The sequence below is a fragment of the Hyla sarda genome, chromosome 3 (assembly GCF_029499605.1).
Source record: "Hyla sarda isolate aHylSar1 chromosome 3, aHylSar1.hap1, whole genome shotgun sequence".
Taxonomy (NCBI): Eukaryota; Metazoa; Chordata; class Amphibia; order Anura; family Hylidae; genus Hyla; species Hyla sarda.
In genome coordinates, this window is record NC_079191.1 from 187,889,912 (window position 1) to 187,948,766 (window position 58,855).

Sequence of the window (58,855 nt, forward strand, 5' to 3'; positions counted from 1 at the left end):
TGGCGGCGACGAGGCGGCGATGTGCGGGAGGAGTGGCCTCCCAGCCAGTGGCCGGGGAGCCAATGCGCTCGCTCCCTGCATGTCTGACAGGCAGGGAGCGAGCGCAGGCTGAATGAAAAAGGACCGATGCCCGGCCGCATCAGTCTTTTTTCAGGCGTGACGTCACGCCAGGCTGCAGCCGGCCACTAGGAGGGAGACCCCTAGTGGCCGGTTTTCAAATGTAAATTAAACCATTTTAATAAAATAAAATAATAATAAAAGTATATTAGAGATATGTTGTAGTACATAAGTACTACAACATATCAAAAAATAAAGTTGGTGACAGTGCCCATTTAAATTTTGCCAAATATGCTGGCATGGAAGGTATACCATTTCAGGGTATGTTAACACAGGTGGATTTGCTGAGGAAAATCTGCAGCAGATTTTGCTACCCACTGACAACGATTCAGCGGAAAATCTGCAATAGTAGCAGATTTGCAGATTTCAAATCTGGCACTGGTGAAGTTTGTTGCAGGTTTCCCATAGCAAATACACTACAAAAAGTTTGCAAACTTACCCTAAAAATGGGGTTAAAAGTCACTATATATAAGTGCAAAGTCACATGGCAGAGAGGTATACAGTCTATTATAGCATTCTGTCTGTTGGTCAAAAGTTTGCAGTGAACGGAACAGGTGACACTAAGAATGAAATTTTATTGTAAAACGAATACAAAACTACAAGTTTCCTTACAATACTTTGTAAATTGCATTGTTTCACATTAGCCGAAGACAAGTTTCTTCACGGTGCTTATATAAACCTCATCAGCCATTGGTTTCTTTTTACTTCCCGGCTGCAAGAACTTCTTTATTGTTGGGATTTCACTGATTCTCTTTTTAAAAGCCTAAACATCCCAAAAAAAAAAATGCAGTGAATATTCTTTCTTATGGTATATACATGAATAAACAGAAGAACACAGTTAGTAGTCAACACACACAGTAGTCAATAAAACCCTCATAGGTAAAAAAAAATGATTAAGAATAATATTACGGAGCTGCATCCATAGCAATTCCCTAACATCTCTATTTTACTAGAATAGCTTTCTTTAGGGTATGTTCAATCTGCCTAATTCCACGAGCGTAATTACGAGCTGTGAACAACAACATTAGTGTGAATGGGTCTTCCTTGGACCAGTTCATACGGCAGACTTTCAGCGGCAGACAGTGAAATTGATCCGCGCAAAGAATGAACATGTTCTTCCGTGGAAGTCCGCGAGCACTGCATAGCAGTCAATGGTGACGGCGCAGCAGTGCCGCACGGTCTTACTACCAAAGTATTTCTACGGCGGCTGCTATATGGAATCTCCGCTTGCAAGGCAGCTAACTGGGCATGGAGGTACAACTACCAATTGCAACGGGGGAATTTATCATTGGTTTTACCCTGGTTTTGTGGTGTACATTTGTCGCACAGTTTGTCTCAGATGCGGTTTAGAGACTTTTGCTTAGGAAGATTTGCGAAGATGTGCGACTTCAGTTTGCAACATCTTTTGTTGCAACTGCGCTAACTTATGCGCAAGTCTACACCAGCTCTGACTTGGCTTACAAAACTAAATGCAAACAGCATTATTAACCCCCTTAAGGACACAGCCGATTTTATATTTGCGTTTTCTTTTTTCCCCTAAGAGCCAAACCTATTTTATATTTCCATCCTCCATATGGGGGCTTGTTTTTTGTGAGATTAATTATACTTTGTAATGACATCACTCATTATACCATAAAATGTATGACAAAACCAAAAATTTTTGACAGGAAATTTAAAAGAAATACAAAATGTTGCACATTTGAGGGTTTTGTTTTCACATTGTTCATTTTACGGTAACAATAACATGTTTCCTCTATTCTGTGGGTCAATACGATTAAAATACCCATGTTTAGATACTTTTCCATTATTGTACTGCTTTGAAAAAAAACTAACTTTTTCACAAAATAAGTATGTTTAAAATTGACTTACTTTGATCACCTACACATTTTTCTGTACACAAGGCTATAGGAGGCTGTATTTTTGCGCTGTGATCTGTAGTTTTTTTTTATTTTGTAACACTTTTGCTTATGTGACGACTATTTGATCTCATTTTCTTTAGTGTTTTTTGGAGTAAGACGTAACCAAAATGCAGCGATTTTGGACTTCTGTTTATGCTGTTCAACGTACGAGATCATTTACATTATATTTTGATAGTTCAGACATTTAGGCACACAGCGATACCAAATATGTTTACTACTTTTTTTTCCCCACATTCAGTTTACACTTTTTATTTCCCCATAGGGACTATCTATAGCAATCATTAGATTGCCAATACTGTTCACTACTATGCATAGGCATAGCACTAATCAGTATTAAATCGGCAAACTACTTCTCTGGTCTGATTGATGTCAGTCCTGAGAAGAAGATCCCGGGAGAACGGCGGAGGCAGGCGAGGGGACCTCCGTGTAATCAGATCAGCCATTACAAGTGCTGCATTGCCGCAGATGCCATGATCTGTATTGATTATGGCATCTGAGGGGTTAATGGCGGACGTTAGTGCAATCGCTGCTGTCCGCCATTACTGGCGGGTCCCTGTCTGCTGATAGCAGCTGGGACCTGCCGTGTATGATGCGAGCATCAGGACCAGTGCAGAGGAAAAGTTGACCAGTTACCCATAAGAACCAATCAGATCGCTTCATTTTTAAAGAGGGCCTATGAGAAATTAAAAAAGTTGCTATGGGCAACTTTTGCTCAGCACAAGTTTTAATAAATCTCTTCCATAGTCTCTGCATATCCAAAAAGCTGCTCTCTAGTCCATCCCAAATATGTCAGGTTATTAAACTACTTTCCTTTAAGAATGCTATAATTCTCCAAAGAGTGAAAAGTAATGGAGAAACAGCTTTATGCTTTGTACAAATACCTGTAAATTAGCAAAGTTCTGCAGGACATCAGGGTGAAACTCTTCCAGTGATAAAATGACATCAAGAAGATACACATCCGCCATGCTGAGCTTGTCTCCAACTAAGAAGTCCTTACCCTCCAGAGCCTAAAATATAAAAAGGTGAGAAAACTTTATTTTTTACCATTTTCCATTCTGGCAATAGAGGACAGAAATTTCTAAATCGTGCTCCAAACAAACATGGACTACGTAAAAGGTAGGATTCTTTTGGTGTGCAATGACAAATCATAGTTAAAGGGGTACTCCGGTGGAAAACTTTTTTTTGTTGTTAATCAACTGGTGCCAGAACGAAACAAACAGATTTGTAAATTACTTCTATTAGTACTTCCAGTACTTATTAGCTGCTGAATACTACAGAGGAAATTCTTTTCTTTTTTGGAACACAGAGCTCTCTGTTGACATCACGAGCACAGTGATCTCTGCTGACATCTGTCTATTTTAGGAACTGTCCAGAGCAGCATATGTTTGCTATGGGGATTTTCTCCTACTCTGGACAGTTCCTAAAATGGACAGAGATGTCAGCAGACCGCACTGTGCTCATGATGTCAGCAGAGAGCACTTTGTTCCAAAAAGAAAATAATTTCCTCTGTAGTATTCAGCAGCTAATAAGTATTGGAAGTATTAAGATTTTTTTTAATAGAAGTAATTTACAAATCTGTTTACCTTTCTGGCAACAGTTGATTTAAAAAAAAAAAAAAAAGTTTCCCACCAGAGTTCCCCTTTAACCCCTTAAGGACGCAGGGTTTTTCAATTTTTGCAATTTCGTTTTTTCCTCCTTACCTTTTAAAAATCATAACTCTTTCAATTTTCCACCTAAAAATCCATATTATGGCTTATTTGTTTGCATCACCAATTCTACTATGCAGTGACATTAGTCATTTTACCCAAAAATCCACGACAAAACGAAATAAAAAAAATCTTTGTGTGACAAAATCGAAGAAAAAACGCCATTTTGTAACTTTTGGGGGCTTCCGTTTCTACGCAGTGCATATTTCGGTAAAAATGACACCTTATTATTCTGTAGGTCCATATGGTTAAAATGATACCCTACTTATGATTTTTTTCCAGAAGTACGACAAAATCAAACCTACATAACTACATGCAGGAAAATTTATATGTTTAAAAATGTCATCTTCTGACCCCTATAACTTTTTTATTTTTCCACGTACAGGGCGGTATGAGGGCTCATTTTTTGTGCCGTGATCTGAAGTTTTTATCGTTACCATTTTTGTTTTGATCTGATTTTTAAATTTATTTATTTATTTATTTTTAAGTAAAAGTTTATTGAAAGTTTTCCAAAAATACCAGCACACAGAGCTGCACGTGTATGGTCACGTACACAAATGAGAAAACAACATGTGCATAAATAACAACTAGAACAATCACATTCAGTGGAGGCTCCGCTTCAAAGAAAGCAAGAAACTACGCTTGCGGGCTCTCAGCTGAGTAGCCATGTCAGAGCACTACATAAAGGTGGTGAGCAGAAAAAAGGGGGGATAGATTGATAACTTTTTATTCATTTTTGAATGGTATTAAAAATAGTGAGCAAAAATACGCTTTTTTGGACTTTGGAATTTTTTTTACGTGTACGCCATTGACCGTGCGGTTTAATTAACGATATATTTTTATAGTTTGGACATTTACGCACACGGCGATACCACATGTTTATTTACACGGTTTTATTTTTTTATGGGAAAAGGGGGGTGATTCAAACTTATTAGGGAACACTTTTTTTTTGCAATGTTATAGCTCCAATAGGGACCTTTTACACAGATCACTGTCGTGTATTAACACGCCTGTGATCAGTGTTATCGGCGCTTGACTGCTCCTGCCTGGTTCTCAGTTATGGAGCAGTAATTTGCCGATCGGACATTGAGGAGGTAGGTAAGGTCCCTCTAGGTGTCCTGTAAGCTGTTCGGGAAACTGCGATTTCACCGCGGCGGTCAACTTTGATCGCCACGTCTGAAGGGTTAATACAGGGCATCACCGCGATCGTTGATGTCCTGTATTAGCCGCAGGTCCCGGCCATTGATGGCCGCCGGGACCGACCCGATATGATGTGGGGTCACCGCGTGACCCCCATGGCATATCGCGGGAGTCGGCGGAGGACTTAAATATACATCCTTCGTCGTTAAGGATTTAAGAGCTGTATGACTTCTATAATGCTTAGTCCAATATTTTTACATTTTCTGTACCCCTACTGCCAAATGCCAGCCGCTGTGGCACAAAACAGCTCAAAAATATTTATTTTACCAGAAAAAAAAAAATGTATAAATAAAACAAAAAACCAACAGTTTAACCTTTTAAGGACGCCGGGCGTATGCATACGCCCTGCATCCCTAGTCCTTAAGGACAATTCAAACATGCAATTTTCTGCTATACCGGGCTGATCGGGTCTCTGGTGACCCAATCACCTGGCTCAGGTAGGGAAACTACGGTGGGGGGGGGGGGGGCAAATGAAAGTGAAAGTAAAGTGATCTTTACTGTGGCAACCACTAGGAAGGCCAAACTGCAACTCACAGCATGCCCAGACAGCCAAAAATATTTCAGAAAGCAAAAATATGTCCATTTTATGATGCCAACATAAAGTGGACATATTGTATTTGTATTATTCCCAATAAATTTTATTTTTATTCACATTTTCCTTACAAGTAGAGAGCTTCAAAGTTAGAAAAATGCAGTCGGACTTCGCTGCGGCTGGTGATTGGCTGAGCGCAGTATGATTCATCCGACCACTGTCAGCCAGGAAGTGGATTGCGGCGGAGACTGGAGCCTGAATACCGGAGGCCCCGGGGGAGCGGAGGAAGGTATGTACATCTTTATTTATTTTTTTTACTACTGGCAGTATGGGTGACAATTTTTATATTCAGAGTTCTCCTTTAAGGTGAAAAAGGGCTGAGTCCTTAAGGGGTTAAATTAAAAAGGGTTATCCAAAATAAGGTGACTTTAGTACTTACCTGCCAGACATAACACTGCTGCTTACTTGCGAAATACCGTATATCCCGGCATATAAGACGACTTTTTATACGCCGGGTATTGAGGTCCGGGATAGGAAAACTTCTGATTATCTGCCCGGGCTGGCTCCAGTGTGTGGCTGCAGGCCAGAGCAAGTAAAAACTAATACTGTATACTAAAAACCAGGGTGCCTCCAGCTGTTGTGAAACTACAACTCCCAGCATGCCCGGACAGCCTTTGCCGTGCTGGGAGTTGTAGTTTCACAACAGCTGGAGGCCCCCTGGTTTTTAGTATACAGTATTAGTTTTTACCTGCTCTGGCCGGCCCCCGCCTGCAGCCACACACGGGAGCCGGCATGGGCAGATAATCATAGGTATTCCTATGCCGGACATCCCTGTGTCCCGAATTTTTTTTCGAGACATAAGGATGTCCGCCGGTCACTTACCATTCCTCGGCGGCGCGTGTCCTCCTGCAACCCTCCTTCGGTCCTCCTGCGGTCCGGTCCCCCGTCTCTATGGTTGTACGCACGGGACATCAGTGACTTCCTGTGCGTACAACCATAGAGGCAGAGGAGCGCAGGACCAGGAGGACCGCAGGAGGACGCACGCCGACCGGGGCCTGGTGAGTGACCGGCCATGCTATCTTAAGTGATCCGGTCACCGCTCCCCGGTCCCGGCACCTACTGCTATGGTCCATAGGCCATAGCAGTAGATGGTGACCCGGGCCGGAAGAGCGGTGATCGGAACACTGTGGGGGCAGACCAGTACAGACATACAGCCTGCAGCCATACACTGTATATGGCTGGAAGCTGTATGTCTGTTGGGGGGGGGGGGGGGAACTGCCGACCTAATGTGGGGGGGGGGGGGAAGCTGCCGACCTAATGTGGGGGGGGGACTATACTGCCTACCTAATGTGGGGGGAACTATACTGCCTACCTAATGTGGGGGGGAACTATACTGCCTACCTAATGTGGGGGGGAACATGATGCCTACCTAATGTGGGGGGAACTACAAGGTACCCTACATCGCGGTAGGAGGGGTAGTCTTATATGGCGAGTATATCCCAAACTCTATATTTTAACTGTAAAAGTTGGGGGTCGTCTTATACGCCGGCATATATGGTAGCCATTTCCTACTGGAGTTCCTTTCCTCCAACTACAGGTCCCAGGAGCCCTTGTTTGTAAGTCTGAGGTCACTTTTCTCACACACACACACGCAACCCCACCCATTGCAGCACAGCTGAGCTGCCTTGCATGAAGTGATGTGCTTGAAAACTACGATTCCCTGTAGCCCTGTGGAGAATGATCTCCCACCCAGTGGTCATCCACCCATTGAAGCACAGACAGGCTCCCTTTCAACACCTGACTAGTGATGTGATGTCTGAACCTGAGACAACACTCATATGAGGTTTGCCATGATGTTCATTTTAGCAGCATACAATATAAGAATTGTGAGACAAGCCATCAAATGCCCAGACACTAAATTATGAACTACACTAACTTTACAGCCACTGTAGCACAGTCAAATAAAATCCTGGAATATCCCTTTAAGGCTGTTTTATTCATAATGGCATTGGCATAAACCAATCACCGTAGGCCAAAGTGGTGCAACTTCCTTTGACAGGTTTATAGTAATCAGCAAGATCCACCAACAAGAAATGTAATGTCTAGGAATGTGCTACACACCTGAATGGCTGTAAATACAGTAACTGCTTCCATGCGTTCCCTTTGGGGCTGCTGTTAATATGTGCTGCTTTCTGACACCAGTGGAGTTGAGAATATCCCCCCCCCCCAACCCATATTAAAAATAGAGCATTCGATCAAAATGGACGACTACACAAAAAAAAAATTTAAAAAATGAATTTACTTACTTTACTATATACAGGAAAGTATCTGTTTAGTGCCCTTTCTTTCATAAGATTTCGTTGTTTTTCCTGCTCACTTTCAGACAAGAAGAAGTAGGACAAGATCATGGAATTGAGATCTGCAACTCCCTCAGTATACATATTAATACTGTAGAAAATAAAATAAATTGTATGTACATTTACATGGTTTTAGGTGTATATTTAAAACATACAATATATTTGCACTTTAAACCACAAAAACATACGGTAATTCAAGATTGTGTTGTTTTAAAGGTTTATTCAGTGGGGGGAGGGGGAGATAATATATATATATATACTTACACACCCTCTACTTGCCACCCTCACTCCCCCACTGCCTCCATTAAATTAAATTTTTTTTGCGTCAACCTTAAAACTTTTGGCCATGAATGTACTCTGTATAAGAAAGGGAACGCTAGCCACTTAATGGTGCTCATGTACTTACTAAGCTCTTTCTTTTAGGTCACTTCCATACAGGTTATACTTTTCTGCTATGTAACATAGAATGGCTCTAGTTTGTACCAGTTTCATCCCATCTATTTCCAGCATTGGTACTTGTCCAAAGAGCAGATCCCCAGCTAAAGAAAAAACAAAAAACAAACAAACACATATATTAGGGTGGAGTTTTAACAAAAATTTTACATAAATAATTTACCCCTCTAAAGGCAAACATTACAGTGGAGTATTTTGATGCAGATGTCTGAGGTGTCCTGCATAGTGCAAGGTTGGGGTCTCCAATGGTAGCAAAAGCCAGGAGTAAGTCCAAAGCACAGAAAAAGGTGCAGATCTTTCCATTATTGATTCTTCGTTGTGTTGGTTCCACTCCTGGCTTTGGCAATAAATACTGACCAAAATATGGGTGAACCAAGTCTCATTTTAAATGTACAACGCATTTAATTTAGTTCTCATTCATCATGTTATGGCCCATAAACACCTACACCCAAGGTCTCACCTTCCTCCCCAAGTTCACACTCATCGTTACATCATTGCAGAGAGCTGGGCTACACCCAATTGCCTGCAGCTACCATTAACTTACCTATTGTGAAACAAATGAGAACTTGTTCACATGAACACATTTCCCATCTGGAACAAAAAACACCCATCCCTTTTGCAACTTTGCCCAATTCTGGCAACTAAAAAGAAACAAAAATGTAAATATTTCCAGTTCTATGTAATAGGTACACATGAAAAGTTTTGATTAGTTTGAGAATATATATATATATATATTATATATATATATTCATTACACAACCTTTTCAGGTAGTGTTCCCTGGTATCAGCTTAGCTCCTGTTAAGGAATATAAAAAGCTGAACGGGAGTTATGCCAAGCCAGATTACTCCCCAAAAGGTAAGTTTCGACCCATCTGCAGAAAGCTGTTTCGGGGTTTTTGCCCCTCGTCAGTACAGAGCAGGGTGATCTGGCTTGGCTGTGGTGAGAGGCCTGAGGCTTTTATATTCCTTAACTGGAGCTAAGCTGATACCAGGGAACACTACCTGAAAAGGTTGTGTAATGAGCTGCTTTACATATTCCCCTACCCAGAATGCCTGCGGAGTGCTAAATGGCCTAACCTGAATAAGAGAGAGAGGGAGAGGGAGAGGGAGAGGGAGAGGGAGAGGGAGAGGGGGAGAGAGAGAGAGAGAGAGATCATATATATATATATATTTATCTATCACACACACACCATTCAGTCATAACCACCTGCCTAATATTATGTATGCCCATTTGCACTACCAACACAAGGTGTGGACTACATAAAACCCTTTAAAAAAGGTACCCAGTGGTAAGAGATTAATAACTTTGCACCAGGTACTCTAAGTCCTGTAAATTGCAAGGTGAGGCCCCACGGATTAGTTCATGCAGTAGTGTGATAACAGCTGACCCAACGATCATGCAAGACCTGTGCCTGGACCCGCCGGTCCCGCCTGGACCCCGTCTTTAATACAGGTACAAGGCAAAAAAAAAAAAATATGAATGTCCGCCATCCAAGGTGTGATGCTGATGTAAAATCCGGCTGGATTTCAGTTGACACATACACCATAAGATCTGACAGGTTTCACACTGCAAGCACTTAAATCATAGACTACAGACACATAGCTGATGCCATGCTTAAAGGGGTGCTCCACCCTTAGACATCTTATCCCCTATCCAAAGGTTCCACTGCTGGGGACCCCCGGGATCTCCGCTGTGGCACCCCGCTATGATTACTGCAGAGCATGCTCGCTCTGTGCATGATGACTGGCGATACAGGGGCCGGAGCCTCGTGACATCACGGCCCGCCCCCTTAATGCAAGTCTATGGGAGGGGACGTGATAGCTGCCACGCCCCCTCCCATAGACTTGTATTGAGGGGGCGGGCCGTGATGTCACAAGGGGGAGGAGCAGTGACGTAACGATGCTCCAGCCCCTGTATTGCCAGTCATTACGCACACGGAGCGAGTTATCTCTGTGCAGTAATGATAGCGGGTGCCGCAGCGGAGATCCTGGGGGTCCCCAGCAGTGGGACCCCGGCGATCTGACATCTTATCCCCTATCCTTTGGCTAGGGGATAAGATGCTAGGGGCGGAGTACACCTTTAAATACTAAAAGAGCATTTTTTCGGGCATATGCAAGAGACAAACCAATATACCTGCTAGAGAATATATTTCTAAACCTATTCTCTAGCAGGTATATTGGTTTGTCTCTTGCATATACCCGGAAAAAATGCTCTTGTAAAAATGCTTTTGATGAAGATATTGCTAAGCAACAATCTATATGCACCTTGTAGTTTTTTTTATGTAAATCCGTTTTGGGTCTTGGGATTTCCCTATTCCTGACTGGAGTTTCCATGAGCACCTTTATTGAGGAGGACTTGTGACCCTCCCTCTTTTAGTATTTAAGCATGGCATAAGCTATGTTTCTGTAGTCTATGATTAAGCGCTTCCAGTGTGAAACGCATCAGATCTTATGGTGTATGTACTTCTGTGTCATCTGAAATAAAGCCGGATTTTACTTCACCATCACACCTTGGATGCCGGACATTTTTGTTGCCCCCACGGATTAGTGGTATGTGGCGGCATAAGATCCACATGAATGTCAAGATCCAAGGTATTCCAGCAGAGTATTGTCTAAAGCATCACACTGCCTCCACCGACTTGCCTTCTTACTAAGTACATCTTGGTAAAAATTACATTAACAGTTAAAGCGTACCTGTCATAGATGACAAAAAAAAAAAAATAATAAGTTACTCAGTATCTAAGTCTGATCACGTACATATAACTTGTGTCTAGGACCTATATTTCTCTTACAAATACTCTGTTGCTCACTTGGTTTGTGATTGTCTTTTGTGGAGGGGGCGTGTCCCTTTCTTGCCCATACTCTGCTCTAGTCTCTAAGTCTCGGGAGCGAGCCTGGGCTGTGTTGCCTCCATCTGTTGAAAAACTACAACTCTTAGCATGCCTGGATAGCCAAAGATTGTGTGAGTATGCTGGGAGTTCTAGTTTGCACAGGAACATTCCAGCCTTATCTCTCAGCAGAAGACTCCTCCTGCCGAGCACTACATGCTCCTGGGTGAAGTCTCCGTCCCCAGGAGAAGTCCGAAAGGACAGTGTCCCGAAGGCAGAGGAGAGACAACGGTATCTGATGTAGAGGGCTGTGGGTGGAGGGCTCTCTTCTCTGCATGTCGGCAGCTCTGTCTTCACATGTGAGATGTCTCGCACTGACTGTTAGCGTACTCCCTGCGCTAGCTCACACACAGCAGTCAGTATCACTGTAATGTCCTTTACTGGATACCAGCGCACTTTACGGACGGTATCCAGTATGTAGTAAAATACAGGGTTGTCTGTCTGCAGAATGTTAGACGACCCCTAGTGGCGGCAATTTTAAAATTTTGGGTAAAATTTGCAGTTTTTTTTAACAATATAATTAAGAAAGTAATTTTATCACTATGTCTACAAAATATAAGAAGTTTTTCATGATGACAGTGCCTCTTTAAGCATTGTACATGTACCTGGCCATTAACATGATTTAAAAGTAAATGTCATTCATCAGGCCAGATCACCTTCAATTGCTCCTTGATTCTGATCTGATGCTCAGGGTAAAAAGAAGACTGCAAGAGCACTCTGACCAGTCAGTGGTTTACGCAGACACATACACCTTTCTGCCTCACAACCCCTGACAAAGCATGTTCTCCAGAGAAATGTTGGGGAGGCTGTATCACGCTTTTAAAACAATGTTCACTTGAAAATGAATGATGTAACTGGCTTAGATTGAGAAGTAGGGGCAGTGGCTATCCCCACAGTGAATAATAACTGGCGGACACTAAGTGGATTATCCACACCACTAGTGAGAGCAGTGATTATGATGTAGGTTGATGGGTAATGTGTTGGACTAATTAATGGTGAACTTGCATTATATAGTGGTGTGAGAGACCACTAGTACACCACTTCTTACCAATCATAAGAAAACAAACAAAGGCATTACAGAATCTCCTTTGATGGGAAAGACCACCAATATAACAGATATAAAATTATAGTAAACAGTGACAATTTTAGTGTAATTGAGTCCACATGGAATATTACCCAATTTTAAAAGAAGAAGGAGGAGGAGGTCTTTAGTTTTGGGTTTTTCCCAACAGGGGGGCTCCCCTGAAGGGCTGGTTAATCCATACACCTTTCTGTCATAGCCAGCAGTAACTTCTTTCTCAATAAGAGCTACAATAGTTCTTCTGTGGGATGCAAAACACTAGAGATGAGCGAATTTACAGTAAATTCGATTTGTCACGAACTTCTCGGCTCGGCAGTTGATGGCTTATCCTGCATAAATTAGTTCAGCTTTCAGGTGCTCCCGTGGGCTGGAAAAGGTGGATGCAGTCTTAGGAGACTCTTTCCTAGGACTGTATCCACCTTTTCCAGCCCACCGCAGCCCCTGCAAGCTGAACTAATTTATGCAGGAAAAGTCATCAACTGCCAAGCCGAGAAGTTCGTGACGAATCGAATTTACTGTAAATTCGCTCATCTCTACAAAACACCTAACCCCAGGGCCAAAGCCCAAGGTGAAAAACACCTCTCAAAATATCCTACCCCTAAACACCGCAGAAACATTTTCTTGGGTTATTTTTATCAATAATAATACAAGTTAAATCTTAGGGGTAGGAAATTTGAGGGGTATTTTTCACCCCGGGCGTTAGGAATTTTGCATATTTAGGGCCCCTTTCCCACCCTTTGGGGTATTTGTTGCATTTTCTTCTGTGGGATCAAATAGGCTAGCCATTGCTCCCCACACACACGAGTAAGCCTTGGACACCTGTGATCCCCCCGTTGTTCACTTTTGGACCTCTTTTTCTTGGTACTAACTATAGCAACCCACAAGACCTGCTGTCTAGATATGCTCTAAGCCTTACCATCCCAATTGGGCCCTTGTCATCCCAATTGGGCACTTGGGGGCGATCAAAACTTGTCCAGAGGAAAAGTTGCCCATAGTAACCAATCACATCGCTTCTCTTCCCCCCCCCCCCCCCTTCAAAAGCTTTAAAAAAAATTGAAGAAGTGATCTGATTGGTTGCTAAAGGCAACTCAGCAACTTTCCCTCTGGACAGGTTTGATAAATCTCCCCCTTAGCCTTTTTATCACCTTCCAACATATCAATTAGAAGAAGTGACTGTTCATGTTTTGCCTTTTACATCCCGTCTCTTGACAGGCGCATTTGTGAAGAGAGGTTGTACTGTTATGGTTAATAAGCATATTTCTATACATCAACCACTTTTAACATTAAAACTATCTGCTTAATGTTGTGGCCCCCCTTGTGCCACCAGATCACTACAAGACCTATTAAGGTTTCCTGTGGAACCTGGCACCAAGAACTTTGCTGCAGATCCTTTAAGTCTTGTAAGTTACAGGCCGTGACCTCTATGAATCGGAATTGTTTTTTCCAGCACATTCCACAGATGCGCGATCGGATTTAAACTGAACTACACCTAGTTACCTGCGTCTGTTATCAGGTTGATGATTAAAGAACACTTCCCCATCTAGAACTGCCCCCTCATACCTTGTTCATAGACCACCACAATGGGGGTCATGTGATAACTTTTTTTCCCCCTTGAGTTTTGCACCCAAATTACCATAGTTTGTGACCATAAAAATCCATAACACTCAACCAACTCTGTTTTACTCAGAAACCCTAAAAGGGGTGTGGTCATCGGGAGGGGGGGGGGGGGGGTATGAATGCATAAAAAAAAAGGGGCAATTTATAATTGCAACAATCATTCTTCTATTTATAGCAGTATTGTAACAGTCCACAAAACTAGTATTAATTAAAAAAGTATCTGTATGCACAACATGCCTGGCAACATAGGGATAGGACATGTTACTGCAACATTTTTAGCATTGTATCATACTAGTAAAAAAGTATAATTTTTTTATACTTTACATTTAACCAGCTTGTCATAATCCTCCTTTTGTTCATAGAATTTTTCTTTATACTGTCAAAACAAAAACAGTTTAATATCACTTTGTTTGTCTAAACCTACAAACAATGTCAGAAAACAAGTGCAATAAGAACAGCTTTGTAACGCGCACACAGTGTCATTCATTGTATGAAGTTTGTCTGAAGTAATTTTGCGGCTTGATATGGAAGGGCGCTTTATTTTATACTTCGACCCTTAACGACCTTAAGTACCCCTCCACCCCTGGGACTGAAGTACTTATTAGGCTAGGTTTCCACAAAGGTTGTTTTTCTGGCGCTTTGGAAAACTGCTGCGGCAGTTTTTGAGCCAAAGCCAGAAGTGGATCCAAAAGGAATGGGGAATATAAAAAGGAAGGACTTATACTCCTCCTTCCTACTGTATCCACACAGTAGGGCACTTTACAAAAAAAATAAAAAAAATAAATAAAAAAAGGGTGGAAACCTAGCCTAAAAGTATTTTTTTTTTGTTTTTTTTTAATTCTCAAAAGTTTTAAAAATATTGAAGAAAAATAAATAAATAAAAGAAAAAAGAAAAAAAACCTTTTTCTCTCAAAACTCCCCCCCCCCCCCATTTAAAAAAAAAAAACCTTACAAAAGATAAATTTAAAAAAGTTACAAACAATTGATATCGCTACATGTGAGTGTTTGATCTATTTGAATGTAATGTTATGCTCGGTAAATGCCACTTTCGTTAAGGTGGTGGGGTTCCCAAATTTTTTCAACAGCCTAGCGCCTATGTTACACTTAATCTGCCACTGAGACTAACCCTTATGCAGGCAGAATTGAACAGCTTTCATGTGCTGCCATATCTGGTTATGATGCTACAGAGATCTTTTCCCTAGAAGTGAGAACACCTCTAAACATGGAATTTCATGAATCGTAACAGAATAAAGTGCATGCTGAATTTGGAACTATGTACTGTACTAGCAAACATCAGTTCCCTTACCAACCTCAACATTAGCTGCCGCTAACATCCATCTGATGCACTCCGCTCTGCCACGTCCTTTAAAGTAATGAAGTACCACTGCCATGATTAATTCTTCTAAAAATGGAAATAAAAAAAAGTTAGAACACTGCTGCCACAGAATACCATTAAAGGAATTGTAACCACAGCTTATAAAAATGCATCTGAAAAGGCTTGGAGACATTTGACCATGGGGACTGACATTTCTGCGTTTCCTGTTCGTCACCCTATTTAACACTCCAATAACCTTATTCTGAAATGGCTGCTTACAGGGAACAATACATCAAATTCACTTGTAAATTGGGGTAAGATTGCATTTAACCCCTTAAGGACCGTTGGTTTTTCCGTTTTTGCATTTTCGTTATTGCTCCTTGCCTTTAAAAAATCATAACTCTTTCAATTTTGCACCTAAAAATCCATATGATTGCTTATTTTTTGCGCCACCAATTCTACTTTGTAATGACATCAGTCATTTTGCCCAAAAATCTACGATGAAACGGAAAAAAAAAATCATTGTGCGACAAAATTGAAAAAAACCGCGCAGTTTTGTAACTTTTGGGGGCTTCCGTTTCTACGCAGTGCATTTTTCGGTAAAAATGACACCTTATGTTTATTCTGTAGATCCATACGATTAAAATGATACCCTACTTATATAGGTTGGATTTTGTCGTACTTCTGGAAAAAATCATAACTACATGCAGGAAAATGAATACGTTTAAAATTGTCATCTTCTGACCCCTATAACTTTATTTTTCTGTGTATGGGGCGGTATGAGGGCTAATTTTTTGCACCGTGATCTGAACTTTAACGGTACCATTTTTGCATTGATAGGACTTATTGATCGCTTTTCATTCATTTTTAAATGATATAAAAAGTGACCAAAAATGCACTATTTTGGACCTTGGAATTTTTTTGCGCGTACGCCATTGACCGAGTGGTTTAATTAACTATATATTTTTTATAATTCGGACATTTCCGCACACGGTGATACCATATATGTTTATTTTTATTTACACAGTTTTTTTTTTTTTTTTTTAATGGGAAAAGGGGGGTGATTCAAAATTTTAATAGGGGAGGGGTTAAATGATATTCATTCACTTTTTTTTGCAGTGTTATAGGTCCCTATGGGACCTATGCACACACTGATCTTTATCATTGATCACTGGTTTCTCATAGGAAACCAGTGATCGATGATTCTGCTGCTTGACTGCTCATGCCTGGATCTCAGGCACTGAGCAGTCATTCGGCAATCGGACAGCGAGGAGGCAGGTAGGGACCCTCCGGCTGTCCTGTAAGCTGTTCGGAATGCCGCAATTTCGCCGCGGCTATCCCGAACAGCCCACTGTGTTAACCGGCAGCTTTCACTTTTAGTCACGCGGCTAAAGGGTTAATAGCGCGCGGCACCGCGCGCTATTAGCGGCGGGTCCCGGCTTCACTATGACGCCGGGTCCGCCGTGATATGATGCGGGGTTACCGTGTGACCCCGCGTTATATCACGGGAGCAGGACCAATGACGTACCTGTACGTCCTTGGTCCTTAAGGGGTTAAATGAGAATCTGTCAGTGTCACCTGCACTAACCTGTCAGTACAGATAGGTAGTGCAGGCGACACTGATGACAACTGTACTTACCTTGTCCCGTTCCGTGCTGTGGTTCTCTATGGCAATCCTCTTCAGTATCTTCAGCTCCGGGCCCGGGCAGACGTCACTAAGCTCCGCCCTTGCTATAAGTCAGGCCCGGAGATGAAGATACTTAAGAGGATAACCGAAGAATGACAGCATGGAAGAGGACAAGATAAGAACAGTTGTCATCAGTGTCACCTGCACTACCTATCTGTACCGACAGGTAAGTGCAGTTGACACTGATGAAAGATTTCCTTTAAGTTAATTGTCTCTACAGAATTGGCAGTTCTAAAAAAAGAAAGCAATATAATAACAGTATCTTCTTGTTAACAACAAATGTTTCATAAGAAATGAAGAATTTGAAAAATATCATAGATCCTGGACTATATCTTCAGAAAACCCATTGCAATCTCCAAAACTGCACCAACTGCTAAGCTACTTCTTATTCTACTTGCAGACTGGAGTAATTCTAGGACATATACTGCTGAAAAACCTGCAAGTCATCATATGTTGTCAGTTATATACAGTTAAGGTTATCAGCATGCAGACTATAGGACACACCTAAAACACACGTCATATAGACGTTATATCTGGACTTGACTAAGGGTGCATTCACACCACGTTTTTTGCAATACAGTTCCCGTATACGTTTTCAATGTGAAAACAGATCACAATTCACAAAACACCCAGTTACCAATTAAAAGCTGAGGGTGAAAGGCGGTCAAGGTGCGACTAAAACTGCAAAGTCTGCAGTTTTTAAATTGACTGCAGCCACAAGCAGTTTCATTAAAGAACTACCGGGGGAGTTTTTTTTTTTTTTTTAACTATGGCCATTGTGTGGAGAGAAAAAAAAACCCTACTTACTACTAGTGCTTCCGCGGTGCCTTCAGTGTCCTGCTCCGATGCGATAGTCTTCCTGAGCGGCAGCGTGACTTTCATCAGCGAATTGATGGCCGAGCCAGGACGCGAACTGATGGCCGAGCCAGGACGCGAACTGATGGCCGAGCCAGGACGCGAACTGATGGCCGAGCCAGGACGCGAACTGATGGCCGAGCCAGGACGCGAACTGATGGCCGAGCCAGGACGCGAACTGATGGCCGAGCCAGGGCGCGAACTGATGGCCGAGCCAGGACGCGAACTGATGGCCGAGCCAGGACGCGAACTGATGGCCGAGCCAGGACGCGAACTGATGGCTGAGCTGCAGTATGACACAATGGGCCCAAATGCTTCCTTAGACAACGTGTCACGTTGCAGCTCAGCAAGACGATCGCATAGGGGAGGTAAGTAGAGTTTTTTTTTCTCCTCTAGCCCACACAATAGCCATAAGATATATTGCTTGTAGATGAAGCCATGTTAAAAACCTGACTTACATGTTAGTGTCATATTGTCCACATCTTGGCTGCATTTTATGTGCAACGTTAGCCTATGAAATAGTATTTGTTTTATGAATCCTTCATTTGATCCTAGATGACTGTGCTCATTTGCTAGGTAGTTTTATTATACGGACCATTTATTACCAACAGTTGCAGCACAAAGTAGGAGACAATGATGGAGACCCCGAGTCCTATGCTGACCAACACTTAGCAGCCAGTCTGCACATCAGCCTCCAGAAGAACGATGGCCATGGGTACACACTACACAGCTATAGGCCAGTTTTAGACAAGCATAACACCGCCGCATTTCTGCATCCATATTGAGGCTATTCCTTCCCAAATACAGGTGCAATGACCTGAACTGAAAGAATCATTGGTGCATAGAATGTTTTAATTTCAGACAGACTTGTGGTTGGGCCAAGGTTTGCAGCCATAATATCTATCTATCTATATAACTCAACGTGTGTGTGTGTTTATGTGTGTATGTGTGTATGTATGTATGTGTGTATGTTCCACAAAAACTTTCAAACGGCTAAAGATATTAACATGAAACTTGGCACACACGTTACTTATATGTCAACAACAAACATAGGATAGGTAATTTAACCCTTACTCACCCCCACTTGCCAGGGGCAGGGTTTATGTTTAAAGTCCCATACAAGTCAATGGGAAATATATATTACTGCATAACTTCCAAACGGCTGGAGATATTTCGATAATACTTGGTCACATGTTACTTATATGTCCACTTAAAATAGAGGATAGTTAATTTAACCCTTAACTACCCCCATTTGTGAGGGTCGGGGTTTTTGTTTAAAGTCCCATGCAAATCAATGGGAAATTTATGTTCCCATATAATTTCTGTACGACTGGAGATTTTTCAATACCTGGTACACATATTACGGGTCGGGATAGGAGGTCGGGATATGACAACAATATATGAGGACTGCATATGAAGTCAAAAGCTTTTTCCTTTGTTTATTTTCCTCCCCAACAAGTATTAGGAAGGAAAAACCGGGCAACGCCGGGTACTCAGCTAGTTGACACATAAAACGTACCTGCCTGAAACAGCCAAAGATTTGGCAAATAAAGGCAAGACTGTTGCTGTTTTAGCTTTATTTTTTCAAATCAGCACATTCTGTAATCCATTGTGTTCTAAAGAACCCATCCATTTATAGTAGTGGGATAATGCACTGATGAATTTGCATAATACATAAACAATAGAATGCATCAATATTACAGTGTTCTCTGTAATATTGATGTATGTTATTGTGCTTAAATGTAAATTCATTCATTGGGTGATGTCAGTAATACAAGGCCTTATATAATGATTCTTAAAGGGGTTATGCACCATAAGGTGATTTGAGTACGTACCTGGCAATCAGTAATGGACATGCTTAGGAAGGATCTGCTCTTGTCTTGGGGCTAAATGGCTATGTTGTGAGATTACCATAACACTGTGGCTAGCTTTTTGTGAACTGGTATTTCATGTTTGATTTCTTTTTTTGACTGCAAATCCCACAATTCCATTTTCCTCCCTCTCACACATCACCCACCTCACCCATTGAAACATATGAGCTGCATCCATCAAAAGACCTGTGGCTTTCAATCAGGGTGCCTACAGCTGTTGCAGATTGATCTCTCTCCCACCAAGCGATCCCTCCACCCATTGAAGCAGACAGGCTCCCTGTCATCAGCTGACTAGTGAGTCAGGTCTCGGCCGCATTGCAAGCTGGGAAAAATCTGAAACACTAAATTTGTATGCTGGTAAAAAATAAATAATGGGGTTAAAATCACATAAGAATTGTGAGAAAACCGTCACACACAGGTACAGACACTATATTATGAACTACACTAACTCTACAGCCCCTGTAGCATAGTCAAATAAAAAAAAATTCCTGGAATACCCCTTTAACACACTTGAACACTGCTTAAAAACTAATATATTGTGGATGTGAAACGTCACAATATCTGTACATTGACAAGTGGAAAAAAATATATAAAATCACATATTGGACTGATTGAAGTGCCATCTCTTTATTATCATTTGGATCTTTAATACGTTGCAATATATATCAGCAGATTTTTCTGCTGGTATACACCCCAAACATAGGTTATTAGTAACATGTGAATGGCAGAAATTCAGTGCGGACTTCCACTTTGAATGTCTGCAAGGAATCTCCGCTGCAGCAGAGTCCTGTTGAATTTAACGGGATTCTGCTGCTCTGTGCACATGGCGGAATTTCCATGCCAGATGTTTCTGGCACGGAAATTCCTTTTTCTGTGTCTGCACAAAAAATTTACGCATTTATTATTTGTGCAGATTCCGCATGGAATACATAGCAGTCTGAGATGGCGCATTCCGTGCCCCCCACTGTATGGAATGTCTGCACAGAAATTTTCCGTGTGGAAATTCCATTGTGTGAACGCGGCCTATGCTTGTATTGGCTGAGCTGGCAGGTTCTGCTCTGACTTCTTGTCTCTTGAGCAACAGAGTACTAGAAGTCTCAGGGACTAAAGCTGTGGAGGACTGAGACGGGCAAGTATAAAAATTATTTTTTTTTTAAACATCTTGAGCAAAATATATATAAAAAAATATAACAGTAGAATACCTCTTTCATTTATATATGTAGATCTGGACATCTGCTGCCACCTTCTCACCAGAAATTGTGGGCACTGAATGAATTATTACAATGGGAAAAAACTGTATCATAGTTTACCTGGGTAAAGGCATAGGCAAGGTTTCATATAAATGATTGAATGGCGACAGACTAGATGAGGAGACAAGCAGAAGCATTCATTCATGACCAGATTATAAAAGGGAATGTCATGCCAAGGGGGTGGCTGGCTCAGCATTAAAAGTCATGTCACAGGACAGTCTTGTGTATACAAAAACATCATAGCTTCTGGTTAGAGATGAGCGAACTTACAGTAAATTCGATTCGATACGAACTTCTCGGCTCGGCAGTTGATGACTTATCCTGCATAAATTAGTTCAGCTTTCAGGTGCTCCTGTGGGCTGGAAAAGGTGGATACAGTCCTAGGAGACTCTTTCCTAGGACTGTATCCATCTTTTCCAGCGCACCGGAGCACCTGAAAGCTGAACTCATTTATGCAGGAAAATTAATCAACTGCCGAGCCGAGAAGTTCGTGACAAATCGAATTTACTGTAAGTTCGCTCATCTCTACTTCTGGTCCTTAGAATAACAGACATGCACATGCGTATGGCCAAAGAAGTTGTGGCCTTGGATCATGTCAGGTCATAATAGTCATGTGACTATATAGTCATGAAACCATTTATAGCTGTTTTTATGCATTACTTGCTTTGTGATATTATAGATTTGGATTTAAGTCCACATGACAGGTTTAAAAACAACCTAGAATAAGAAGCATTCCTAAAAAGTCGTAAGACGTGATACATTTAAAGTTGTTCACAATTTTGGCATAAAATTCTGCCATGACTGGTATGTTGTACCAAAATGATGTCAATACTAGGGGTGTAAAAAACGATTCACTCGATTATCGTGATTTTTCATTTGGGCATACAGTATCGATTCAAAATATTTTTGAATCGATCCTTTTAGGGATGTGGAATTAGTATCTCCTGACACCCAGGACATGCAGTTCCGGGCGCCGGGCAGGTGAATTTTTCCGGCTCGTGCAAGCAGGGCTGAACCTGACAAGCGCGGCGGCTCTCTGGGTGTATGGAGCGGGCTCCCGACTCCTGCCCGCTCCATACTCTGCAGCCCCCAGCTGTTTTCAGTAGCCGGGGGCCACCGCTAATAGCCAGCATGCGGCGATCGCTGCGGTTGGCTATTAACCCTTTAGATCGCTGCTGTCAACACTGATAGCGGTGTCCAAAGGAACCTGTGAATGCTCCCTGGTGGGCTAGTGGGGTGGATCGCGCCCCCACAGTGCGATCGCAGGCGGGTGATCCACTGTGGAGGTAGCCGGAGGGCTTACCTCTGCTTCCTGCTGTCCCGTGGCTCTGTCATTGATAGATCCTGGCTGGACTAGGCTCTATCAATGGATCACAGAGCAATGGAGTTCAATAGAACTCTAATCATCTGTCTGAGGAATCTAATGATTCCTCCTAAAAGTCTAATAAAGTGTATAAAAGAAAAAAAAGTTTTAATAAAAGTGTAAAAGACACACATTAACCCCTTCCATATTAAAAAAGTTCTAATCAACCCCTATTCCTATACGAAAACATGTACACATAATAAAAAAAAACATATTTGTTATCACTGCGAGCGTAAAAATCACAATATATAGTTTTTGAGACAGAATCGGGATATATCGCGGTATATCGTCTCGTAAACAGAATCGGGATATATCGGTATATATATCGTATCGCCAAATGCTTGCCGATTCACACCCCTAGTCAATACCATTGTGATTGTGGCCCCCAATTCAATTTTCACTGAACTGTTGATTCAGACTTTTTTTTATATGATAAATATTTTATATGACTGACAGCTCGCTCCCTGCCTCTAGTAACAGTCCTCATTGGTGGCACATGCGCACAGAACACATCGTTCGGGCTGTTGTCGGCAGGAGAGCTGTGGCTCAATAAAAGCAGCAGGACTTAGTAGAAAGAGGCTTTGTATCCCAGAGATACCGCGGATCCTTGGCCATATGCCTCTTTTTAAGAGAATAAAGACAAGATTGCATAAAAATAAAAATAAAAAAAAGTGTATGTTGGGTCACCAACTCCTGCTAGGCAATGGATGAGGTTGTATTCTGTAAATGTATGTGACAGATGCAATTTAAGAGAGCACATTAATAGGGTACGTTCACACGGGTGGATTTATTTGCAGGTTTCCCGCTGTGTATTTGAAAGGGGCTGTCTGCAGCAGATTTTAGGCTGTGGAAAATCCGCTGCGGACAGCTAAGAGCCCGCACCCTTTCAAATACGCAGCAGGAAACCCGCAAATAAATCCGCCTGTGTGAACGTACCCTTAGATTTAGAAAAAATAAAAAATAAGCTGCTTTTTATTCATATTTGCTGTAGATAGATAGAAGATATGAACCGAGCCTTCTAGTCAGAGACCATCTCAAAGGCCATGATAGGAGGTGTAAAATCTAAACAGAGACAGAGTTTATAAGTCAACCCAGACAGTTTCTACAGGTTTATTTCTTATCTTGTGTCCCATAGATATACAGATTATAGTAGCTTTATACATGCAGCTTGGTAGAGTCCACTACACCACTGGCATTGGTTCCTTAGGTCACATATGCCATACAAATGCCCCAGTGGATTGGACAGTGTTCTCAGTGCTTTTCTGATCTACACAGCAGTATGGATATCCAGGATGGGCACCTCTGGCCTGATCAGTCAGGATTACCATAGGAAGCGCTCTCTGAACCCTCACGTATACAAATGCTTTATCCTAAATATGAGGCAACTGTATAAAACACTAGTCCCCAATACACTGCTACTGCCACCAAAAGTGGAGCTGCTCCTAAACCTGTCAGGTGATCCTGAGGACCTTTCCTTGCTGGTCCAGGAGGATCTATCATGTGTTTCCAGCCCACATGGCAGGGATACAGACACTATGTAAAGAAATTCTATAGAAAGAAAGGAAGGAACTCCATCCCAAGAAAATGTACACACATAACTACCAATCCCTCTAATGTCAACCTAGTGCTAGGAATCAGGATCCCCCCATTTACTAGTACCAATATATGGAAACCTGCAGGTAACATCTGGATCTTCCCCATTTACTAGTACCAATATATGGAAACCTGTAGGTAACATCTGGATCTTCCCCATTTACTAGTACCAATATATGGAAACCTGCAGGTAACATCTGGATCTTCCCCATTTACTAGTACCAATATATGGAAACCTGCAGGTAACATCTGGATCTTCCCCATTTACTAGTGCTGATATATGGAACCCTGCAGGTAACATCTGGATCTTCCCCATTTACTAGTACCAATATATGGAAACCTGCAGGTAACATCTGGATCTTCCCCATTTACTAGTACCAATATATGGAAACCTGCAGGTAACATCTGGATCTTCCCCATTTACTAGTGCTGATATATGGAACCCTGCAGGTAACATCTGGATCTTCCCCATTTACTAGTGCTAATATATGGAACCCTGCAGGTAACATCTGGATCTTCCCCATTTACTAGTACCAATATATGGAACCCTGCAGGTAACATCTGGATCTTCGCCATTTGCAGATACAACAGTGATTTCAGCAGCGCTGCTGTGCTGGCACTTCTTCCGCCATACATTATCTGCACCAGCTGTGCCTGTTGCTTCTCAGTCCAGTATACTTTATACCAGTGTTTCCCAACTAGGGTTCCTCCAGCTGTGGTCAAACTACAACGCCCAGCATGCCCGGACAGCCTTCGGCTGTCCTGGCATGCTGGGAGTTGTAGTTTGGCCACAGCTGGAGGCACCCTAGTTGGGAAACACTGGTATATACATTAGGATCTTTCCCTTTGAGTACACCACACTATATACAAGGAATATACCATTAGGATGGCTTACCTTTAAGTACAAAACACTATATACATCCTTACCCCTTAGTACAGCACATTACACTACATACATGGAATATACCATTAGGATGGCTCAGTACAACACAGGATCTCGGTACAGCACACTATATGTGGAGTATACCATTAGGACGGTTTACCTCTCAGTACAGTACACTATATACAAGGAGTATATACCATTAGGACGGGTTACCCCTCAGTACAGTACACTATATACAAGGAGTATACCATTAGGACGGTTTACCCCTCAGTACAGTACACTATATACAAGGAGTATACCATTAGGACGGTTTACCTCTCAGTAAAACATATAAACAAGGAGTATATACCATTAGGACGGTTTACCCCTCAGTACAGTACACTATATATGTGGAGTATACCATTAGGACGGTTTACCCCTCAGTACAGTACACTATATACAAGGAGTATACCATTAGGACGGTCTACCTCTCAGTAAAACATATAAACAAGGAGTATATACTATAATGTCTCCGCTATCTCGTGGACACAGCTTCACATCAAGTTTATACTGAATCTCAAGGAAAGACACGCTGGTTTCTTAACTGATGTAATCTTTACTGAGATATAATGAACACGGTAAAACTGTAAAACAAACATATGAAAGACAAATATAAGCATGGCTATTCAAGTGCCTTACATTATGCATAGCTAATACATAGATAGGGTCTAACATGTGCTCACTTACTACACACTGAAAACACATTATCTATCTACAAATGCCGAGCATCTCTCTACACAAGGTAACTAGCAATTCCTTACTCACAGGCTTTGGTATTTATCAGATTAGCAGTCTGTATTAGCTTCAAGAAGTCCTGCGAATCTTATCACTGTGGTAGCTGGAGCTGGAATGAATGAGACATGCCGGTGTGAGGTGGTTTTTTGCGCCCCCGTAGATCCATGCGTCCGCTCCTCCCCCAGCTCTCCAAACATTTCCGAAGCTAGAACTGGGGGAGGGCAGAGCAAGGGGAGAGAGAAGGTTCACGCCCCCTTCCTCATCTCCCCTCCCTGAGCTCGGCTGGACGCAGATCTCTACGGCACGCCCCCTCCCTGAGGACATAGATCTCTAAGGCAGGCCCCCTCCCTCATCTCCCCTCCATGAGGACATAGAGCAGTGCTCCCAATGAGCTCTATGTGTAAAGGGGGACATACTGTACGGGCTAAAGGGGGACATACTACACGGGCTAAAGGGGGACATACTGCACGGGCTAAAGGGGGACATACTGCACGGGCTAAAGGGGGACACACTGTACGGGCTAAAGAGGGACATACTGCAGGGGCTAAAGGGGGACATACTGCACGGGCTAAAGGGGGACATACTGCACGGGCTAAAGGGGGACATACTGCACGGGCTAAAGGGGGACATACTGTACGGGCTAAAGGGGGACACACTGTACGGGCTAAAGGGGGACATACTGTACGGGCTAAAGGGGGACATACTACACGGGCTAAAGGGGGACATACTGTACGGGCTAAAGGGGGACACACTGTACGGGCTAAAGAGGGACATACTGCAGGGGCTAAAGGGGGACATACTGCACGGGCTAAAGGGGGACACACTGTACGGGCTAAAGAGGGACATACTGCAGGGGCTAAAGGGGGACATACTACACGGGCTAAAGGGGGACATACTGCACGGGCTAAAGGGGGACATACTACACGGGCTAAAGGGGGACATACTACACGGGCTAAAGGGGGACATACTACACGGGCTAAAGGGGGACATACTGCACGAGCTAAAGGGGGACATACTGCACGGGCTAAAGGGGGACATACTGTACGGGCTAAAGGGGGACATACTGTACGGGCTAAAGGGGGACATACTGCACGGGCTAAAGGGGGACATACTGCACGGGCTAAAGGGGGACATACTGTACGGGCTAAAGGGGGACATACTACACGGGCTGAAGGGGGACATACTGCACGGGCTAAACGGGGACATACTGTACGGGCTAAAGGGGGACATACTACACGGGCTAAAGGGGGACATACTGCACGGGCTAAAGGGGGACATTCTGTACGGGCTAAAGGGGGACATACTGTACGGGCTAAAGGGGGACATCCTGCAGGGGCTAAAGGGGGACATACTGTACGGGCTAAAGGGGGACATACTGCACGGGCTAAAGGGGGACATACTGCACGGGCTAAAGGGGGACATACTGCACGGGCTAAAGGGGGACATACTGTACAGGCTAAAGGGGGACATACTGTACGGGCTAAAGGGGGACATACTGCACAGGCTAAAGGAGGACATACTGCACGGGCTAAAGGGGGACATACTGTACGGGCTAAAGGGGGACATACAGCACGAGCTAAAGGGGGACATACTGCAGGGGCTAAAGGGGGACATACTGCAGGGGCTAAAGGGGGACATACTGTACGGGCTAAAGAGGGACATACTGCAGGGGCTAAAGGGGGACATACTGTACGGGCTAAAGGGGGACATACTGTATGGGCTAAAGGGGGACATACTGTACGGGCTAAAGGGGGACATACTGCAGGGGCTTAAGGGGGACATACTGCAGGGGCTAAAGGGGGACATACTGCAGGGGCTAAAGGGGGACATACTGCACGGGCTAAAGGAGGACATACTGTACGGGCTAAAGGGGGACATACTGCAGGGGCTAAAGGGGGACATACTGCAGGGGCTAAAGGGGGACATACTGTACGGGCTAAAGGGGGACATACTGTACGGGCTAAAGGGGGACATACTGTACGGGCTAAAGGGGGACATACTGTACGGGCTAAAGGGGCGAAGGGTAAGGTTTGTTGGGGGGCCTCTCTCCTATCGGAGAAGGGCTTGCGATAGACCGCATCCTTTGTGCACGTTTTTTTAGTGGAACACGTTTGCACTTTTTCTTGCACTTTGGGTGAATCGAGAGCACGTTCCTCGGCTTTAAAAAAAAATAAAAAATCTCTTGCGTGGCTGGAATATTATCAGGTATTCCTGTCTCCACCTCTTCCAGAAAATGTCCGCAAGACTTTGAACTTGTTTCCTTTGCTTGGTGTACAAGTCCTTGAGCGAATTGTGTTGAGAAATCTCTTCCTTTTTCAGAAGGCCTTGGATTTCTTCTTTAAAGACTTCCTGTTGGACGCATCTGATGATCGTGACCTTGGCTTGTTCACGGTGGTCGTTGCTACGCTGATCAGTATTGGTAGCTCTGCAGAAGGATCTGGCTAGACAGATAAGTTTTCCGATTGCACGGGTCAGCGACTTCCAGCTGGAAAACCTTTAAAATCTATGGGCGCCCAGACTGTCTCTTGTAACTAAAGTTCTACAAACTGTCACTTGAGGTCTTATCTCTTTGTCTTAATCTGGTTCTACGAGCTGAAAGGTCTCTACCTGAGTATTTTCTTTGGTTTCTGGTTTACGAAGAAAAGATGGACCTACAAACCAGTTAGTTTGCTTGAGCGCAGCGGCTGGCACTAGTCTCGTCCCATGATCAGCTGGGTTCTTGTCTGTGCTGATGTAATAATGCCACTGTTCTGGACTTGTAGACCTTCTGATACGTGTCACTCTGTTGGCCACGTATGTATGAAATCTTCTTGAAGCGTTGTGAATATATCCTAACACAATCTTGCTATCTGTATAAAAGTTCATTGTATGGATCTCAAAGTCCAGTTCTATTGTAATCATGTCTGCCATCTCTACAGCTAAGACAGCAGCTGAAAGTTCTAGACGTGGGACAGTGTGAGCCGGTCTGGGAGCCAGCTTAGATTTTCCCATGAGGAACCCGACATGGCTTTGTCCCTCAGTGTCTATTACCCTAAGGTAGGCGACAGATGTGATAGCCCTAGTGGAGGCGTCAGAGAATATGCATATTTCTCTTCTCTTTGTAGCAGACAAGGAAACAGATACGTATGGTCTAGGGATGTTGAGTTGTTCAAGCTCTAACAATGAGTCTTTCCACAACTTCCACTGCATTTCCTTCTCTTCAGGTAGAGGTACGTCCCAGTCACTTTGTTCTTGCTCAGTAGTGATCTGTCTCAAAAGAGCTTTACATTGCATGATGATGGGTGCTACGAACCCCAGGGGGTCGTTAAGACTGTTGACTGTAGATAGGACACCTCTTTTTGTGAATGGCTTCTCTTCTCTGGAGACCCTGAAGGTGCAACTGTCAGTCTTCAGGTCCCAACTAATCCCAAGACTTCTTTGCAAGGGTGGTGATTCTGTTCCTAGATCCAAGTCTTTGAGGTCTTTAGCACGGTCTTCCATTGGAAATGCTTTCATGACTCTGTTGCTGTTGGAAGCTACCTTGTTCAGTCTTATGTTGGATTCTGCCAACATTTCTCTTGTACTTTTCAGGACGTTGATAGCTTCTTCGTTGCTGGAGAAAGAAGCAAGTCCATCATCTACGTAGAAGTTCTTCATGACGAACTGTGTGGCTTCTTGACCATGTCTTTCACCTTGCTGTGCTGCTCGTCTCAGGTTGTAGATAGCTACAGCTGGAGAAGGGCTGTTTCCAAACACATGTATCTTCATCCTGTACTCTGTGATTTCTTTGTTAAAGTCATTGTCTGCATACCACAGGAACCTTAAGTAGTCTCTGTGATGTTCACGAACAAGGAAACAGTAGAACATCTGTTGTACGTCTGCTGTCACTGCTATGAGTTCTTTTCTGAACCTGATGAGTACTCCAAGGAGTGTGTTGTTCAGGTCAGGTCCGCTGAGAAGGACATCATTTAGTGAGTTGCCTTTGTGCTTCGCACTAGAGTCAAATACTATCCGTATCTGGCCTGGTTTCTGAGGATGGTACACCCCAAATATTGGTAAGTACCAGTGTTCTTGGTTCTCTTGTAGTGGTGGTGCCCTTTCAGCTTGATCATTATCAAAGATCTTCTGCATGAAGGCTTGGAAGTGTTTCTTCATATTTGGCTTTCTTTGTAGCATGTGCTGCAACGAGGTGAAGCGTTTCTCTGCTTGTACCTTGTTGTCAGGAAGGCGATGGCGTGGTGACCGGAAGGGTAGAGGGGCTACCCAGCTGCCTGATTTGTCTCTGAAGACTTCTCTGTCCATGATCTCAAGGAAGAGAGTATCTTCCACAGAGGGTGCTGGCTTGTCGCCGCCTCGTGTTCTTTCAAACACCTTACATCCCAGTTCATCTGTATCTCCAGTTGAGGCTAAGTCTTCCATGCACCTCTGGATACTCTGATGTTGTGTTGGGTTAACAAGTCTCTCTTTAATGTGTAGACTGTTGGTACATGGGCAAAGACAAGATGTACGACCATTCTGTAACAGATGTGTTCTGTAGACATTCACCTTTTCTGGTTTGTGGAGTCCGTCTAGACATACTTCTCCAACGATGACCCATCCAAGATCAAGGCGTTGTGCAAATGGTGCATTGTGTGGCCCATTGTACTGTTCTCTGACTTTGTGCACTCTGAGGATATCTCTCCCAAGTAGAAGGATGATTGCAGCATCTGGATCTAGTGCTGGTATCTGGTCTGCTATACGCACCAGATGGGGGTGATGACGAGCAACTTCAGGTGTGGGGATCTCTGACCTGTCGTCTGGTATCTCATCACATTCTATGAGGGTAGGAAGAGTCACCTTTGTCTTTCCATCTAATGACTCAATGATGTAGTTGTTTACTCTTCTCCCTGTTGTCTCTACAACTCCAGAACAAGTTTTCAGGGTGTATGGAGTTGGACTTCCTTTGTCATCGAAGAGGTCAAAGAACTCTGTTTTTGCCAGAGATCTGTTACTCTGTTCATCCAAGACTGTGTACATCTTGATTGCTTTTTCTCTGAAGCCTGCAGGATACACCTTGACTAAGCATATCTTGGAACATGATCTGGGGCGGCCCTGCTCTGTACAGATCTCAGTACACTTTGAGGTTACTGCTGGCGTTGTACTCTCGCCTTGCTCCCCACCATGATCTTCTTGAGTTGCTGCAACTTCTTGTTTCCATGGTGGTGGTCCTGGGTGTAGTGCTGACAGGTGTTTGTCACTGTTGCACTCTGTGCATTGTATTGTTTTTGTACAGTCTTTTTCAAGATGCTGAATTGGAGCGCAACATCTGAAACAAATGTGATTGTCTTTAAGGTAAGCTTTGCGCTCTTCTAATGTCTTACTTCTGAAACTGCGACATTTTCTTAGTGGATGATGCTTGTTGTGGATGAGACATATTTTGTCTGGCTCCTCAACTTTCTTACTTGCGCTGTCTTCCTGATTGACTGCAGACTCAGGGGAGACTTCTGTCTTCCGTACAGAAACTGTTGCTCTGCGTTCTTTGTAAGGCGTTGGAGGTTTTTTGCTCTACCTTTGGGGAGCTTGCAGTTCTCTTCTTCAGGAAAGCAAAGCTTGGATCATTGCGTGTTTCAGCTTGGTCCACGATGAATTCAGCAAGGAAGGTGAACGGTGGAAATGCAACTCGATGATCTTTCTTGTATCTTGATGCTTGAGTGACCCACCTTTCTTGCAAGTTGAAAGGAAGTTTCTCGATTATGGGATCAACTCCACGTGCTGTATCTAAGTATGAGAGACCTGGCAGGTATCCACTAGACTTAGCGGCTTCTATTTCTAAGAGTAGGTCCCCAAACCCTCTCAGCTTTTGATTGTCTTTGTTTGTCATTCTTGGATAGTTTTCTATCCTCTTCAGAAGAGCATCTTCAATCACTTCAGGTGACCCATAGCAGTGTTCTAGTCTCCTCCACACCATTGCAAGTCCTGCTGCTGCATCATGAACATGTACTGATCTGATTCTTTGGGCTTGCTCAGTGGACTCTGGTCCTAGCCATTTGACGAGCAGATCAAGCTTTTCTCTGTCTGTCAGATCTAAGTCTTGGGTACCGCTTAGGAAAGATGACTTCCAGGCCCAGTAGTTTTCTGGGCGGTGGTCGAATTTCATTAGACCAGCGCTCACTATCTCACGGCGCATCAGGAATCTTGCTACCTCTGTAGCTCTTGCTGCATCTGGTGAATACTTCCTGGGTGTAAACTCAGGGTATGGCTGCGGCTGGTAAGGCTGATGAGGTACTTGACTAAGTCTGCTTTGTTCTCCTCTATTGTAAGTCTTTCTGCTATAATCCAGACTTGTATTTGCTTGAGGAGGGAGTACATCAGCATCCGTTTGCACTCTTGTCAGGTTGGCAGATTGGTCTCTGAGCATGCAACCACTTGACTTCCTACCCTGAGGTTCTGATTCAGTCTTGCAGTGTTGCATAGTATCAAAGTTGCTTATTGCTGGTGGAGTCAATGATGGCCTTGGTGTGTCATTGAACTGCTGGTCAGTGTACATGGTTGCTTGTGACTGTATGTACTCACGGGTACGCTGAGGGGTGACATCTGGGTTTCTATGTCAGGGGCATTATCGGGGCATTATCGGATTATCGGCTAAAACGGGGTACTTGTGGGTATTTATGTATTTTTTGTGTTTATGTCAGAACCACTGTAAAATCAGCCACCCCTGTGCAAATCACCAATTTAGGCCTCAAATGTACATAGTGTGCTCTCACTCCTGAGCCTTGTTGTGCGCCCGTAGAGCATTTTACGCCCACATATGGGGTATTTCCGTACTCAGGAGAAATTGTGTTACAAATTTTGGGGGCCTTTTTTTCCTTTTACCTCTTGTGAAAATAAAAAGTATGGGGCAACACCACTAACACCACTTTACACTAACAGGTGGTGTAGACCCCAACTTTTCCTTTTCATTAGGGGTTAAAGGAGAAAATGCCCCCCAAAATTTGTAACGCAATTGCTCCCGAGTACAGAAATACCCCATATGTGGCCCTAAACTGTTTCCTTGAGATACGAAAGGGCTCCGAAGTGAGAGAGCGCCATGCACATTTGAGGACTAAATTATGGATTGCATAGGGGTGGACATAGGGGTATTCTACACCAGTGATTCCCAAACAGGGTGCCTCAAGCTGTTACTAAACTCTCAGCATGCCTGGACAGTCAGTGGTTTATTAAAAGAGCTTTATTGTCCGTTCAGTCATTTCAAGTCATACAATAAATTACAATCACACAAAGCATGACAGTACAATACACAGCAAAGGTTCCCTAAGCTATACATCGCACATCATGCTACTCTAACACTCCGCTCAATCGTGTAAGCACAAGAGATCGAATAACAAAACAATACATTCTGTGATCGGGGTAGGGGCATGGGCTGTGGGGCGGGGGCGTGGGCGATTATGTGGGGGTGGATCACAGGGCCAAACTGCTGGGCTGTATCTTCAAGGAGACATGGGAGAAGGAGAGGGGTCTTCACTCATCTTCTTCCTCATCAACGGCCGGGCTGTCCAAGATGGAATAGTCTCTAAGCAGGCTCTTGATGAACCTGCGGCAGTCCCGGACGGACATGTTTTCCCTGTTGATCACGAGGCGGTTCCTGGCAAGCCACACTGCGTCCTTAAAACAGTTCATAAGGTGCCAGGCCTCCTGGATGGCCTCCACGTCGTGGGTCCCAGGGAACAGACCGTAAAGCACCGAATGGTACGATAGGCAGCTCCTGGGTACAGAGTCTCTGAGTTCATGTTCCAGGGCGTCCAACAGACCCTGTGCAAAGGGGCACTGCCAAAACACGTGAAAAGATGAAAAGATGTTTCCTCCACGTAGGGGCACCGGGGGCAGTACCGGGTTGTGCACAGGTTGCGGGCATGCATGAATGACCTGAGAGAGAGAGTCCTCCCTTGACGGCCATCCACGACAAGTCCTTGTGTCCATTGGTAAGCCGCTTTGAGGCCACATTAGTCCAAACTGTCTCGGCAGTGGCTGCGGGGAGTCCCGGAACCAGCTCGGTCAAGTCCTTAGTTCGGATGAGCTTGTAGATTGTCTTCGGCTTCCATAGGTCGGGTTTCAGTCCTTCCAGCTGGAGTTCCCTCACAAACCGGACAACATCCCCATAGAACCAGGGAGTGTTCCAGTTGTAAGGGATGGAGCTGTCCCACTTGTCCCAGCCCAGCTGTCTCCAGAGGGGCATGAGAAACAAGCGAGACATGGACCTGCCCACTGAGTCAGTCAGTGGCTGTCCGGAAATGCTGTGAGTTGTTGTTTTGCAACAGCTGGAAGCTCCGTTTTGGAAACACTTCCGTATGATACGTTTTTCATTTTTATTGGGGGGGGGGGGGGGGACAGTGTAAGGGCTGTATATGTAGTATTTTACTCTTTATTATGTGTTAGTGTAGTGTAGTGTTTTTAGGGTACATTCACATGGGCGGGGGGTTTACGGTGAGTTTCCTGCCAGGAGTTTGCCGCAGCTCAAACTTGAAGCAGGAAACTCTCTGTAAACCTGCCCGTGTGAATGTACCCTGTACATTCCCATGGGGGGGGGGGGGGGGGGGGGGCAAACCTCCAGCTGTTCCAAAACTTAACTCCCAGCATGCACTGACAGACCGTGCATGCTGGGAGTTGTACTTTTGAAACAGCTGTAGGCACACTGTTTGAAAAACCTTCGGTTAGGTTCTGTTACCTAACTGAGAATTTTCCAACCAGTGTGCCTCCAGCTGTTGCAAAACTACGACTCCCAGCATGTACTGATCACTGAAGGGAATGCTGGGAGATGTAGTTATGCAACAGCTGGAGGTACGCAACTACAACTCCCAGCATGGCGAGATAGCCGTTTGCTGTTCGTGCATGCTGGGCGTTGTAATTCTGCAAGATTTTGAGGGCCACGGTTTAGAAACCACCACACAGTGATCTCCAAGCTGTGGCCCTCCAGATGTTGCAAAACTACAAATCCCAGCATACCCAGACAGCAAGCTGCTGTGTGGGCATGCTGGGAGTTGCAGTTTTGCAAGATCTAGAGGGTCACAGTTTAGAGACCCCTGCACAGTGATCCCCAAACTGTAACCCTCCAAATATTGCAAAACTACAAATCCCAGCATGCCCAAACAGCAAACAGCTGTCTGGGCATGCTGAAAGTTGTAGTTTTGCAACATCTGGAGGGCTGCAGTTTAGAGACCCCTGTATAGTGGCTTCCAAACTGTAGCCCTCCAGATGTTGCTAGGCAAGAAATCACCGGCTTCCGCAGTCTGTATTTGGGGAGCTGCACCCTATCGCCGCCCACCGTCGCCGGTATGTGACCTCCGGTCACAGCACAGTTCCCCTGTTCTACCTGGACTACCATGGTGGGCAGAGCGGGGGAACCGTACTTTAACCCCCCACCACCCCCGTTCTGCTATTGGTCGATCGCTTCTGACCAACCAATAGCAGTGATAGGAGGGGTGGCACCCCTGCCACCTCTCTCCTATCCCTTCAGGGGGATTGGGGGTGTCTTGGACAGCTCCGATCCCCTTATTTTCCAAGTCACTGGTGAGCCGTATGAACCGGTCTGAATTGACCGACGATTTGGGGGGTCTCAGGACCCCCCAGGGGTTTGCACGGGGTGCCTGCTGAATGATTTCAGCAGGCATCCCGGTCCAGTCCCCGCCCGGTGAGCAGTGGGGACCGAAATTCCCACGGGCAAACAGATACATCTGGCCGCCATCAGTGTCATGTCCACTACATGCTTTATAGCAGCAACCTACAAACTTTGATTCCTGATGAACCGCTAAGAGGGAAACACATTGAATCACAAGAACCGCATATTCGGAGGATCTGACCAGACCGGAATGGCAACTCAGACTTTGCCGAAACAAGCCCAGGAATTCAGTTTTTTTCTATGTATCCACTAGACAGCACCTTTATGCACATTGCACTTTTTTCACCTGCCATATGAACTCTATCTATACTATAGCCAATTACAAAGGATTTGATGCAAGAGTAAGATACAGCTCTGCAGGCTGAATAGTTGGCATTGTGATAGCTACAAGGACTATATGCAATAAGTATCACATACGGAAAATTGATAATATTGAAAGTGTGCTACCTACTACAATATAGCTATGGTCTGGGCATTATGCAATATATTATATGATTTATCTGCGGCAACCTACATGGTTAAACTATAGCTAACAGTGTATAGAGATTATCACATTGCTACTCCTGGGTGCTGGATGACTTTCATTGAATCTATATATACTAGATATGGAATCTGGACAATAACAAATGGAAGGATACAGAGTTCAAAATTGAACATATGTACAAACCTGATAATATTCCTCCCGATATATATACTTTTGAGTCTGCTAATATATGTTCTAATGTGGACACTTTGATGGCGGCATGAATTTATGTATTTTTTTTAATAAATTTTTTCAATATATATTTTTGGAGCTTTTATCAAGATAAAATAAATGTTATGTTTTAAATCTCATCCTCTATCAGTGCAAAACAAACAGATACACCCTTGGTCCTTAAGAGCCAGGGAGTACTTATACACCCTAGGTCCCTAAGTGGTTAATAAAGAAAACGGCCCCTGAAAATCCCACCACTAGGGGTCTCCATACCTACTGGGACACTATCCAGTCCTACAGCAGCATCAGGCTTGTTCATGACTCATGGACAAGAGATGACTCATGGACAAGGCTGCATGAGCAGACACACCAATCACCTCCCACCACCACAGTGGGGGGGACACACTCCATTCCCCTGAGAGGATTTCTATCACTATGAGCTCATGTAAAGAGGAATTTCTATAATATAATGTGAATTCAGGTAGAAGACAGACATGGTGCACGTCTACAAACTTGCACAATGATCTAATTGCTTCTCAGCATAATTTCAAAAACTAACAGGTTGTTAGTATATACGTTTTGATCAAAAAGTACAAAGCCCACTCCCCACGTCAAGGCCACCTATTTAGAGTGGGTCCCTAACGTCCCTAGCATAAAATGGCGTAGTACTGGGCGATGACCACCACCGCTGCGGCACCAATGCCCACAGGGGGAACGACCCACTGGCAGAGCGGCCCCAATGCCACTCAAACCAGTCCATGGGTCGCACCTCCCCGCAGACACGGCGGCAACAGACACCGCACAGCACCACACCAGTGTGAATAGGATGCTACAGCTCACTTACCATACTCTCCCAGTCAAACTGGGAGGCTGCTAGGAAAGAAATGGCCCATGTGTAGCTAACTACTACTTATATAGGGTTGGGCTGAGGGGTGGGGAAGAGTGCAGACACATGTTAAACCAAAAAAAAAAAAAAAAGAGGGGATAGAAAACACAATGTGAATTCAGGTAGAAAACAGACATGGTCGCACATCTACAATCTTGCACAATGATCTAATTGCTTCTCAGCATAATTTCAAAAACGAACAGGTTGTTAGTATATACGTTTTGATCAAAAAGTACAAAGCCCAAAAGTACAAAGCACTGGGCGGCGACCACCACCGCCGCGACACCAGTGCCCACAGGGGGAACAACCCACTGGCAGAGCGGCCCCAATGCCACTCAAACCAGTCCATGGGTCGCACCTCCCCGCAGACACGGCGTCACGGCAGCAATGGACGCCGCACAGCACCACACCAGTGTGAACAGGATGCTACAGCTCACTTACCATGCTCTCCCAGTCAGACTGGGAGGCTGCTAGGAAAGAAATGGCCCATGTGTAGCTAACTACTACTTATATAGGGTTGGGCTGAGGGGGTGGGGAAGAGTGCAGACACATGTTAAACCAAAAAAAAAAAAGAGGGGATAGAAAACACAATGTGAATTCAGGTAGAAGACAGACATGGTGCACATCTACAATCTTGCAATGATCTTACAATGATCTAATTGCTTCTCAGCATATGGTCAGAAATAGGTACTGAGTAACAAATAAAAAAAATTGAAGGATCTGACAGGTACGCTTTAAAGCTGCAATGTTAGGGGACACCAATTATTAGTTAAACACGTGGGGTCAGGCCACCAGTGTCTGTATCTTATTCTGCACCAGTCTATTGTATCTTATACAGTAGTCAGGGCGTATTCATAGCTCACCCTGCCCCTGGGGCTGAACACCACCCTGCTTATTGAGTAAGCATAATATTATATATGGGAATAAAAGTCTTGTTAACCATTTGCTGCCACAACCACTTTTGATATTTCATAATTTTTCCAGTGATGAGCTGTGTGAGGTCTTGTCTGTGTGACCTGAAGCTTTACCAGCAAAGAGTAGATGGGTTTTTCTGATCACTTTTTGGATGTCCAAAAATCAGCAATTCTGACATTGGGTAGTTTTTACTTTAAAAAGCATGATATTTTAAAGTGTCCTTGTCATTTAAAAAAAAAAACTTTGGCATGTCACTGAGACATGTCAACAGTTTTTATTGGTAGTTGAGATGCCCACCAATCAGGAGAAGAAGCGGGAGATGCACCAGTGTCATGCTTCCCTCCCTAGCTCACATCAATCTCCATCCTATGGCCTTTTTATGAGGCTATGTTCACATGGTGGAATGTCCACATGGAAAATTTCCATGCAGACATTTCACTAACAGCAGAGCGCCAGCAGAACATGCCGGCGCTAGGACCGCTTTGGAAATGCGAATTCTCATAGAGGGCAATTAATTTCCGTGTGGACTCAGCAGAAAGAAGAGACATGCCTATTTTTTCTGAGAACTCCGGAATCAGGATTTCCATGGCAGAAACATCTGCTGCAGAAATTCTGCCAAATGCACAGCTTAACAGAATCCCATTGATATCAATGGGATTCTGCTGCTGCGGAATCTCCGTGCGAAATTCTAATGCAGAATTCCACATGGAACATACCCTTAATCTACAGCTTTTCCAGAAAAAAAAAGAAAGCTTGATACAGCTTGTAAACTAAAACAAATTAACAGCATATACTATATACCTATACACTATTCCGCATGGAAATTCCATCGGGGCCTTTATAGAAGCTGAATGAAGATGGCTGTGACCCGGAGAGTGAAGCATGCTTCTCCCTGCTTGTTTTTTTGATAGGTCTTAGGCTCAGAGCTGAGACCCTCACCAATCAAAACTATTGGCATGTCTCTGTGTCATGTCAAAAGATTTTTTTTTTTTTTTATGACAGGTATACTGTAACATGCAATCCCTGGCACAATACATGACAATACTTTTGTGTTGCAATGTTGTTTATTGTAACTGATCTTGTAGGAGTATCTAGGATGGCAGACCTAGGAGCCCTCACCCGGCCCCAGGCTGCCATGTTCACAAAGTAAACTTCGGTCCCAGCCGTTTGACTCTTACAGCCGCGATCGGAAGTGACCGCAAGCTGAAAGGAGTTTGACAGAAGGATGGAGCTCCCTCTATCACTTCAACAGCAATCACATTGCAGGGTGTTGCTTGTTACCTTGGCAGCTGGGGGTCTGCCTTGGTAACTGCCTGTAATAGGACGTGCCAGAGACACATCCTAATATGCTGCCTGTCAGTGTTAAACTCACAGGCAGCATATTACTGCAATGCTTTAGAATACTAAGTATTCCAAAGCATTAAAAATGTAAAAGTGTTATATAAATTAAATAAAAACACATCACTAGCGTATTTCGCACTGCTGATGCCCAGCCCGCAGTCATAAAAGCAAGCTCACTGCTGCGGCTGGTAGCACTGTGTGGACACACTGAGCTGCCCAGCCGTTACAGTGAGCTCGCTCTTGTGACTGTTAGCGGGGCATCCGCAGTGTGAAATACATTGCTGATGTGCCCCGTGTGACCCTACCCTTATTAAATTTTATTTTACAAAGGCCCTGTTCATACTGCGTTTCTGCAGTATGTTAGGGGTATCCGTCAGCATCATGTCAAAAAAGTGAAACTGACGTAACCTGTAGCAGTCCCATTCATTTCCGTCGCCGAAACAAAGTCCCCTAGTGGCTCAGTTAGGGCCCTTTCCTGATTTAATGGCACATACACAATAGCATAGTCTGCTGTGCTATTTTGTCCTGCCAAATTAGCGAACACTAGCGAAAAGCATCCTTAACACTCACTAAGTGACGTTGGGGCCACCAAAATGAATGAGACTGCTACAATTTACATTGGCATCACTTTTTTGACATGACGCCAACGGACACCTCTAACATACTGCAGAAATGCAGTATGAATAAAGAATCTAGGGGTGTTGTTTCAAAAATGGGGTCACTTCTGGTGGTGCAGTATTGTTCTGACAGCTAAAATGCTTTGCAAGCTTGAAGTGTGGCCTATTATTTGTATAATGATATCCTGGAAGCCAGATGGTAAACTGCTCCTTTTGGGTCCCACCATGGGACCATTATCCAACCAAATATGACCTAAGCAGGGGTACTGCCTAACTTTGAACAAGCAGCATTATAAAATTTGGGGTGCATTTCATTCATTTAAGAAGCACTTTTTTTTTTTTTTATGTATCCCATGTGAAAAAAACTAATTTTTATATTTTACACTGATTTATGCTATTACCATCAACACAACAAGGCCTCAAAGAACACAATACTAACCTAAGTGAATACTTTATGGGGTGTATTTTTTTTTCTTTTTAAAAGGGGTCACTTGTGAGGGTGCAGTATGGATCTACCAGCTTCAATCCTTTGCAGGCATGGAGTTGGACCTATAATTTTTATAATGATGTCCTGAAATCCAAATGGCGTTCCTTTCCTTCTGGGTCTTATGCAAAGCAAAGCAACCAAATATAGAATAAGCGGGGATATTTACAAACATGGCACGAACAGCGTAATTAAATATGGGGTGCATTTCCTTCTTTTCAGACAAGGTACAAAAAAATATGTATATATTCAATTTTTTCCACTGACTTTGTAACCATTAGGCTAAGTTTCTGAGCAGTTTTTGAGCCAAAGCCAGAAATGTATTCAAAAGGAATAGGACATATAAAGGAAGGACTTACACTTCTCCTCCCTTATGGATCCACTTCTGACTTTGGCTCAAGAACTGCAGTGGCAGATATCCAAAAACTGCCAGAAAAAAACTTAGCCTTAAAAACTTAGCCTTACAGCCACACAAAAAGGACTTAAAATACTCCCTTTTGGTCAAGGTGAATACTTACGTGGTGTTCCAAAATGGGGTCACTTGTGGGGGTTCTATCTTGCAGCTAAAACCCTTTGCAGGCATGAATTGCAGCCTATAACCCATTTGGCCTAAAATTATGCCCTGAAAGCCAAATGGCGCTCTCCTTCTGGGTCCTGCCGGTCCGAACACGGGACGAGCATCTCAATTAAATATAGGGTCCATTTCTTCCAACATCAAAAGCGATGTGCAAAAAATATGTCCCACAGATGATGCACTTGTGGGGGAAAAAAAGGAAATTTTAATTTTTTTACACTGACTTTGTAATAATTCCTGAAAAAACTATGGCCCAGATTTATCAAACTGTGTGAGAGAAAAAGTGGAGGGATTTTCTCACAGCAACCAATCATAACTCAGCTAACAAGCTCTGGTAAAGTGAAAGCTGAGCTGTGATTGGTTGCTGTTGAAAAATCACTACATTTTTACCCTCAAACAGTTTGATAAATCTGGGCCTATATTGTTAAAATACTCACTATACCCCCCAGTGAATACCTTGAGGGTCTAATATTTTAAATAAGGGGGAGGGGGGGTCCTATGTTCTACCAACTCTAAGTTTCTGCAAACCTTGCATTGCACATAAAAGATGTACTTTTCAAAGTACAGTAAAATTGTTAGACTTCTAATCCATTAAAAATGTTAATTAAAAAAGATGCTGTCAAAATAAAGTAGGAAGTATAAGTTTCATAAACTGTTTGTTCAGTATGTATAAATATATGCAACCTATTAGTGGTAAAATAACAAAAAAAAATTTTGTTTTGTTTATTTCATGATTTTTTTACATTGTAAAAAAAAAACTACAAATGATATTGGCTTACTTTTACTATGTATATGTAGTACTTGTAGTACTTGTGACAGAATTGTTGTGATTGGCAAAACATTAACAGAGTTATTCTCTAATAAAGTTATACATCTCCGATTTATATAAACAGCCTTTAAAGCGGTACTCTGCTGGAAAAAAATGTTTTCAATCAAATGGTGCCAGAAAGTTAAACAGATTTTTAAAATACTTCTATTTAAAAATCTTAATCATTCCAGTACTTATCAGCTGCTGTATGCTCCACGGGAAGTTCTTTTTTGAATTTCCTTTCTGTCTGACGACAGGGCTCTCTGCTGACACCTCTGTTCATTTGGATAGTTCCTAAAATGGACAGAGGTGTCAGCAGAGAGCACTGTGGTCAGACAGAAAGGAAATTAAAAAAAGAAAAGAACTTCCTCTGTAGTATACAGCAGCTGATAAGTACTGGAAGGATTAAGATTTTTAAATAGAAGTAATTTACAAATCAGTTGATTTAAAAATATATATATTTTCCAGCAGAGCACCCCTTTAAGGTGCACAGGCTTAATTTTCTTGGTCCTTGGGGTTAAACTAGTGCATAGTTCCTGAATGGTGTCTCTGTTTAGCCATAAAAATCAATGGGGTCCGCAGCTTCTGTTAACAATATACGTCGGTATTCTGTTTTCTGCGGGATGTCAACGGATATGAATAACGGTAGCACTAACGTAGTGTGAAACTACCCTTAGCTCATCTTTAGTGACAATACCAGGTTTTGTTTGGGATCTGACAACGGGTTTTAGTATGGAAGTCCCATTGTTTTTAATGGGATTCTACTGCTCTTCACAGACTGCTGAATTGCTGCAGCTCAATTCCACCAGCGGAATGGACGTCCAATCAAAGAGTGATGACAATGGCAGCGCCTGCTGCAAGTAGACATTCTGCCAGCTGAATGTCCACAGTGTGTACAAGCCCTAAGGGTACAGCCACAGGCAACAGAAATTCTGTTGATTTTCTGCGGTGAAAGCTTTTAAGCATTTCCCCATCAAAATCCTAGTGAAAATCCATATAGAAAATATCATGTAGACTTTGGTGCAGATTTAAGTAAATTAGTTTGAAAATAAGTAGGAAAATCAAAATGGATAATTTGCAAAAAATCTACTGCAGATCCAACATCCAAACCAACATGCTGCACATGTGAAGTCCACACTGAAGGTCAATTTCACCATAGATTTTTGTACAGCCTTTTCTCTGCAGGGGTGGGTGACATTTTTTTTTTTAAACTGTATCCACTCCTTTGGTACTGTAAATATTAGACAACATTGCTGCTACATGTAACCCTTCCCCTAGGCTATGTTCACACTGCAAAATTTCAGTGTGGAATTCCGCACTGAGATTCCGCGGCAGCAGAGTCCTATTGATTTCAATAGGATTCTGCTGTACTGTTCACATAGTAGAATTTCAGATGTTTCCCATGCGGAAACTCAAATTTCGGCATCCACAGAAAGGATAGATGGGGAAGATTTATCAACACCTGTGCAAAGGAAAAGTTCCGCTCTGCTTTGGCTAAGTTCCTACTTGGTTTTTTGTCCTACATTTTTTGGTCTGAAAAAAACGCCTGAAAAAATTACCTTGGCGTTTTTTCATTTGTGCGGAAATTGCATTTTTGGCCCCTTTGGCGTTTTTGTTGGGTACCAAAAAAAAATGAAAAATACAAAAAGGATGCAGTAGTGATAGAAAAAAAATTGTATTTAACTTTATATTTTTTATAACAAAATTAGAATTCATTTTTAATAAAGTGTGTGTTTCACTTTTTTTTCCCTCTCTTTTTTGACATTTTTTAGGTAGTACTACTACTCCCAGCATGGAACACACTGTTCCATGATGGGAGTAATAGTACCTGTACTAATAGACATATCGCCCGATGCGATCGTCCATAATATAGCAGAGATGCGGAGCGGCTCTATACAGCGCTCACATCTCTGCTCTGTACTTCGGCCAGTGATGTGAATAGATATTCACATCACTCATTCATATTTTCCGCCCAGAGTGGTGATTGGCCGGATGGTTACAGCCAATCACAGCTCTTAGCGGGAAATATGAATGAGTGATGTTCTATTCATATCACTGGCCGGAGTACAGAGCAGAGATGTGAGCGCTGTATAGAGCCGCTCAACATCTCTGCAATAGATAGGAAGATCACAGCGGATGTCAGGAGTGACACCCGCTATGATCTTTCCTTAACTGCAGGTACTACTACTCCCATCATGGAGCACGCTATGTTCCATGTTGGGAGCTGTAGTACCTGCAGTTAAGGAAAGATCACAGCGTATGTCACTCCTGACACCCGCTGTGATCCTCCTGTATAATGTATAGATGCGGCCGGCCGCTCTTCTATGGTCCCCTGCACTTAAGTATATATACACCTATTCCATATTTCCCACAGAGAGTTGTGAGTGGCTGGAACCATCTGGCCAATCACAGCTCTGCGGGAAATATGAATAGGTGTATATATACGGCAGTGCAGGGGACCATAGAAGAGCGGCTGCCCGCATCTATAAATTATACAGAAGGATCACAACGGAACCCGGGGCGATTTGTCAATAAGTACAGGTACTACTACTCCCATTATGGAACAGTGTGTGTTCCATGCTGGGAGTAGTAGTATTACCTAAAAAATAAAGAATGAAAAGTGGAAAACACACTCACACTACATTTTTATTATTGTTGGCTATATTTTTAGTGCACTGCCCACCCACATAAATAGATCCCTGTTTAAAAATTTATAAAAATGTTGTTATAAAAAAGAAAAATTTTGTTAAATACAAGTTTTCCATAACTACTGTATCTTTTTATAATTTTTTTTAATGGTACCCTACAAAATTTTATTAAAACATATATCTCCATCACTTTTCAGTGTCCAAAAGAGAATAAAAACCGGCTGAAAAAACACCAAAGTTAAAACCCACATGGCGTTTTTCTTGGCGTTTTTTTTATTCCCATAGACTTCTATGGGAGAAAAATGCCAGGATTTCAGGGAAAAAATGCCAGTGGCTCAACATGCTGCGATTTTGCAAAACCACCAAGGAGCTGAAAAACGCCAAAGAAGAGTGAAAAAACTCCAAAAGTATAAAAAAGATGCTAAACTGAAAAACGCCAAGTAGAAAAAGAAATTTGCGATTTCTCATTGATTTACAGCTAACATCTGGCCACAGCGTGTTTTGGCCTAAAAAACACTTTGCAGCAGAATTGCTGTTTTTCTTGGCGTTTTTCTAAAAAAAAAAAAAAAACACGTAGAAACTTAGCCACATTAATAACTATAAAGTCTTTTTTGTGCTGTGTCATACTGACAGGACAAGGTCTAGGACTACACCATACAAGCCATAATTGTAGTTCAGAATTGTGCCTGCTACACCCTGTTCCAAATCATTATGCAAATTATATTTTTCTGATTTACCTAATTGATGTTCAAATTCACATTTTATTGAACAAACCTCCTAATGATAACAGTATTTTTTTTAAAACATAAAAAACTTACAATGCACAGTTCCAAATTAATACAGTAAGTTTCAAAACACTTTATAGATTGGAAAGAACTGAAAATTGTCATTTGTTGTGTTTGCAGCATATTTACTGGAATTAAAAGCAATTTTAACCCCTTAAGGACGCAGGACGTAAATGTACGTCCTGGTGCGGTGGTACTTAACGCACCAGGACGTACATTTACGTCCTAAGCATAACCGCGGGCATCGGAGCGATGCCCGTGTCATGCGCGGCTGATCCCGGCTGCTGATCGCAGCCAGGGACCCGCCGGCAATGGCCGACGCCCGCGATTTCGCGGGCGTCCGCCATTAACCCCTCAGGTGCCGGGATCAATACAGATCCCGGCATCTGCGGCAGTGCGCGATTTGAATGAATGATCGGATCGCCCGCAGCGCTGCTGCGGGGATCCGATCATTCATAACGCCGCACGGAGGTCCCCTCTCCTTCCTCCGTGCGGCTCCCGGCGTCTCCTGCTCTGGTCTGTGATCGAGCAGACCAGAGCAGAAGATGACCGAAAACACTGATCTGTTCTATGTCCTATACATAGAACAGATCAGTATTAGCAATCATGGTATTGCTATGAATAGTCCCCTATGGGGACTATTCAAGTGTAAAAAAAAATGTAAAAAAAATGAAAAATCCCCTCCCCCAATAAAAAAGTAAAACGTCCGTTTTTTCCTATTTTACCCCCAAAAAGCGTAAAAAACATTTTTTATAGACATATTTGGTATCGCCACGTGCGTAAATGCCCGAACTATTAAAATAAAATGTTAATGATCCCGTACGGTTAACGGCGTGAACGAAAAAAAAAAAAAAAGTCCAAAATTCCTACTTTCTTTTAATACATTTTATTAAAAAAAAAATTATAAAAAATGTATTAAAAGTTTTTTATATGCATATGTGGTATCAAAAAAAAGTACAGATCATGGCGCAAAAAATTAGCCCCCATACCGCCGCTTATACAGAAAAATAAAAAAGTTATAGGTCATCAAAATAAAGGGATTATAAACGTACTAATTTGGTTAAAAAGTTTGTGATTTTTTTTAAGCGCAACAATAATAGAAAAGTATATTATAATGGGTATCATTTTAATCGTATTGACCCTCAGAAAAAAGAACACATGTCATTTTTACCATAAATTGTACGGCGTGAAAACGAAACCTTCCAAAATTAGCAAAATTGCGTTTTTCGTTTTAATTTTCCCACAAAAATAGTGTTTTTTGGTTGCACCATACATTTTATGATATAATGAGTTATGTTATTACAAAGGACAACTGGTCGCGCAAAAAACAAGCCCTCATACTAGTCTGTGGATGAAAATATAAAAGAGTTATGATTTTTAGAAGGCGAGGAGGAAAAAATGAAAACGTAAAAATTTAATTGTCTGAGTCCTTAAGGCCAAAATGGGCTGAGTCCTTAAGGGGTTAATCAAACTTTTAACAACATTTTAACTTTTTAAACATTTTAACAGGTCACATTACATTTTAACATAGGATCCCTTATTTGATAGCAGCTTCACAAGTCTTGCATCCATTAAATTTATGAGTTTTTGGACAGTTTCTACTTGAATTTGTTTGCAAGATGTCAGAATAGCCTCCCAGAGCTGCTGTTTGGATGTAAACTGCCTCCCACCCTCATAGATCTTTTGCTTGAGGATGCTCCAAAGGTTCTCAATGGGATTGAGGTCAGGGGAGGATGGAGGTCACACCATGACTTTCTCTCCTTTTAACCTCATAGCAGCCATTGATGCAGAGGTATTCTTTGCAGCATGAGATGGTGCATTGTCATGCATGAAGATGATTTTATTACTGAAAGCATAGTCCTTCCTTCTGTACCAGGGAAGAAAGTGGTCAGTCAGAAACTCAACATACTTTGCAGAGGTCATCTTTAGGCCATGCTCACATGTCAGAATAATAATCAAATACACAAATTGCCATAGAATGGGAAAGTGCTAAAGAAGTTTTTACCATTTAAAACTACAGCTCCCAGTATGACCTAAGCAGTGGTGAGGGGATGCTGGGAGTTGTTGTTTCACCCATTATTACTGCAGAGCTTCTTCAGTGACTACAGCTCTGACAGGACATAGTGAGGAGGATACAGAATGATATCAGCGACTACAGCTCTGATGGGAAATAGTGAGGAGGATATACGATGATATCAGTGACTATAGGTGACGTCTTCTCTATAGTCTTTCCGTATCTAATTCAGCTGGTACATACCACCGGGATTGTTCCAGCTAAATCTTCTCTCTGCAGAACTTGATGCCCAGACGGCTCCTCACTATGTCAGCACATTCTGATCCTCTATATGAAAACAATAATTATTATAAACCTGCCAGACACTGTATTCTTCGAATATAATACTGGCACACACCCTCTGAATATAATTCTGACACACTGTACCCTCTGAATAAACAACACACTGTACCCTCTGAATATAATACCGCCACACACTGTACCCTCTGAAAATAATACTACCACACACTGAGCCCTCTGAATATAATACTACCACACACTGTACCCTCTAAATTTAATACTACCAAACACTGCACTTTCTGACTATAATACTATCACACACTGCACCCTCTGAATATGATACTGCCACACACCGTATCCTCTGAATATAATACTACCACACACTGCGCCCTCTAAATATAATACTAGCACACACTGTGTCCTCTGAATATAATACTATCAGACACTGCCCTCTCTGAATATAATACTACCACACACTGCACTCTCTGAATATAATACTACCAGACACTGTGCCCTCTAAATTTAATACTACCAAACACTGCACTCTCTGAATATAATACTACCACACAGTGCATTCTCTGAATATAACTTGCTGTGCAGTACAACCTCTGAACAAAATACCCAAATGTATTGTGGCCCATAAAAAAACGTACCACCGAAGAAATTCCTCATAATATACACTATACTTCTGAAATTCAGAACACTCTGTGCCTTCACATATAGTAATAATGCCCCATCTCGTGGCCCTACATATAATAATTATGACCTGTCCTGTTCCCCCCACATAATAATAATGCCCTCTGCCCTGTGCCCCTAACATATATTGCCCCCTGTGCTGTGCCCTTCACATATAATTCCCCCATTCTTTGCCCCTCACATATAATGCCCCATCATGCGTCCCTCACATATAATGCCCCCTGTGCTGTGCCCCTCACATATAATGCTCCACACATATAATGCCCCCTGTGCTGTGCCCTTCACATATAATTCCCCCGTTCTTTGCCCCTCACATATAATGCCCCCATCATGCGCCCCTCATATATAATGCCCCCATCATGCACCCCTCACATATAATGCCCCGTGCTGTGCCCTTCACATATGATGCCCCCGTTCTTTGCCCCTCACATGTAATGCCCCCATCATGCGCCACTCACATATAATGCCCCCTGTCCTGTCCCCTCAGGGGGCATTATATGTGAGGGGCACAGCACAGGGGGCATATGACAGGAGCATTATATGTGAGGGGCACAGCACAGGGGGCCTTTTACTGTGAGGGGCGCATGATGGGGGCATTATATGTGTGGGGTGCATCATGGGGGCATTATGTGTGGGGCACAGCACAGGGGGCATTATATGTGTGGGGCACAGCACAGGGGGCATTATATGTGTGGGGCACAGCACAGGGGGAATTATATGTGTGGGGCACAGCACAGGAGGAATTATATGTGTGGGGCACAGTACAGGGGGAATTATATGTGTGGGGCACAGCACAGGGGGAATTATATGTGTGGGGCACAGCACAGGGGGAATTATATCATATAATGCCCCCTGTGCTGTGCCCCACACATAAAATTCCCCCTGTTCTGTGCCCCCCACAGATATAATTTATATGTGTGGGCACAGCACAGGGGGCATTATATGTGTGGGGCACAGCACAGGGGGCACTATATGTGTGGGGCACAGCACAGGGGTAATTATTTGTGTGGGCAAAGCACTGGGGGGCATTATATGTGTGGGGCACAGCACAGGGGGCCCCCCTGTCTTGTGCTCTTCACATATAATGCCCCCAGTGCTTTGCCTGCAGCCCCTCACATTAAAAATTCCCCTTTCTCTGCCCCCCAAGTTTTTAAATCCCCCTGCCCCTCCTCCTGTACGATATAGTGCCCTTAACAGTGGCATATATTCTGTCCCCCTAATCCCATGGGCCCTGAGCATACTCTTTAGTACTTACAGTATGCAGGTGCGGGGATGGGATCTCCGGGCGTCGGCGCGATGATGTGACGTCATCGCGCCGGCCTGCAGTGGATCGCGTCCCCACAGCTCACACTCTGTGTACTCACAGCCTGTGACATCCAAGGTTAGTGAATGGGGGAGCGGGAGCTTACAGTTTCGGCTCCACCATGCTAGGGGGCGGGGCAGCGGGTAGCAATCTCGGGGGGGGGGGGGGGGGGGGGGCCCCCCCTCTGGATCCGCCACTGGTTGAAACAGTGTGGCCATCCACCAAATATCCACAACTCCATCCATCTGGACCATCCAGGGATGCACGGCACTCATCAGTGAACAGGACTGTTTGAAAATTAGTCTTCATGTATTATTCTGCCCAATGCAGCCATTCCTGCTTGTGAGCATTGGTTAGTGGTGGCCAAATAGGTTTATGCACAGTTGCAAGACTCTGGAGGACTCCACACCTTGATGTCTGTTGGACTCCAGAGGCACCAGCAGCTTCAAATATTTGTTTGCTGCTATGTAATGGTATTTTAGCAGCAGCTCTCTTGATCTGATGCATGGATCTGGCAGAAATCTTCCTCAATGTGCCTTTATCTGCACCAACCCATCTGTGTTCTGAATCAGACACAAATCTCTTAATAGTGCGATGATCACGCTTACGTTTTCGTGAAATATCTAATCTTTTTATACCTCGTCCGAGGCATTGAACTATTTCACTCTTTTTGGCAGCTGAGAAATCCTTTTTCTTCCCCATATTGTTTGAAAATGGTGCTCCGCTTAAAGGGGTACTCTGCTGCTCTTCGTTCGGAACATTTTGTTCCGAACGCTTGGAGCGGGCGGCGGGGATCGTGACGTCACACCACACCCCCTCAATGCAAGTCCATGGGAGAGGCGTGGTGACTGCCATGCACCCTCCCATAGACTTGCATTGAGAGGGCGTAGGTGTGACGTTACGACCCCCGCCGCTGGAACCCAGCATTCTAAACAAACGCTGGGTGCTGCACAGAGATTGTGGGGTTCCCAGCTGCGGGATCTCCACGATCAGACATCTTATCCTCTATCCTTTGTATAGGGGATAAGATGTCTAGGGGTGGAGTACCCCTTTAATAATGTGGAACAGCCACCTTTAGTAGTCTTTCCTTAAATTGGGCTCACCTGGCAATTTAATTATCACAGGTGTCCGAGATTGTTTTCAGTGATCAAAAGAGCCCTAAGACACAATGCCATCCATGAGTTAAACTGAAAAACAAAATATTAAATCTTTGTGACACTTAAATAGAATTTGCATAATAATTTGCATAATAATTTGCATGCACTATTTCTTCCGTTCATTCTCCCGTCACAAAATAACGTCCGTTATTAATAACGGACTACAACGGATTAAAACGGATAATGTAAAAATTCCATAGACTATAATCGGATTTTCTAACGGTCGTTTAATGGCCGATTTGCTGGGTTTTCATGATGGAACATCAGACGGATCTTTAAAACGGATGAATTTTATAGTTTGAAAGCAGCCTTAGTGTGAATTCTCCACATCTATTGTCTTAACCCCTGCATATTTGTGAGATGTAACCTGTGTCTTCTGCTTGTGAGTTTAGATTTGCTTTGGACTTGATAAAGGGAGGAATCCCGAAAACTTGTCTCTACAAAATGCTGTTAGTCCAATAAAAAAGGTATTACAACATACTGCAACATTTAATGATTTGCATCTATCTATCTATATACCTATTCATATTTCCCACAAAGAGTTGTGATTGGCTGAAACCATCTGGCCCATCACAGCTCTCTGCAGGAAATATGAATAGGTGTATATATACTGCAGTGCAGGGGACCATAGAAGAGCGCCCAGCCACATCTATACATTATACAGGAGGATCACAACAGACCTGGGGCGATCTGTTAATTAGTACGGTGTTCCATGCTGGGAGTTGTAGTACCACCTAAAAAATAAAGGAAAAAAAGTGAAAAACACACACACATTACATTTTATTATTGTTGGCTACATTTTTAGGTCCCTGTCCGCACACATAATCTGATCCCTGTTTAAAAATTAATAAAAATGTTGTTATAAAAAATATACATTTCGTTAAATACAATTTTTTTCCATCACTACTGTATCTTTTTTATAATTTTTTTTTAATGGTACCCTCCAAAATTTTATTAAAAAAGGTATCTCCATCACTTTTTTGGATCGATAAAGTCCAAAAGAGAATAAAAACCACCTGCAAAAACGCCAAAGTTAAAACCTACATGGCGTTTTTTTTTGGGGCCAAAAACCACATGCGGCAGGATTGGCATTTTTCCTGGCATTTTTCCCCCAAAAAAACTAGTGAAATTCCAGCCTAATCCTGTATTAGGGGATAAGTTCTTTAGATGCTAGTACGCCATTAAAAAATGTTTTATGTTACACACAATTCTATAATGTTACTGGCCTCACCTGTTTTTCTGCTGTTTTATTGTATATAATTTATTAATCTAGTTTATTCTAGTTCTGCCAGCTGTATTGCATTATGTAGTCTTTATTATTTACACTGGTGTATGTCTTGTTTCTCTGTCTAACCCCAATTACTGTAATGTCCATTATTATAATGTAAACAAGAGTCATTTGTATTGTGATTACATGCACTATGCTTGTTACATAGTTTATAAGGTTGAAAAAAGTTCAACCTATAACCCTAATGAGTCCCTGCTGAGTTGAGTTGATTCAGAGGAAGGCAAAAAAAAAATTAAAACATACTAGAGGTAATAATTCCTTCCCAACTCCAAATATGGCAGTCAGAATAATTCCCTTATACTTACACTTCTCCTCCCTTATGGATCCACTTCTGACTTTGGTTCAAAAACTGCAGTGGCAGTATTCCAAAAACTGCCAGAAAAAAAACCAAGTGGAAACTTAACCTAAATCTAGTATACATAACCAGCAATGTTATTACTCTCCAAAAATGCATCCAGGTCCCTTTTGAACTCTCTTACTGTGTTCACCCTGACTAGAGATGAGTGAACTTACAGTAAATTTGATTCGTCACGAACTTCTCGGCTCGGCAGTTGATGACTTTTCCTGCATAAATTAGTTCAGGTTTCCGGTGCTCCCGTGGGCTGGAAAAGGTGGATACAGTCCTAGGAGAATCTTTCCTAGGACTGTATCCACCTTTTACAGCCCACCGGAGCACCTGAAGGCTGAACTAATTTACGCAGGAAAAGACATCAACTGCCGAGCCGAGAAGTTCCTGACGAATCGAATTTACTGTAAGTTCGCTCATCTCTAACCCTGACCACCTCCTCTGGAAGAGAATTCCACAGTCTCACTGCTCTTACAGTAAAGAAAACATAAAGTAAACCTAAACAAGTATAATCTAAACAATGGTAATACCTAAACAAGTATAAACCTAAACAAGTATAATCTAAACAATGGTAATAACTAAACAAGTATAAACCTAAACAAGTATAATCTAAACAATGGTAATACCTAAACAAGTATAAACCTAAACAAGTATAATCTAAACAATTACTGTGTTCACCCTGACCACCTCCTCTGGAAGAGAATGCCACAGTCTCACTGCTCTTACAGTAAAGAACCCCCGTCTCACTGCGCACGTAAGGCTCCTGCCGGAAAGCCCTGTGTGTATAGTGATCGAGGATTATGTAGCATATTTCCTGCTGCTGCAGGGTAGCACCCCACGGAAAATTGTTCCTTCTCTAATAATCTTATTGTCAGGTTGACACACTATTGAAGTTTACATAAAATAAACCTAAACAAGTATAATCTAAACAATGGTAATAATATACTGGGAGTTGTTTCACCCATCATCAACTTTTACAAGTGAACACCATACCGGTAAAATACAGGCTCTATACACAATGATATTAAAGGGGTACTCTGGTGGGAAATTTTTTTTTTTCAAATCAACAGATGCTAGAAAGTTAAACAGATTTGTAAATTACTTCTATTAAAAAATCTTAATCCTTTCAGTACTTATGAGCTTCTGAAGTTGAGTTGTTCTTTTCTGTCTAAGTGCTCTCTGATGACACGTGTCTCGGGAACCGCCCAGTTTAGAAGAAAATCCCCATAACAAACCTCTTCTAAACTGGGCGGCTCCCGAGACACGTGTCATCTGTTTAACTTTCTGGAGCCAGTTGATATATATATATATAAAAAAAAGTTTTCTCCTGGATAACCCCTTTAACCCCTTAAGGACTCAGGGTTTTTCCGTTTTTGCACGTTTTCCTCCTTACCTTTTAAAAATCATAACCCTTTCAATTTTCCACCTAAAAATCCATATTCTGGCTTATTTTTTGCGTTGCCAATTCTACTTTGCAGTGGCATTAGTCATTTTACCCAAAAATGCACGGCGAAACGGAAAAAAAATCATTGTGCGACAAAATCGAAAAAAAAAAACGCCATTTTGTAACTTTTGGGGGCTTCCGTTTCTACGCAGTGCATATTTCGGTAAAAATTACACCTTATCATTATTCTGTAGGTCCATACGGTTAAAATGATACCCTACTTATATAGGTTTGATTTTGTCGCACTTCTGGAAAAAATCATAACTACATGCCGGAAAATTTATACGTTTAAAAATGTCATCTTCTGACCCCTATAACTTTTATTTTTCCACGTACAGGGCGGTATGAGGACTCATTTTTTGCGCCGTGATCTGAAGTTTTTATCGGTATGATTTTTGTTTTGATCGGACTTTTTGATCACTTTTTATTCATTTTTTAATGGTATAAAAAGTGAACAAAATATGCTTTTTTGGACTTTGGAATTTTTTTGCGCGTACGCCATTGACCGTACGGCTTAATTAATTATATATTTTTATAGTTCGGACATTTACGCACGCGGCGATACCACATATGTTTATTTATTTATTTTTTTACACTGTTTTATTTTTTTTATGGGAAAAGGGGAGTGATTCAAACTTTTATTAGGGAAGGGGGTTAAATGACCTTTATTAACACTTTTTTTTAACATTTTTTTTGCAGTGTTATAGGTCCCATAGGGACCTATAACACTGCACACACTGATCTCCTATGCTGATCACTGGCGTGTATTAACACGCCTGTGATCAGCATTATTGGCGCTTGACTGCTCCTGCCTGGATCTCAGGCACGGAGCAGTCATTCGTCGATCGGACACCGGGGAGGCAGGTAAGGGCCCTCCCGGTGTCCGATCAGCTGTTCGGGACGCCGCGATTTCACCGCGGCGGTCCCGAACAGCCCGACTGAGCAGCCGGGTCACTTTCAGTTTCACTTTAGAAGCGGCGGTCAGCTTTGATCGCCGCTTCTAAAGGGTTAATACCGCACATCGCCGATCGCGGCGATGTGCGGTATTAGCCGTGGGTCCCGGCCGTTGATTAGCGCCGGGACCGACGCGATATGATGCAGGATCGCGGCGCGATCCCGCTTCATATCGCGGGAGCCGGCGCAGGACGTAAATATACGTCCTGCGTCGTTAAGGGGTTAAGATGTTCTTTTAAGTCTGACCACAGTGCTCTCTGCTGACACCTCTGTCCATGTCAGGAACTGTCCAGAGTAGAAGCAAATCCCCATAGCAAACCTATCCTGCTCTGGACAGTTCCTGACATGGATAGAGGTGTCAGCAGAGAGCACTGTGGTAAGACTGAAAAGAACATTTCAACTTCCTCTGTAGTATACAGCAGCTGATAAGTACTGGAAGGATTCAATAGAGATAATTTACAAATCTTTCTGGCACCAGTTAATTATAAAAACATTTTTTTCCACCAAAGTACCCCTTTAAGTGTTCTCTGTAGCTGTTCTTTCTTCTCAATCTGGTCCAGGCCTCTATGACCTCTCTCCACTATGCCTCGCCTCTACAGTTTTCTGCTCTGACATCTTTTGTTTTTTTGCAAAAGGTTTTCTAAATCTTCACCAAAATTTGCATTGTTGGTTGTCACTGTAGAGGAGCTGGAAATAGACAGGTATGTACGTTCCATGCAATGAATGACGAACAAAACGCATGTTGGGCTCACCACCAGTCTGAATGGAGGATCTCCTACAGGGACATGCATCTCCTGCACAAGAAGCTCAGACAACAGAGAGTTATGGGCCAAGACCATGCAAATTTGCAAAATTATTTTTTTATGCGTGAAATTGCAGGAAGCCCCGCCCATGTCCCGTTATGTATCAGCCCAGCCGATATGCGGAAAAGCAAAAAGTTTCAGTGGTCAGAAGAAAAAAATGTTAAACACACTAATTTTGGTGTATGTAGGTGTTATATCTATATCTGAACCACAACTACAATTCCAGCAGTCTGTGGCCATCAGGGGGGATTACAGTAGGGGGGAGTGAATGGCTTGGGGGGGGGAGTCGGAGTGGAGATTGAAATAGCACGATTGAAATGGTACAGAACGGATCAAGGGGGATTGAAATGGCACAGGGGCATCAGACAGAGGAAATTGAAATGGCTCAGGGGAATCGGGGGAAGGGTCAATTAAAATGGCAGATGGGGGGTCAATTGAAATGGCACGGGAGGATCGGGGGGGGGGGCAGGAATTGAACAGGGATGTTATTTTAATCCCCCCCCCCCCCCCCGTGCTATTTTCATTGACCCCTGATCCCCCTGTACCATTTTAATTGACTGATTCAGGGGGAGGGGGGTCAATAAAAATGGCACAGGAGGATCAAGGGGGTTCAATTTAAATCCCCCCGATCCTCTGTGCAATTTTAGTTGATAAAACCCCACCACAACACTATCTCCAAGCCCCTCCTTCATTTCCCCGCGGGCGCCAGCCACCGAGAGCTGCCTGTACCTCCTCACTGTGTGACTGCAGGCAGCTGTGAAGCAATGTGTTGGAGGAGGCGAGCTTTCTGGGGAGGTGGGGCTCCTTCAGTGACACCCTCCTGCATGGCCCCTCGGCGCAAGAGAACATCACTCGTCACTTATTTTCACTCGTCACCGCCGCAGGGCTGGCCACACGCAGCTCAATGATATAAGGCGGCCACAACGAACGCTTCCTGCAGAGGGAATGTCGGGCTGCAACCACTTTGCACAGTGAGCGGCGACTTTTGCGGCCCCTTAGAAGCTTCGGCGAAAAGGGGCATCGAACCTGGATCCTTGCAGGTGCCTTTTGGCCCGGAGGTGAAGGGTAGGTTTGTTGGGGGCCTCTCTCCTGTTTGAGAAGGGCTTAGCGATAGACCGCATCCTTTGTGCACGTTTTTTTTAGTGTGATACGTTTGCACTTTCCTTGCACTTTGGGTGATAGAGAGCGTGCGCCTCGGCTCTTAAATAGTGAGAAAGTTCACTGTTGCCAACCCTGAATGTAAAATACCGTCCGTTTGCATGGCTGGTATTTTACATAAGAAATCACCGGCAGCTGGTTGAAAACACCGGCTGGGTGGCAATCTTAGCCGAGACATCTGAGCGAGGTAAAACGCACAAGAAAACGCCAAAACGTTTTATGTATTAATAATTCCTAATCATGGTACTTACATTCCATGGCATGTTAAAGGGGAACTCCGGTGGATTTTTTTTTTAAATCAACTGGTGCAAGAAAGTTAAACAGATTTATAAATCGCTTCTATTAAAAAAATCTTAACCCTTCTAGTACTTATCAGCTGCTGTATACTACAGATAAACTACAGAGAAATTTGTGAAGTTCTTTCCAGACTGACAACAGTGCTCTCTACTGACACCTCTGTCCGTGTCAGCAACTGTCCAGAGCAGGAGAAGTTTTCTATGGGGATATGGTTCTAATCAGGACAGTTCCTGACACAGACAGAGGTGTCAGCAGAGAGCACTGTGGTCAGACAAAAAAAGAAATTCACAAATGTCTCTGTTTTATACAGCAACTAATAAGTACTGGAAGGATTAATATTTTTTAATAGAAGTAATTTACAAATCTGTTTAACTTTCAGGCACCAGTTGATTTGAAAACATTTGTTTTCTACTTGTTTCCACTGGAGTTCCCCTTTAAGCTGGTAATGTAGTGCACCATGGAACATACAGCAGCAGGGCCCCTCAGCTGTTGTACAGTAATGAGCCGAAGGGAGCCCGGGGGCCCTCCATCTCCAGATAGGTGCAGGTCCTAGAGCAGTGTTTCCCTACCAGGGCGCCTCCAGCTGTTGCAAAACTACAACTCCCAGCATGCTCGGACAGCCTTTGGCTGTCCTGGCATGCTGGGAGTTGTAGTTTTGCAACAGCTGGAGGCACCCTCGTTGGGAAAACCTGTCCTAGAGAAAGGATCTGCACCTACTGGACATAATAGCATATCCTGTGGATTAGATGGTAGTAACCCTGTAAAGTCCATGGTTGCACAACTGTACGGTGTCCATTTTAGGACATCGTCAGTCTTCAGACATAACTCCATCCTTTGTCAGGTGAAACGGCGTCCCGCCTCCTCCCTCGGACCAATCGGCATCAGTCGTCAGCCGCAAGTCCGTCCGGTGAAACAGCGCCCCGCCTCCTCCCTCGGACCAATCGCCGTCAATCGTCAGCCGCAACTCCGTCTGGTGAAACAGCGTCCCGCCTCCTCCCTCACACCAATCGCCGTCCTCCTTCAGCCACAACTCCATCCTCCCTCATCCGAAACTCCGTCGTCCAAAACGCCATAATCCCTCAGACAAGTCTCCCTCAGATGCGACTTCCACTTCCAGCCGCATAGCAGAGCCGACGCTGCACAGCATTGTATAGCAGAGTCCAAACTGTGAAGCTTGCACGTGTACTAGACACTACATGTGCTACAGAGTCTGTATAGCAGAGCTGACACTGAATACCGTGTACAGCAGAACCCGCATAGCAGAGAGCCAACACTGACTCGGCTCTGCAACACGGCAGGAAAGTTTTTCGTCTGAGGGATGACGGAGTTTCGGATGAGAGACTTTAGGATGACAGAGGAGGGAGTTGCGGCTGACGCCTGACGGAGATTGGCCCGAGGTAGGAGGGGGGGACAAAGTTTCACCTGATGAGGACTGAGTTACATCTGACGATGTCCTAAAACGGACACTGTAAAACTGACATCGCTTGGTGAACAGGACACTCCCATAGACAGCTTCATAACATCACTACAGTTCACACTTAAAAAAAAGGGTGAAAAAGTTAAACAAGAACAAAGTAAAAAAAGGAGGAGGCTCAAGCATAATGTATGTCCCATCACAAAGAGAGGGGTGCTATCCGGCTTGGGTGTGCATCCATTTTGGCATTTCAGCTTGGTCTTTTTTGCAAAGTTAAACAAGAGACACAAACAGATCCCATTGGCTTCATATGAGATCCATTTATTTTGCAGGATTTGACCAAATGATCACTACTTATACTCAGATCCTACTAAATAAACAGAACCTGTGAACCTCCCAGAATGGAAAAACGCAAGTGTGAACGCAGCTTCATCCTTCTATTGTTGAACCATCACAAACACTGTCCTGTGACGTCATAAAGCGCTACCTATAGAAGGCTAATAGTGTAAGAGCCGCCAAGAGCGCTGCCTCTGTATGAATGGGAAGACTCGGGTGGTCACAGAGCGCACCAAAGGTTATAGTTCACCAGGGAATAGGTCGCCTGGCAACCGCTATGTTACAGGAGTGATCCATACCATTCGAGGCTGTACTTGTCTCAGTAATCATAGATATTCAATCACACGCTGATCACAGCGCCCTCTCTTGGTTTAACAGAGAGCAGCGCGCTCCATAGCATCTTCATCTCACACCCATCACAGCGCCCTCTCTTGGTTTAACAGAGACCCGCACGCTCCACAGACATCTTCATCACACGCCGATCACAGCGCCCTCTATTGGTTAAATCAAGAATCGCGTGCT

At 43.3% G+C, this 58,855-nt stretch overlaps 1 protein-coding gene across 2 annotated transcripts; it reads right to left on the reverse strand.

Annotated features, from left to right (window-relative positions):
• Positions 1 to 674: 674 nt before the first annotated feature.
• LOC130361964 (glutathione S-transferase-like) lies at positions 675 to 25,659 on the reverse strand. 2 transcript variants are annotated; one of them, XM_056565725.1, is made up of 7 exons: positions 25,492 to 25,659; positions 15,181 to 15,272; positions 14,195 to 14,246; positions 8,238 to 8,370; positions 7,781 to 7,922; positions 2,918 to 3,043; positions 675 to 880 (listed from the first exon to the last, which is right to left on the reverse strand). In XM_056565725.1, the coding sequence occupies exons 2-7, from the start codon at positions 15,259 to 15,261 to the stop codon at positions 758 to 760; spliced, it is 657 nt and encodes a 218-aa protein (XP_056421700.1). In that variant the 5' UTR covers positions 15,262 to 15,272; positions 25,492 to 25,659; the 3' UTR covers positions 675 to 757. The 2 variants fall into 2 exon arrangements, with proteins under 2 accessions (XP_056421700.1, XP_056421699.1); XM_056565724.1 differs by lacking the exon at positions 25,492 to 25,659 and adding an exon at positions 20,801 to 20,849.
• Positions 25,660 to 58,855: the final 33,196 nt, after the last annotated feature.

Excerpts from the sequence above, each read along its gene's own strand:
- LOC130361964 (XM_056565724.1), bottom strand. The coding sequence starts at position 20,831 with ATGTCCAGATCTACATATATAAATGAAAGAG. Across the intron at positions 7,923-8,237 it reads GACCTAAAAGAAAGAGCTTA|TATTAATATGTATACTGAGG; the intron begins GTAAGTACATGA and ends TATTTTCTACAG. Across the intron at positions 3,044-7,780 it reads ACTTTCCTGTATATAGTAAA|GCTCTGGAGGGTAAGGACTT; the intron begins GTAAGTAAATTC and ends TTTATATTTTAG.